At 44.0% G+C, this 64,846-nt stretch overlaps 2 protein-coding genes across 2 annotated transcripts; one reads left to right on the top strand and one right to left on the bottom strand.

The window, feature by feature from the left end:
- Nucleotides 1–4,599: 4,599 nt before the first annotated feature.
- Nucleotides 4,600–41,926, bottom strand: LOC117449739 (zinc finger protein PLAGL2-like). The gene is made up of 2 exons (XM_034087598.2): nucleotides 41,810–41,926; nucleotides 4,600–9,097 (listed from the first exon to the last, which is right to left on the bottom strand). Exon 2 carries the CDS (start codon nucleotides 8,659–8,661, stop codon nucleotides 7,372–7,374), a length of 1,290 nt encoding a protein of 429 aa, XP_033943489.1. The 5' UTR covers nucleotides 8,662–9,097; nucleotides 41,810–41,926; the 3' UTR covers nucleotides 4,600–7,371.
- Nucleotides 41,927–43,431: 1,505 nt separating this feature from the next.
- Nucleotides 43,432–62,117, top strand: asxl1 (ASXL transcriptional regulator 1). Its single transcript, XM_034087165.1, is given in 12 exon segments — nucleotides 43,432–43,794; nucleotides 48,458–48,541; nucleotides 50,046–50,165; nucleotides 50,771–50,957; nucleotides 54,580–54,749; nucleotides 54,968–55,052; nucleotides 55,476–55,642; nucleotides 57,317–57,413; nucleotides 57,783–57,888; nucleotides 58,158–59,169; nucleotides 59,262–61,289; nucleotides 61,291–62,117. Coding segments are annotated over 12 exon segments (4,554 nt in total). The 5' UTR covers nucleotides 43,432–43,737; the 3' UTR covers nucleotides 61,732–62,117.
- Nucleotides 62,118–64,846: the final 2,729 nt, after the last annotated feature.

Genomic DNA, 64,846 nt, shown 5'->3' with positions numbered 1-64,846 from the left:
TCTGAACATCCATAACATGCATGCTGTTTTAGGAGTATAATAATTATCTTTATGCTGGTTGGTCTCCCACCCTCAGCGGGTTATCAGCACAAATTATGTCCCCATATGATCAAATCCACCATCCCCCCTGATTTTTTTTTACAACTTGAGTACTGGTTGTACTCCTTTCCATCTGTCCATTGGGTGCAATGCCTTGCTTACATGCTGCTGGAACCAAATATTCTCCCAAATTGGGATCACTCCCTATTTTATGTTATGTTTGTGGCTGAGTTATTTCTTATTAAATGATCAAAAATAAGATAAAGAATAACTGAATAGATTCTTGGTGGCTCTTTAGTGGTCAGAACATATGAACCCCTTGGAATTATTTGTATTGACCTATACTCCAACATAATGGGAACAATCTTGCAATGAATGATTGTAATTAGAATATTTCAATCTTAATTTTTGCTACACTTGAGTTTGTATAACTATGTACAGAATCACACCATAAGTCAGGTCCACAGCTGTGTGGAAGCACAATGAGCTGAATGACAGAGCTGCGGGTCTCAATGACCCCGTTCACAAGAGCCCACGATAAATGCTTCTACCTCACTGGAGCTGTGTACTGGACTAGTTCTGTTCATTCAACATTTGTATTTCCCAAATGGAAGTGAGTCCACTGTATTCATTCCCTTCATACATGTTCAGACAGTCTGCTGAGGGTCCTATCATCCATCAAGAGGTATGGATATATCATATGTGGAAGTTCCTTCATCATAGCTTAGGGTTATGATCAAAGGCGGCATGATTTATATTGGGGACATCATATGTCCCCATCACTGTTGGTAACGGACCATTTTGTCCCCACCACTTTGCATTAGGATCATTTGTTAAAAAAAAGAATTGTACATTTTGAGAATGAATAATAGAACATGTTCAGTCTGGAGGAGTGTTCTCACTCTTTCCTTGTCTTTCTGAGAACGCAAGGGGTGCACTTTGGACCTGAGACATATTCAATGTTAGGAACCATTGAATAGAGAATAGTAAAGCTATTATTGCTCCTGTCTTGCAGCAGCAGCGTAGCATAGTTACTGCTCTAGTTGTCCAACAAGTATTGTAAGCATACAGTAGGTATGTATATACTAGTGCGACTTCAAAATATCGTCGACGACATATTTCCGCATCGACGCGTCGCTACACACACGTGGGTCACCCAAAGCAACAAGCAGTTCGCAATCGCACTTCAAACACAATGGAGACTGACACGGCTACCACCTCCTCCTCACAGGATTGCGCACGAAGCCCTCAAACGAAAACATCTCGCCCTAGGTCTTCAAAAGCATGGGAATATTTTAAAGTTAGTCCAAAACGCAAATATATTGTCATTTGCAGTCTTTGCCAAATGGAGTTGGCATATCACACAAGCACAACGGCTATGTTGGAACATTTAAAGCGCCAGCTAGCTGTGGTGGCTACCATTAGCAGCTAGCATTTGCTCTCCGATTTTTACATTAAAATGGAATTATGGATTATAAATGCAATCATTTTTTGTATACATAGACGTTAAAAACCTATGGATTAACCGATTCAGCCGCGTTTTTTCTCATTTTAATGCCATTGAACACGTCTTTTGATCAGATTGACAGCTACGGTGGTGAGACGATCTCCCTAAACTCTGTAAAGGTACGTGTTGTGATGACTGTATTTGCTTCCCCTGTCGCGAGTCCGGATCACTCAGTGATGATACTATATACCTACATAATCTGTGGAGTCTCAGCTTTAATCGGATATCTTGTATGTGCAGCTACGATAAGTAATAAGGGTACTTTTATCTTGAGTTCTGTGCCAATGTACGTTAGCATTTTTCGCTCATGGGTCATTTAGATGCTTTTTATGAGACTTGTGTTTTGGTAAACATGGTTTGTATCGTCAATTAGCTGAGATTATTTCCGTTAATCTGGTATAACACATTAATAGTTTGTTAAATATTAAGATCCCCTGAGACACAGTATCGTGAAAAAAAAATATTTTACATTACGTTTTTTTTACATTACGTTTTTTATGAATTGAACAACAGAAAAATAATCGTTAGATTAGTCGACTAATCGATCAAATTATCGCCCGATTAATCGTTTTCGAAATAATCGTTTCCCCCCAGCACTAGTATATACAGTGTGTATGAATTGTTTGTAGGGGCCGCTTAATTTAGTGTTTTTTAGAATCTGAACAAATTATTCCCCGCCACTTTTCCCAACAACGTGACAGACCAACTTTCAATATTCAACAGAAGTAAAACGCAGGGGCACAGTGGAAATCTAAAGACTTATTTATTTTGTATTACTTTATGTTCAGACAATCAGAAAATGACAAATTTTCTTTTCACTGTCTTCTAAAATCTATTAAATGATAATACAAACACATAATGCAAAATATATCTAAGTTAAAGGTGTCGACCTACATGCAACACACCAGAACAGCCCTGGAGGGTCCTTGAGTGAAATGATCCGGGGTCCTCTGCTCTTCCACCATCAGTCTGGAATGCTCCAACACGTCCCCTGTCCTGTCCTTTAACGTGTCCTTCTACTGGGCAACATGTTGCTGCTGGCCGCCCACATGGACAACATCCTGTAGCAATGGATTGTTGACCTATATTAAATGGTATTTTTTCATCATGTCAGTACCTTCCACCACCACTTCAATGTTTATTACGCCTGCCTTGACAGTGTGTGGGGGCTCAGGAGGGGCTCTGTGATTCTACCCCAGGCACCTGAAGTCTCGAGTCGTCTTTGGGCAAGATACTGAACCCAAAGTGCCATTGTGTCTAAGTGTGTTTGGCACGTATTGCTCCTGAAGTAAGTTGGCCTGTGTCAGTGAGTGTGTTCTGGGACTGGTTCAGGCTGAAGAGGCAGGGCGGAGAGCACGTGTGATGGAAGGACAGCAGCGAACATGCAGGACATCATCAGGCAGTCCAGCTCATATCATCGTTTGGTTGTGCAATTCATCAAAACACCACCAACTGTAAACACACCATGACATGTGGGGCCTTCAAGGGGCCCCGCATGTCCGGGGTCCCATGTGGCCTTGTGTGAAGCTGCACAGATGGGATATCCAAACTGATGTCCCCAAGCCGATGATTACCAGATGCAGCCGCTTCTTTCCCAAGTGCTCCATTCATGTTGAAAATAATGACAAATGTCCATCATCATTTCCAGTGTTCAAACACAGGTTAGAGGCCGCCTCCTTCTTCTTCATCTTCACTCTGCAGCACGCAGGAGCAGCCATGATGCAGAGAGGCCTCCTCCTCCTTCTTCTTCATCACTCTGCAGCACGCAGGAGCAGCCATGATGTCGTTCACAGTGAAAATCCTCTAAGCCAATCAATGTGTTTGTGAAGTTGCGACATGCAGCTGTGGTACTGGTCCAGACAGAGAGCTGTGGTACTGGTCCAGACAGAGAGCTGTGGTGCTGGTCCAGACAGAGAGCTGTGGTACTGGTCCAGACATGCAGCTGTGGTACTGGTCCAGACATGCAGCTGTGGTACTGGTCCAGACAGAGAGCTGTGGTACTGGTCCAGACATGCAGCTGTGGTGCTGGTCCAGACAGAGAGCTGTGGTGCTGGTCCAGACAGAGAGCTGTGGTGCTGGTCCAGACAGAGAGCTGTGGTACTGGTCCAGACAGAGAGCTGTGGTACTGGTCCAGACAGAGAGCTGTGGTGCTGGTCCAGACAGAGAGCTGTGGTGCTGGTCCAGACAGAGAGCTGTGGTGCTGGTCCAGACAGAGGCCGGCTGTAACAGAGTGAACATTCCAGACTGGAGAGGCACTGAGACGGAACAATGCAGAGCAGCCAGCAGGCAAGGTGCTCCAGCATCCTGCTGAGCCACCCTCAGTAAAAAACTATTGAGTTACAAAGTACATGTGCTTGATCTGACAAAAATAAAACTCTACAGACATTTCTCTGCAGTTCGACGGACAGTCGCCCGTCTCTTCTCTGAGGTAGTACACAAGTAGAAATATCATTAAAGGCAAGTAAAGAGAACAATGCTTGGCTGTGGGACCTGTGTGCACCCGGCCCTTCAGAGGAGCTCGGAGCGCCTGGTCCAATCGGCCTAACGACTCACAACTATTTCTAATGATTCTTGCAGAAAGATATACAAAAATGTAGAGGTAGAAAATTTGACGAAATTATAATGTCAACGTCTGTAGCTAGATAAAGAGTTTAGATTCATTAAACTACTTTTATAGTTTCAATCTAATGGCACAAATAAGAGCCAAAACAACTAGAAGCAAAAACAAATAAAAACAGAAAGCCACACTTCTGCGTGTTTGAGGTACAGATCAAAGTCATCCTTTTGTCTTTTTAGAAATGTCATAAGTGCTTAAACCCAGTCAGGAGATTAGACACTCTTAGAGAGGCACAACAGTAGTATTTTAAGACATCGGGGCAACACTTGGAGGCCGGTAATAATGCGAGTGAGAGAAGTCCTTCAACAATCACTTCATTTAAGGCAGAAGGGAGAGCATCATATTTCTGATGTCATCTCCACTCACAGACCAGCGTCATGAGTGGAGCCTCCATCATGAGGAGGCTGCTGGTTTGATCAGAGGGGGGGGGGGGGGGGTCACCTCTTAGTACGAAGGACATCAGATACTTTTGAGACCCTGCACCCCAGCCGTGTGGATGGGTGTTAATACCAACAGTAACATAGTAAGAGACAGGGAAATGGTTCAAGTGCTGGAAGTCCTTTGTAGAATTGATGATGCGTTCCATTCGGGAATACCATCGGACCCTCGCGGCGCGCGGGTCACAGGTTCAGCCCGGGCACATCCAGTGGGCCGTTGGGAAGTAAGTGAACAGGTAGCAGGGAGGGTTGGGACTATTCCTTCTGCCTAATCACAACGCTGATCTCAAGTGCTTCAGGTCAAGTAGCTAGGGTTGCTACCTTTCACCATGGGAAATAAGTAGAGACCTGGATGACCTCTACTTCAGACTCAAATATAGATCCATTAACATAGTGTAAGTGCTTTCCTTACTGTCGTGCTATGATTGACACACGGCGGGATTTGAACAATTACGTTTCACAGATGTGTTTTAAGTGCCGTCAAATCTCTGCAGCATGTCATAGCCACATTTTCTGATTGAGCATATTTATCTAGCCTTGATTCAAGATCATCTCCCTGTCACAGCTGGGGTGGCCTTATCCTGGACGCAGACATTCAATAACTGCTAGAACTAATTGAACTGACGCCGGGTGTGGGTTCGCTGCAATGGCCAATGGGGTTCATTCCCACCGTGCTCCAACACAGGCACATGTGTGCAGGTATTTTGTGGGACACGGGCAGCGACCCTGAGACCAGTGACCTGGTTAGCACAGAGTCGGCCCATGTACATTTCAGAGTTCCCCGTTTGACCTTTGAACAGCGCAGATTCAGGGATTCAAGGTCAACCCAAGAAGCCGCTGCCGCCCTGCTCTGCGAGGCCCTGTCCGTCAGACAGAGTAAGACTCCCTGAGGATGCCACGAGTGGTGACTAGTGTTGTTAGCAGATACAAGTTCTGAGGGAGTTCCACACTGCACTCCACAGCTGGCTTCTTGTAGCATCCAGTCGAGTTGTGCGGTATAGGGAAACATTCTATTTTTATTTTTAAAACCCTACCGTTCAAACAAAGTTGACGGCAGCGGTGCAGCAGCTTCCCTCCTCCTGTGATTTGGCATGACTTCAAGCTTTAAAGGCCTGCAATATTTAAAATGAAACGCACATGCATTTCAATCTAGCTTTAATAGGTAATACTGCCAAGAAAAGGATCTATTTAAGGTTAGAGTTTGTTTCACCAAGGTGACAGCCTCAGAGCACCCAACAGTCCGAGGACTCTGGCAAACAGCTACTTTGTTGCATTTTAGATTCTGTTTCTAAAATGCCTTTGCAGTTCAATTCTTATGAACATGTGTGAGTTACTAGTTGTTCAGTCAACTAGTAATAGCTGTGCAGTCAATCTTCACAGTTTGTGTTAACTGTGTGTTATCGCCTGCACCTTCTGGCCAAACACAGTAAAGGGTTCATGAACAACACTTGAAATAGTTGTTGATATAATTCCATCAATGGTCAGTTCTGGTCTAGTGAAATATTGATGTCACTGGATGACGTGTTCTGGAGAGCTAACAAGGTGCGATGTGTAAGGCCAAGCCACCTGCTCCAAAGCATTAAGGGCTAGGATGTCACCTTTAATCCTGGCTTCATGCGATCTGAGTGTCCAGGCAGCAGCATGAACACAAGCCTACGGACCAACAGCCGGGCGAGGATGTGTCCAATCAGAGTAAACTGCCAAAACCCACTGCTACCTTATACTGCTGTCATGTTGCGTCAGCCTGTAGTTGACCTCAGCCAAAGCTTTGTTTCCTTTGCCACTGACCCGGGGCTGAACGTGTATCTGCTTTGATTTGTTTTATTAGACCCCCCCCCCCCAAAAGACTACAGAGAGACAGACTGTCAGAAGCCGCACAACGGGCGCTGGGGTTAGCTCTAGTTGAATTCAATACAACTGCTGACTGCAGTCTGCCTCCCTGAGCGCCCCTCCTGGTGGAGCAGCCCCCCAGCGGGGATCAGGGTCAGCCGAGCTGTGCATCCTGTTGTTCGGCCCATGTGGATGTATAGAGATGTATGACGACACATGGCCCCACAGTGCCACACGAGGAGCCCCCAGAAACAGGACTAGCTTTACAGGTCAGGTTTGTAAAAGTGCCTCGTCCATTAGCATGCTCACTTCAGTCAAAAGCTCTGCAACATATTTGACATGTCAACAAAGTAAGCTTTCAGGTTAGGTTTATAATGCAAGTTCATTTTTTTCCAACAAAGATTCCAGCCATAAAGGCCACGTTGCACCTGAGCCACCAGACGTGCTGTTGGCATTCTCAATATTGGCTTTTCACTAACTCAAACGGAGCACATGTTACTCTAACCTTTTCTTGCTCTACAAGACCGCTCCTGCTCCAATGTTCTGAAATGAGAACATCTCAAGTGTTCTTTAGTACGGAGGGTGACGTACCCTCACACAGTAGCGTTTCCCATGGTAACCTAACACTGGATAACTCCCAGCGTTGTGCAGCGCCTGTGACACGTGTGTTAAGTGCATCCACCGTTGGTAACAGGTCTGACCAAAAAGTAGAACTCTACTTTGGTTGTAGTGAGACCATCTCAATTCCTCAAACGTTCAAGATGCCTTTTTAAATAATGAGGTAATACTGATGAGGTGATTTGTTGTGTTAAAAAAAAAATTAGATTAGCATCGTTAGCACTGACAGGCTAAAGTCACACATACAATAAAGATGCCATTCTCATGTTTGACCCTTTTCATGAAAAAGCCTGTGAAGGCAGCGTTTGTGGGGACAGAGCTGCTTACTGCTGAAAGGCCTGGTAGTAGTGAGGTAGGGAGCTAGCAGTGCTCATAGCAGGACTGCTGTACGCCTGAGGTAGCTGGCTGTGGTTATGGGCTCCCGGGCCCTGTGGTACATGAGCCTGTGACGGCTGGAAGAAGGTGAACGGCCCTGGAGCCTGGCTGGACAGCCCAGAGGAAGAGGATGGAGGGGAGGTGGTGGTAGCGGGTGGATAGCTCATCACTAACCCCCCCATCCCCATGTGAGGGCTGTAGGGCGGCAGGCTGAAGGGCAGGAAGCCCAGCAGAGGCCCAAGGTCCATGTTAGTGGTGCAGGACAGCTCGGTGGAGGAGATGGCCGGGCTCCTGGACAGCAGATGGGGGTCGCTGGCAGCACCCACGCCTTCACCCAGCACCTCCCTCTGAGGGGAGGCAGACGTAGAGGTAGAGGAGTTGACTGCACTTAGGTGAGGCGGGGGCACACTCTGCAGGTCCAGCAGGAAACTGTCCACGTCGGCGCGAGGATATGAGGTAGATCCGTGCTGGTACCTGGCCATGTTGCTGTAGGGCTGCTGCTGCTGCGAGGCCACAGGAGGCTGCAGGTGGTGATGGTGAGAAGATTGGGGGGGCATGTGGCGGGCCACACCCATACTCGAGGACAATGACCCCTGCATGAGGCCATGAGGGTGACCCATCCCAGGGACAGCATTGGTCATGGGGTATGAGTTGTACATGTCCCTGGAGAAAGGCTCCATGGGCTCCTTGGAGACAGAGCCCATATCAGAGACCACAGGGCTAGGCTCCTCCTTCACAGGGCACTGGGGGGCAGGGGTCGGTGTAGCAACGGGTGTGCTGGGTGTACAGGGTGGCATCAACCCTGACTCCTGCGCATGGCTCTTCTTCAAATGGCGGGTCAGGTGGTCTCTTCGTCCAAAGCGCTGTGCACATCGCGGGCACAGGAAGTCCCGGCGCCCGGTATGCACCACAGCGTGACGCCGCACATCCTTACGAGTGTAAAAACGGCGGTCGCATCGCTCACATGAGTACTTCCTCTCTCTCACAGGCACAGCAGTGTTATTGTTGCCCTCTGACGGTGGAGGTCTGTCAATATGGCTGCCCAGGTGCTCCAGCAGCGAGGGGGGCCCCTCTGAACCGGGAAGGCCTGCTGAAGCGCTGTGGGCTGCCACCAGGTGTCGCCTGTAGCCCAGCTGGGTGTTGTACTGCTTCCCACACTCCTGGCAGTGGAAGAGCTGCCTGCTGGCTGTGTGGCTGTCTGGCAGATGGCTCTTCAGATGGTCCTGCTGGTGAAACATGGTCTAACAGAAGGAACAGTACTGGCTGTGCGGCTGCACAGGGACCCTGGCCAAGAGCCTGAGCAGACACAGACAAGACTCATGAGGATCCTCCAGAGAGCCGAGCATCAGCCTGCAGACCTCTGGTCGTCTTGTAAACTTAGAGTGCTAGAATGAATGCTGTTGATAAGTGCTGTTTGTTCACGGTTTGATGCTCTCTTGTGGCAATGACTAGTGGTCTGTCCTGCCTCACTGATGCAAGCCTGTGTCCAGCACTTGGTTTCTGTGACAGCAGCTGCCATAGCAACCCCAAAAGGGCTGTGGTGATGAGGAGCTTTGGAAGCTCTGACTGGGTCTGTGTGTTTTCCTGTGAAAAGCTCTTCTGTTGTCCTGCAGTGTATTTCAGTATTCAGTCACAGCAGCACAATCACAGAGGCAGCTTGGCATCGTCAGAGACCTGGAACACAGAGAGGATAAGTGTCAAATCATATCGTTTGGATACTAAAATCATGCTGGGTGAGCTGACTTGAATAACTAAAGAATACAACTAGAGATGTCCCGATCCGATCACGTCCCGATTTTCTTATTTTCTTTAATGTTACAAAACAAAATGACCATGTTCACGTCTTAAAGTCATCCTGAGGCCTTAGTTTTGGTTTAAAATGACACAACATCATGTATGTGTTGCTTCTTTTGGGCTTGTTTTCATACAAATTGCTTATTCCACTCAAATCTGGCAACTTGAGCTGACCAGTTTGATGCCCATCACGGATTTTAAACTCATTTTTAAAAAGCTGGAGAAATCATCTGGATGTTTGCACCTGCTATCTGACTGTATGTGGATTTCAATTACTACTTTGTGTACGGTGTTGCCTCTGTGTTTAGTGTCCCGTCTGTCTGTAACTGTGTGTGGTAGTGTTACCACTGAACAGGTCTCTCTTGAAGATGAGATCTACACCTGTATACATAAAGGCTAAATAACAGAGTGGGCAGAGCGCAGTGTCTAATAGCAGCAGTGAGCTAACGAGAGGCTACGTTCAGCTGGTGACTCGGGACAGAGGACATGTCAGCAGTTTGGAAGTATTATGAAATTGAAAGCGAAGGCAGTGTAACAGCCAGATGCAATGTTTGCAAGGCAGAGGTTCCGCGTGGTGGAAAGAACAGAGCTACGTTCAACACGACCAATCTAATACGCCACCTGAGAAACAAACACCAACAACAACACGGCGAGTACACAGCGGCCACTCAGGTAACGGCACTGAAACAACCGACACTTTCAGAGACTTTTAAAAGGAAAGAGAAACTGCCCCAGAACAGAGAAAAGGCCAAGATAGCTGAATTCATCGCGTTGGATGACCAGCCGTTATCTGTGGTGGAGAACGTGGGGTTTCGCCGTCTCATGGAGCATTGGAGCCACGTTATGAGTTGCCTTCTCGTCACTACGTTAACAGACGTGCTGCTTTCGGATATACACAGACATGTGGAGTTCTTCTGTGTGTCCAATGTCACTCCTTAGCTTCCCTGCACAGTGGATCCACTCCCAGTTTAATTTACAACATGCGACCTTGCAAGCTCAGAACTTTCGCGGATCTCACACAGCAGATCGTGTGAGAGAGGCGATCGAGGGGATGCTTAACAGTTGGGGAATAGATAAGCCACGGGTCCATGTCAATTTGCGGGACAACGAGCGAAATATGGTGAAAGCCATGGATGATATAGAAGTAACGAGTGTGGGCTGTGTCGCACACACGCTCCAACTTGCTGTGCATGAGGGTCTGCTGTCTCAGCGCAGCGTCATATGCGGCTTTCACACCAGCGCTTTTCAGTTTCTAGCTCCGAGCGGGAGCTTTTCTGGTTCAGCTCCGGTTTCCCTTTTCAGCTCCCGCTCTGTGCACACCGCCCACTGGCGCCCCAGAGCTGCCCCTGCTGCGTCATGACGTCACCGTTTACATCGCTGATTTGCCTCACAACAACAACAACAACTGCGTCGGGTCGATGATCGTGTTGCTTTTAATCACACGAAGCCAGAATAAATTGAATAACGACTTCTCCAACCTTATACTTTGCTCCAGAGTGCCGTGGTTCATTGTTTATTAATGTGTTTCTGCAGCATTTACCGACCGCTGCAGAGCTGCTCTTCCACGGGAGTTTATTCTCCCGTTAGCTCCCGGTTAGCTCACACTGCAGCGGCCGCTCTAAAGTACTCACTGTCCGACTCACACAAGCAGCTGATGCATATCCCCAGTTCCCTTAGCCTAAGTGAATGTGTGTCAGTCTGAATTGACGCTGTTTGGTATCACAACGCTGTTACGAAAGTTTCTCTGGTATAAAACGGGTGATGTTGGCATAGCAACCGAAGCTAAACTGACTACTTGCATCCGATAGCTGCAATAATACAAAACAACACGTCTGCCTCTCTCCACAATGATCGATAACAGTGAACGGATGGTCAAAGTAAGGCACAAATAAACAGAACCACACGAAGCCTGGTTAGTGCTGCCTGACTTTATAAAGTGTGTTTATAGGCACTACTGCTTGTAGGCAGGCATAACAGTCGACCCATGGGAGGTGGGTTTAGTTTCCTGCACGCCTCGACGTAAGAGAGACGTAAGCGACGTCACCTCTTAGCTCCAAAGCTCTTGCCTCTGGACCGACAATTTTTTGGAGCTGGAAATGAAGCGGATTCCGGAGCTAAGAGCGGCGCCGCTGCGGTGTGAACAGGAAAACCCGGCGCTTTTCAGGCTCCAGCTCTGAGCCGGAGCTGAAAAGGCGCTGGTGTGAAAGGGGCAATAGACGCACTGGCCACCGCAAGGTCAATTGTTGGCCGTTTCAAACATTCCCCGTTGGCCTATTCCCGACTTCAAGCATCTACAGAAGGACGTGCAAGTGAGATGAAGCAGCAGCCTCTACATGCTGCAGAGCATCCTGGAGCTCTCTCTGTGTATGCAGCTGACTACAGCCTGCCAGCCACACTGCCAGCCAACCAGTGGACCCTGAAGACAGCTGAGGTGTCAAGGCTACTAAGCTCCATTTGAGGAACTCATGAGGGATGTGAGCAATCCCACTGCATCTGCAGCTGATGTCATCCCTGCAATAACAGGTTATTATTATAATAATATTCTATATTTTTAAATAAAATAGAAATGTTTTATTTTACTATAATTATTTTATATTCTAGATAAACCATTCATCCATCCATTCATTTAATTCATTCAAACAGCCCTCAAACGTGTACTCTCTGGGGAGAAGACCACTGACCAGGGGGTCAGAACAATGAAGAGCCCGCTCCTAGAGGCCGTGGAGAGCCGCTTTGCTGAGGTAGAGGATTACAGTAAATAAGTACAGTAAATTAATGTACCATTTGAATGCTATTATAATCGTATCTATTACGTTATGAATTATGTATATCAAACCAACATTATTCAAGCCAATTTCTATTTTTATTTCCTTTACATTTAGGTTTGTTAATGGTTAGATTTGTATAGAAGTAAGGCAGTTGCCTGACTTAATTGTTGTGCTGTGTGGTGTCTTGTCTTATGTTTTTCTTTGTTGTGGGTAATTGCTACATTTATCTATTTTCAGATTCTTCACAAAGTCAGACAATCTGAGGCTTGCCACGGATAACCTCATCCTGGAGGTGGCGAAGATAGAGAGGGCTGCCAGTGAAGAGCCAGAGGCAGCAGAGGCAGAGCCTATGCGCAAGACACCACGCCAAGAAGCGAGCAGCAGCCTGGGCAGCGTCTTGGACGAGATCCGGGAAGAGAATCAGCTAGAGGCCCGGTCCGGTCCCGATCAACTGATGTCCAGGTACAGATCTATCTCTCAGAGCAACCAGCTCTAGGAAAAGCAATCCTCTACACCAGTGGTTCCCAAACCTGTTGTGCCCAAGGCACACCAAAGGACAAGTAAAAATCTCAAGGCACACCTATTGTGCAAAATAGCCCTTATAACACGTGTTATAACTCATATCATGTAAAATATCTGTACATGTGCATAATTATTTACTAATGCCAAATAAAATGTGACAAAGACAACTATATTACTCATGAAATATTTATTAACGAAATATTTCAGAAATTAATTTGAAACTTTATCAAATTAGGTTTCATCAAAGCAGCAACACACTCGTTTAAACCAGAATTAGCATTTCAGCAATCAGCATTGAAACATGTGCTATTGTAAATATTTTTGCCGACTTACAAATTAGTGAGATACATGTGCCTGTCGTGGCGCGCAGAATTTTTTAATCCTTGGTGGCACTGAGTAGAGGGCCACTCGCAAGTCCTGTTCAACAGAGAGCCGTGACCAGAGATGGGGTCGTTACTAAAAAAAAGTAATATATTACATATTACATATTACTTAAAAAAAAAGTAATATATTACACTACTCTCTACATAAAGTAACTCGTTACTTTACTCGCAGGGCCGGCCCGCCCCTCCCTGCAGGCAGATCACGCAGACTGCTAAAGTTTCAAATGTTCTCTTTAGTTCAGTTTCCATTGTCGCATAAGACGACTGATCCAGATCCTGAATGTTTTCCTATCTGACCGTGGCTGTTCTCTGTCTCCTGCTATCTGTATATTTTGCACAGTCTATCTCTGCTCACGCTGTTGCGTCCGCGTGTTCTCCTGCGTGTTGGCCATGTGTTGCACTGGAACCAGACACCGCAAAGACTTCAGCCGAGCACGTACGAACTGCGCATGCGTGAGTGGCAATAACTCTCCTTACCAGCAGGCGGCGGTAGTGTGTATTGGTCATTCAAAACAGGCAACAACCGGAAAACAGAGCAGAAGAACAGACTACGTGATATAAACAAACAACAAATAGCTGTGCGTTAGCTTCACCTTAGCATGTGTTCTTTGCAGGTGTTTGTTGGTTTGATTATGACTGATTTTAGTAAGTAATACCATGCTGCGAATGGATCTGGCCCTTCCTACATCCAGGACATGGTTAAACCGTACACCCCAGCACGTGCACTGCGCTCTGCATCAGTCAAACGACTCGCGGCACCCTCGCTGCGAGGGGGACCCAAGTTCCCATCAGCAAAAACACGTGGGTTTGCTATCCTGGCTCCAAAATGGTGGAATGAGCTCCCATTGACATCAGGACGGCAGAAAGCTCACACACCTTCCGGCGCAGACTGAAAACTCATCTCTTTCGACTCCACTTCGAGCGATAGAATTACTAACAAAGAACTGCTAACAGAGCACTTATATACTAATAAAGGACTGGCTTATCTATCGCCAGTTGAGTAGCACTTGAAATACTTGGCTCTATGAAACCTGATGTACTTATATGATTCTGTTTTCTTCAAGGTTGTGTCTTCCTGGTCGAACGCACTTATTGTAAGTCGCTTTGGATAAAAGCGTCAGCTAAATGTAATGTAACGAAGTAACGTGTGTCGGGACAATGTTAGTAACTGTAGTGTGATTACTGAATTATAAAAGTAGTGCGTTACACTACTCCGTTACCGACAAAAGTAATATCATTACAGTAACGCGTTACACCCAACTCTGGCCGTGACCTCCTGTTGTTCTTCATGTAAACCAGAGTAGAGAACGCCAACTCCAGAGATGGGGCCGTTACTAATTTGTTTTAATATATTACATATTACTTTGAAAATAATAATATATTACACTACTTCGTTACCATCTACATAAAGTAACTCGTTACTTTACTCGCAGAGCACGTACGAACTTGCGCATGCGTGAGTGGCAATAACTTTCCTTACCAGCAGGCGGCGGTAGTGTGTATTTGTCATTCAAAACAGGCAACAACCGGAAGACAGAGAAGAAGAACAGACTACGTGATATAAACAAAACAACAAATAGCTGTGCGGTAGCTCCACCTTAGCAAGTGTTCTTTGCAGGTGTTTGTTGAGGTTTGACGTGGTGTTCACAGCAGTGGATAACAGCTTCTGGCCTGGACACAGTTTGCACCTCACCGTCACATTCCTGTCTATTCTTCGGACGAACTCAAAATAATGGGCACACCTCCACCCCTCGAGAGTTATCGCTGACTCAGCCATGTTTATGCAGCACTGCACGTGGAGATGTGGACGCGCAAGTCGCGCAGATTACGTACATATAAACCTACAAAGTACTGATATTATAGTAAATAAAAAAATTATTATTTTGTGTAGTTGTATATTGCAATAATAACGTATGGTTGTCACAAAATCCCACGGCACCCCCGGACTTGCCTCACGGCACACCAGTGTGCCGCGGCACACCCGGACTTGCCTCACGGCACACCCGGACTTGCCTCACGGCACACCCGGACTTGCCTCACGGCACACCCGGACTTGCCTCACGGCACACCCGGACTTGCCTCACGGCACACCCGGACTTGCCTCACGGCACACCCGGACTTGCCTCACGGCACACCAGTGTGCCGCGGCACACCGTTTGGGAACCACTGCTCTACACTACTGGAAAGATAATGCTTCACGGTTCCCCTCACTGGCTGCTGTTGCAACCAGGTTTCTCTGTGCCCCCTGCACCTCTGTGGACAGTGAGAGACTCTTTAGGGCAGTGGACAGTGAGAGACTCTTTAGTGCAGTGTCCAGCATCCTTGATGAGAAAAGGAACCGGCTCTCACCTGACAGGGTAGAGATTAGGGATGCACGATAATTATCGGTCCGATATTAGGAATTATGACATCATCCCGATAAACCCGATAACAGTATTAATAGCCCCGATAATATACAATATATTTTTTGGGTAAAAAAAAAGAAAAAAATACTGCGGTGTGGGTGGATTGGGATGAGGGGCGCTTGTTTTTCACTCGGCTCCTCCCGTTTTGCCAGTACTGTGGTATTAGTGGTTTAGGAAGAGGGGAGTTCTTCACAAATCCAGCACTCCCTAATACTTTGAACCTGATCAGTCACCTGAAACATCGCCATCGCTACGATGGTGTGTTAAAAGCGTACGAAGACAATAATACAATACAAAGTGTGTGTGTGTGTGTGTGTTTGTGCGCGCGCGCTGGAGCTATGTGCAACTCAAGGCATATGCTCGAACGGGAGCTGCCTGGACGCTGCAATCATGTTGCGCACTATCCGTGCTGAGTGTGCTGACTTCTCGTACAATGTCCCACTGTCTGGCTTCCTGCATAAAGTCAAGTGCTCGGCACAGTTGTGGCGAAATGTCGCTCCTCTGTTTTCATTTAAACAGCTCCTTATATCCGTTAGCGCAGCTAGCTAACACCAGATGCTAACAACAACAATACACGTAAGGTCTCTCTCTCGCTCGCTCGGGCCACACATACACAAACCCTCTCGGTCCTCCAGATAGCCAGTCGGTGCCTGCCGGTGAGCGTGGAAGTGTGGTCTGCCACAAGCGGGCGGCAGGACCGGGGCTATCAGCATCAGCTTGTAGATGGTATTTTAAACTCGATGCGCTCTGAAACGACGGGGCGGCCAAGCAAAAAGAATACACATGCGTTAATCGCGTTAAAATAATTAGTGGCGTAACATTTTTTTTATTATCGGTCTTGAGAACCAGGAAGTTATCGGTATCGGTTTCAAAAAACCAATATCGTGCATCCCTAGTAGAGATGCTGATTTTCCTTAAAAAAAAACTCCACTTAATTGTGAAGCCGGAGAGTGAGAGTGAGTAAGAAGTAAGAGTGCAGCTCACATTCAAGAGCTGACCGTCCCTTGATTTAAAAAACAAAAACAAAAAAACAGTGCCTTGCAATTTTATATCCATGTTTTTGTTTACATTTTATATTTGAATTGTGTTACTCCAGTAAGATGGAAATATAATTCTTTGTTTATTCATGTTATGTTAAGCTGCTGTTGTTCATTGCATTAATACTAGACTAGTTAGTCTTAAGGCTAGAATTCTGCACTAAGCCACATTTCTATTTGATTATTTGTGACTGAATGTGAACTTGTGAAGCTAGTCAAGCTACCTCTTTCCAGTAGAGTTATTTTTGTTTTGTTACTGCACTAACTGCACTCAATTTGTTTACATGGTTATTTTGTGGTGGACCACTGATAAGCTTTATTTTGTTTTTGATCCAATGCTGCACAACTGAACTGATCCAATGCTGCTGTGAAAAAAATAAGCTATATCCATGTTGGATAGAATGGGTCGTTGGGTACTGTCCTTTAAATTAAAAAAATAACCTTAAGGGACAACTTGAATGCTTTTTTCCTCTTTTTTTTCTCTTAATGCATTGCAAAAAGATCGGTTCGGGAAAAATCGGTATCGGCAGATTGTCAAAATCAAATGATCGGAATCGGATCGGGAGCAAAAAAAGGTGATCGGGACATCCCTAAATAAAACTGCATATCTTTTTAGCATTTGATCATTTTAAATATACTTAAATGTGTCCACCTGTCCATACTTTATGTAACACAGGCACATAGGCCTTATCATCTTTAGTGGTAGTAGTGTTAGCACCAGACAATAACATAATTGTCTTTTAAGTTAATTTTATTTATAAATAATATATATATATAAATAAAATGAAAGTTTTTGTAATCATTAATCTTAATTTAAGTACTAGTTATAATTAGTGCTGTCAAAATTATCGCGTTAACGGCGGTAATTAATTTTTTGAATTAATTGTGTTAAAATATTTAACGCATTTAACGCATGTGCAGTATGGCCCGCCCCATACATGCCACCGGTGGCAGCGCCAGGGTATGGCTGGGGTAGGCTACACCCATACCAAGAAATGGCTTAGCCCCACCATGAAAAATGATGTTAAAGTAAGCAAAATAAAGTCTGCCAACTCGCGGAGTAAATTGCAGAGACAGCAGTTAGTAAGATTGATTTCAGTAGCCACGGTTTTGAAAACTTTTGTCACGTAGTGATCGTCTTCTCAATAGAACATCTTTGATAACGGCGTGGTGTTGTTGCAGGAAGTCCCGACGCAGAGTACTTTTGCTGTAGTACAGGGCAGAGCCATATAATAGTAATAATATGGCTCTGGTACAGGGGTGCACATAACTGGTACGCAGGTTATGTGCGTAATCTGAAATGCGTACCGTCACTTGTGTCACAAAGCGCATTTGCGTACCGACGTACTTGTGAAGCTTTTCCAGAAGGCGGTTAGATCACCGGACGACAGAGTCGGTCTCCGTGTGCACAGACAGGGCTGCTGTTAACGTCGGTCTGTACAACGGAACTGAGCCAAAACTACGCGAAACGGCTGCGGAGGGAGACTCCCCCCTTCACTGGAGAACTGCGCTAAAACAGCTGATCACAACGTTCACACTCTGTGGTCACGAAGTACTCCACTAGCCGCCCCCCCCCTCTGTCGACTTTCCTGAAGTATTCCCCCGTTGATAGAAATCAACACGTAATGAATTAAGACCCCACGGTTTGATGATTGATAGGTGTGTGGGTCGTCTTTCATTTTGACACGCAAAAAAATGTTATAATAAACATAGATACTGTATGTTAAATGGATATATCCGCCTTCTTTCATTTATCTTTCCATTCCCACAACAATATACATAAATAAATGGCATATTTTGGACATAGTTCGAATGGTGATTAATCATGATTAATTAATTTTTAAGCTGTGATTAATCTGATTAAAAATTGTAATCGTTTGACAGCCCTAGTTATAATCTATCCTGAATATTGATAGATTTATTTTAAATATCTATAATCATTACTACTTGTTGATAACAAAATGTGTCAATACCACGTAAAGCGTAGTACCGTTGGCGAGTATTCACAATTGTACAATACTAACTTCCAGCATATTTCTGGGTGAAAACTAAAAAAAATCTCTTTCCACCTAAAATATCCATAAGGTGCATTCATCACAGCGCATAGTCAACAAGTGCATTGTCCGGTGCCTTGCTCAAGGGCACCTCTGCAGGGCCCAGGAGGTGAACCAGCAGGGTCCAGGACGTGAACTGAGACCTTACAACCTCTTCTTAGTGTTGTAAACTTTATACAGGGTTCATACACTTTTTCACCAATGATTTTCAATGACTTTTCCATGACTTCTCAATGACCTTTACCTCATTTTCCATGACCAAAACAAAATTCCCACTGAAAATGGTTTATTTTAACATGGAACAGGAAAATAAGGTCTGCATATGAAACATGTTGTGCCTATCTAAAACAAATCAAATAGTAGGCTTACTAGCTTCTACACGCTAAAGCAACTGTAGTCAGGGAGGCTGGTATGAAAAAGGTGGCAAGGACCCGACCCCTGACCCCCTGAAAGCAGCAGTGTCAATAATAACAGAAACGCCAAAGAGTCACATCTAATAGAAATATATAAAAGCATTTATTTTAATTGTGTAGCAGTCAGTTTATAATTCTGGCAGCACTGTTGAGCATTTTGAAAATGTATTGTCATGCCTGTGCAAGGCTTAGTCTTTCTATCTTTATAGCCACTGGTGTAAAGTAACTAAGTTCATAAACTCAACAAGTACTATACGTGGGTACAATTTTGAGATACTTGTACTTTATTTAAGTATTTCAATGTTTTGCTACTTTGTACTTCTACTCCTCTACAGTTCAGAGGTACATGGTGTACTTCTACTCCTCTACAGTTCAGAGGTACATGGTGTACTTCTACTCCACTACAGTTCAGTGGTACATGGTGTACTTCTACTGCACTACATGTATTTAATACCTTTAGTTACTCTACAGATGTGGATGAATGATGTGAAATATAATCAAGTGTTGAATCAGATTTTGGTTCTACCTGGAGTAAATCCACAAGCTACCCTGCAGTATACAAAGTCATTCAGACTAGCTGCACCTTCACCAGCTTTGAGAACACTTTCATGATCAATCATTATAAAACATATCATATATATTATTCTGAAATGGACCAATCTGCACAACGACTACTTTTACTGTCGCTACTTTCACTATATTTTGATGAGAATACTTTTCTACTTTTACTTGAGTAACATTTTGAATGCACGACTTACTGTACTACTGTAACAGAGTATTCCTACACTCTGGTACTTCTACTTTTACTCAAGTACAAGATCTGAGTACTTCTACTTTTACTACCAGATCAGAGTACTTCTACTTTTACTCAAGTACAAGACCTGAGTACTTCTACTTTTATTCAAGTACAAGACCTGAGTACTTCTACTTTTACTCAAGTACAAGACCCGAGTACTTCCACGTCTACTAAAGTACAAGATCCGAGTACTTCTACTTTTAATCAAGTACAAGATCTGAGTACTTCTACTTTTACTCTAGCACAATATCTATACTTATACCACCTCCGTTTATAGCCTATGAAAAAAACTATTAGAAAACGAAGGCTAAAGCTAACGTTAGCAGATAGTGACAATGTATGCTATTGCTAGCTAGCTAGCTCAACGATTCCTTAATGATATTGTGACAGAAAAACATTTCAGTTCACATCACGCTCTGCCGCTCTGCTCTGAACACCTGAACGGCCCGTTCTAACAGCTGTTCACCAGCGGAGGAGTCTGTGCCACAGTGACTCCGCACAGTTAACGAACGCACCGTAGATAATGTAGCTGACCGTCATACCGGAGCAGCAGAGTTCAACCGACAGGCAGGAAGACTCGAGCACACAGCTCGCGCTTCATATATTAAAAAATAATACCATGCGCGTCATGATGGCACATAACAGCTCGCGACCGCAGATTATTTTGGCGATTAGATAAAATGTAAATTATATTTGACGCAGTTACATTTCCATGACTTTTCCAAAACTTTGGGAAAAACATCGTTTTCCATAACTTTTCCAGGGCCTGGAATTTGCATTTTGAATTTCCATGACTTTTCCAGGTTTTCAATGACCGTACGAACCCTGTTTATATTAAATATTTACAAAGATGGTTGTGCCAACAAGATCCACGAGATGGTGCTGTATCTGACTTACTTCCCCAGAAAGCTACGTAACATGGTTTAGGCCACCAGTGTTTGGTCAGCGTACTGCACAAACAACATTGCCCAAACTGCCCCCTACCTACTCCAATTACGTGACGGAGCTAACTCCATCTGCAGTCACACTCACAGCTGAATGAGGCTCCATTATAAGCTGCATGGTTTTTGTAACACTCTGTAAATAAACAAACTACGTTTACCGTTTTCTAGACTAGACACGGGTATAAGTAAAATAAATATGAGGTAACATGAAGTTGTTAATGTCAGTATGACGATATTTATTGTTTATCTTGTTAGGAGCAGTTTGCCAGTAAATGTTTGCAGGAACTGTTTTGTAACAGTGTGTTTCATGACCAGTGGGGATTTTCTTTTACGGGGGGAGACACTACACACACACACGGTGCTGCCCCTCACACATTCTTCAAATCAAGTTGCATATACTTGAGCTACGTTTTTATTATAATTACTGTGAAATGTATTATGTTTTCATGATTATTACAACAAATACACACTTGCAGCTGATAACGCTGGCAATTATTTTATATTTATTAGACTATAAAAAAAAAAAGTGGGGGCTCCAAATAAGTGGGGGGACAGCGATCCCCCGCGTCCAACGACCACTACACCACTGTTCATGACGGACAGAAACAGCGTTGAGTCGGTCAGGTAGAGCAGCAGGTGAAATCCGGACCGGTGCAGACTCCCTGTTACCTCATTCACACCAACGGTGTTTCAGGGCCGGTTCGGAGCTGGAGCTTGAAAAGCACCGGGTTTTCCTGTTCACACCGCAGCGGAGCAGCCTCTTAGCTCCGGAATCCGGTTAGTTTCAAGCACCAAAAAATTGTCCGGCCAGAACAAAAGCACCACATACGTCACGCTTACGTCGAGGCGGGGGCAGGGGCAGCGACAGATCAACTCCTGAACAACAACAAAAAGCCCGCGTTTTATCCGGTTTGTACACAACGATGGAGAAACTTAACAAGAGTTTTAGAGTTTCTGCCATAGACTGTATATATAAAGGTTTCTGCTCATGGTGAAGCAACGTGTCTGTGTGTTAAGGTGGAACCTGAGCATTCACGTTGATCACCTCTCATTATAACTCTAAATCTATAAAACTATAAATATTAAACTTTACTTCACTTGTTCATTTGAGAACAGCTGTTACATACCTGGGTGAAGGTTACAGTTCATTTAAATGAAAGATACAACATTACTCCACACTCATGGTTCAGTCCACCTTAAGAAATAAGACCGACCTCGGAAGCAGTTGTGTTTTAAAAAAACCTTTATTGACACGATTACACTTTTTTATAAGAATATAACTAAACCACAGAAATGACTCCGAAAGGTGCAGATAGAGCCATAAGAAATGAATGCAAATGATTTCATCCGCGCGGTTTTGCTTTATGAAGCAGGCACGCAAACGGTTACGTCATGACGCAAACGATGACTCAACGACGCATTACCAGTCGGACTCTGGGCGGTGTGAAAAGAGCCAGAGCTAAACCGAAGAACTGGTTCTGAACCTGAAAAGCTCTAGCACGGCACTTGAACCGGAGTTGCGTTGGTGTGAATGAGGTATGTTGGAGGACTTGATAACTCACTCCCCACTTGTTGGATTGGAACAGCACTTAACGTGGCAGACCCTCTGTGCCCAAAACAATAGCAAACAACATTTGATTAGTTGTCCTAAACAACCCCTTGAGTCTTACCTTCTATCAGACACTAAAATGGAGATCCCCTGTGTTGAACGGGTTCTTTCTACAATAGCCTGAGCCCTGGCTGCCCTGAACTAATCAGAAGTTTTACTTTAGATAAGTGAAGAAAATAAAAAGATTATTCTCAATTACGGGTGAGATGCAAGGACTGCATCTTTATGGGATTTCACTAATGGCAACTGACCCATGGACTCCATCTTCTAGGATCCTTCATTGTGAAGAGTGATGCAGGATTTGAAGATGTTTTTGATTAGAAACCTTAGATAAGATCTGTGGTTAACACAAGCTTGGGAGATTTTCACTTTTTGTTCTAAGACGTATTTTTTAATTATTTTAGGGAATTAGATTACAATCTAATTTACTTGCCCGAGGCAACACAGCAGGATAGAGATGGGTATAGGTTTTAACGGTATCTTATCGATACTTCTTAATGAAGTGTGTGCGGCACGTCCTACGCCGGTTTCTCTTTATAAATCACAATCAACTCAAAATGTAGCGCATCTTTTGCGGGCTTCACGTAATGGGTTAAATTGACTTATCGTACGATAAATACAAATGGACTCGATAACTTTTCTGAGCTCGATAAATTGCGTTTACATAAGGATGTGACCAGCATTTTAGCTAGGAGCGCTGTGGCTGCCGGCCACGCGCGCTGTGAGGGGCGGGGCTGACACACAGCCAGGTCAGGACACTCCGCGTGCACGTGCAGCGGCGTAGCAGCCAAATTAATAATATAGCGAGAAGCGGGAGACAACGTGTGACTTACTCGCGGGGAATTTAAAGTGAAATGGAATTGGTTACAAAACCTAACTACACATCTCGATTCTCCGGTGTGGCAGTATTTTGGATTCAAGCCAAATGAACGAGGCGAACCAATGGACCTGAATGAGCCGGGCGGTGTGTCGCATTTGTTTAAAAAAGGTAGCGACAAAAGCAGGCAATACCACGCATTTTAAACTACACCTACAACACAACCACCCCATTCCCTTTTCCCAGCTGGTAGCAAACACAACAGCTGGAGATGGAGAGCTCCCACCTTCCCGACAGTTTCCAATCAAAGATGCATTTGCCCGACAATGCAAACATGCTTGCTCGAAAACTTTGAAAAACAGATTTGGATATGGCCTGTTGAGGAATCTGGGTCTTTGACAGTGGACTCACTCACTGTACACTTGACTGTTGTTTTAAGGAGGGTTTTTTTGCTTGTGAGATAATGTGTGCTCATATTTGTCAAGTTAACGCGTTAATAACGCAAAACAAAATTAACGCCACTAATTATTTTAACGCGATTAACGCATGTGTATTTTTTGTCCTCGGCCACCCCGTAGTTTCAGAGCGCATCGAGTTTAAAATACATTCTACAAGCTGATGCTGATCCTGCCGTCTGCTTGCGGCAGACCACACTTCCACGCTCACCGGCAGGCACCGACTGGCCATCGGGAGGACCGGGAGGGTGTGTGTATGTGGGCCGCGAGCGAGAACGTGCACACCTTACGTTAGGGCTGTGCGATTATGGCAAAAATCATAATCACGATTATTTGGGTCAATAATTGATATCACGATTATTTTGACGATTATTCAATGACCATTTATTGAACTTTAAAACAAATAATATTTTACCAATAAACAAGAACAAATATGTTGGAGCGCACTTCCAAAACCATACTAAACATATATTATTAATATGATAAATAAAAATAAATTAGAACAAAATAAATCAAATCAAATATGTTGCAGTGCACTGTCACAGCCTACTGAAAACTCCTTAACATATAGCCAACATGTTGGTAAAACATATTCAACATATTCCACTCAGTTAAACGTTGAAGGCTGGCCAACCCTCATGGTCCAGAAGTAACAGGAAATAAATGTTGAACTACAATTTAAGACCAAATAAAAATGTTTAGGCCACCGTGGCAAATGCTGGTAGGGCTGCTCATGTCATCTCTTAAAGATGTGTTGCAAGAAACACCAGCCTGTTTACATGGTCTGGTTTCAGAGATGAGCGCAGGCAGGTGACAAGCCACCTGTACTGAAGACCCTCAGCCACGCCCCGACACATGGGGTGACGCCGGCCAATCACAAAGCTTTGATGCGTTCAAGTGCATTATTCTGGCACAGGAAGATTATGTTACAGGACATTAACGATAAAACAGAATATTGTTGTTCTATTTTTAGACGCATCTCGCGATCGACTGGTTGCGCACCCCTGGGCTAGACCATAGGTCTGTTGTGGTAGCAAAGTAGTCAGCTGAAGCCACATCTCTCTCAACTTCCCCACGGCATTTGTCATATAGTGCAGGCAGCGCAGACCTGCTGAAATAATACCGAGACGGCATCGCGTCACGCGATGTCCAACATGTTGACACGTTGCTTGAAGCCCTGGTTGCTAACAGTGCTAACTGGGCACATATCTTTAGCGATGTGAAATGTAATGGCACCTGTAATATCTCTGTGTCTCTGCGAGCTCGTCGCGTAGGCCGTTGCTCTGTACAATGCGTCCTGAATCGATGACTGTGATGATGTGGTGGATGAAGTCGAGCGGGCATCTGCTTTTTGTTGTATGCCCGGTCGTATTGCACGTTGTGGTTGTATTTCAGATGATTAAAGAGATTGGTTGTGTTAGTGTGTGGTGCCAACACAACCTGGTAACACATCCTGCACTGTACTTTGTTTTGCTCCACGTCGGACTCCTGAAAGCCAAAGTACTTCCAAATAGTGGAAATAGTTTTACCCTTCTTTTTAACGAGTTGCTGCTCTTGTTCTGACATCTTCGCTCGCGCTGAACACTCACAACACATGTCACTCCCACGTGGCCGAGTGGGCTTTTAGGGAGGGGCGAAAGCGCACCCAGCAATATAATCGTATTTTGTCAATTATGCTGTTTTCATAATCGTCGCAAGCCATAATCGTAATCGCGATTAAAATACGATTAATTGCACAGCCCTACCTTACGTGTTGTTGTTGTTGTTGTTAGCATTTGGTGTTAGCTAGCTGCGCTAACGGATATAAGGAGCTGTTTAAATGAAAACAGAGGAGCGACATTTCACCGAGCACTTGACTTGATGCAGGAAGCCAGACGGTGGGACATTGTACGAAAAGTCAGCACACTCAGTGCAACTGCAACATGATTGCAGCGTCCAGGCAGCTCCCGTTCGAGCATATGCCTTGAGTTGCACATAGCTCCAACGATCCAGCACGCGCAATAACTTGAAAAATATTCCTCTAAGGTACATTTAGAACAGATAAAAAATGTACGATTAATTTGCGATTAACTATGGACAATCATGCGATTAAATATGTTAATCGACTGACAGCCCTAATATATATATAAATAATATATCTATATATATATAAATAATATATCTATAAATAATATATATATATATATATATATATATATAGATAGAGAGAGAGAGCTGTTTTCCAGCCTGACTAATTTATTGTTTTGGTTGTGTCTGATTTTAATTAATTTATTATAATTTAATTAATCATTTATATATTTTAATATTATTTCACATTTACTTTGCAATGTTTAATGTTCAATAAAAAGTTATGTTTGAAAGGATGTACTTGTATTATCATTATGTCAGTGGTCTAAAATGGTCTTACAACGGTGCCGACAATATTATCGTTTATCACAATCATTTCCAGAATCGTCCAACAAAATTAATTATCGTGACAGGCCTAACGTAACGCCCATATTGCCTATAAATAGTCAAAGAAACGCCCCGTATTAATATTCATTCAGACTGACTGACTGAAGAAGATCGCAGGAAAGGACGACAGAACATCTAAAAAAGACATTTCACACCGTGTCAGATTTTGGTTCTTTTGGGGAGGTGGAAACAAATCACATTGTTTGGTAGATGCAGTTTGAACCAGAGTAGCAGCGTGGAGGTCGGATCGTCACCAACATAAATAAATAAGTGGTACACATAACGTTCCTCAGGCAGTGTGTCAGTGTGTTTGTGCCGGGGACAGGAGACCCCCCTTGATGAGAAACTAAGTGGAGTCAATTCATGTTTATTTTTTTATTTGGTGGTTTGTGTTCCGGCTGTCGATCAGCTGTGCGCAGCGTCTCCACTGCAGCCTGTGCGTCTCAACCAACTCTATCCAACTCTATCCAACTCTATCCACCACTTAAAGGAAATAAAACTAATGTGTTGTGTTATATCAGCTACCAAATATATGGTGTTCTTAGTTTCCATACCTCCTGTGTTTTATGAGCGACTTATCAAGTCTTAGCAAACGGCATAAAACATGATTAAACGTGATGGTATATAAAACCATGTTCGTGTCTATACAACCTATAGAAATACAAAACGGCCTCAGTTTAGACGTAATTCTGTCCTCCTGCTTACCGCATCATTTATGAGAAAACATTTCATAACATTAACACAACATATTCGAGGTGGTTTTAAATAACATATCCGTATTTATTTATTTCTCCAAGTTATGTTTTTGTGCGCACTGAGGAGTATTAAACAGGCGTTTGTTTAATCATTTTAAGATTGGCTTTAATCAATGTTTGAAAACGAATTCTTCATATATGATAAATGAGGTAACGTTTTATTTATGGTATTATTTTCACATATTTCTCCATTCTTCCTTCTGCCAACGGTTACCCTTTTACTTTTGCTACTTTAACTATATTTTGATGCTAATATTTTTCAACTTTTACTTGAGGAACAATTTGATTGCAGGACTTTGACTTGTAAGAGAGTATTTATACACTTTTTTACTTAAATACAACAACTGAGTTCTTAACTTCTCCCATCTGACGTGATACAATTACTTGTAATTGGGGCAACAGAGCACGAATGATGGAAGTTGAAAATTCTGCATTTCTCCGTCTGAATATGATGCCTTTTGGCCTGATGTTTGGACAGATTGCTCATGTTACCGCGCGTACGCGAAAACACTAATGGCAAACGAGCATTGTCCACATCGAGTCACTATACTTTTGAACGCTCCGTTCTCTCCGTCCCTGGCAGATCTGTGTGTTGCTGCAGCGTGTCTGTGAACGAACGGACCGACCCTCTCACACAGAAGTGAGAGAGAGATCGCTGTGTAGTGAGTGTAGAGAGTGGAAATAATTATATTGCAAGTTAGACACAGAGTTGGTTCGATAAAATGTGCAAGATAACGTTTATGTAGCAATAATAAATATGAAATCTGTTTTATATACAATTTTTTTATTTCTTCAGTACCGATAACAAAACCGATAACGTTGGAGCTTATCAATACCGCGGTCTTTAAATATGTAGCCCCGGGGGCCTGTTAACTACCGGCGTTCGGTACCCATCCCTACAGCAGAAGAACGTTCAACTTTGATGTGTAGTCGAGGGAAGCCCTACTGAACTGGTACCAGTCCTTGATTGGACAGTACCAAAATGTTGATGAGTTGTGTTATCGGTATTTGTATTATGTTACGGTTTGTGAAACATTATTTACAGAGCACAGTGGAGTGCAGGTTGTTTAGGTATGTTATGTAGCCAAAGGCTAGCCTAGCATATTTGCTAGGTAAGCCTAAGTTTAAACTTTACAATCATACTTAAAAAATAAATGCATGGATCATTCTGGAATCTTCCAGTGATTTTTCTTTTCCCTTTAACCTGACCTCCAATCTCAGTCACATGAATGGAGAGGGGAAATGACTCTCCCTAATGATTTAAATAAGGACAATTGTTCAGACAGGAACACAAATATCCTTGAGCCGAAAGGCATCACATGACCGACACTAATTTCAGTAACACCGTTTGGCAACACAAACTACTTTAACGACCACAGCTCTTTCTGGGGGCTTGGTCTGGTCTGTTACCAAAAGTTGGGGGGAAAAATCCCAGATCTTTGTTTTTTCTAAATGTTGTTTCAAGTTATTTCCTTTCTTTTTTTGCATCTGAGAGGCTACAGGACATAGTTTCTTCTGGACAAAAGTAACAATTTAATAACTGGTCATATGTTCACATCTATTCACGTTAGTGTTGTCACGATACCAACATTTTGGTTTTGATACCGATACCAAGTCAAGAATTGCGATTCCTATTCTTTTTCGAGACTTTTCTTAAAAAAAGGGCAACAGTCTTAAATGTCATTATTGTGCTTTATTTCACACCAGAACCATAACACAAACTTTTAAACAATGAGAACAATAAATTAAATAAATGACTAGAATTTGTATTAAATACAATTAAGCATCATCTATAAACAAGTTTTTTGTTTTTCGCTTCTGGCGTCTTTTTTGCAGTTGCACTCCCACTTGCAGCCATGCTTCTCGCTTTCTCACATGCGCGTGCACGAGAGAGGGGAGGGACTAAGAGCGTGCTTGAGAGGGGAGGGACTGCAGGCAAGGCTGCAGTGCGGGAGTGGAAGCAGAGCGCTGAACACACACGGCTCGTATTAAAAACAGCGCTTTCTCACCGGAGTACTTTTCCCCGTCATTCTTAAAGTACCGATACTAGGGGTGTAACGGTACACGTACCGAAATTATTCGGTACGGGCCCTTCGGTTCGGTACACGTGTGTACCGAAGTGTACCGAACGAATATAACGTTAAACGTAAAAAATTGAGAACGTGAACAACTTCTTGGAAGTAATCTCAGGTGCTGCGTCGCTGCATTCAGAGTAATTTTCTCCCATTGTGTTCAACGCATCATAGAGCAAGCAAGTCATTTCATTGGACGAGCTGGTCAGAGGGATGCGTTCAAATGTAGTCAGTAATTTGAGGAACTGTCGAAATGGCGAACGCAGATAAAGTTGAGCTTGAAAATCCTCCAGCATCATTGAAGTCTCCGGTTTGGGAACATTTTGGTTTCGCAGTTACGTACAAGGATGAGGGACAAAGACAGGTGGACCGAACCAAAGCTGTTTGTCGGCATTGTTCAACTAACATTGGTTACGCGGCTGGCAATACATCAAACTTGCACACTCATTTGAAAAGGCATCACCCGAACGTGAATATCACCGGTACCAAAAGACTGAAGTGCAAACCCAACTCCCACTAGCATTTAGCCTCCACCACTCGCAAAAACTTCAAACCGAGCCAAAGCTATTACAAACGGAAAATATCCTTATGTTGCGGTGTTAGCAAAGCGCTACCTGGCTGTATCTGCTACCTCTGTCCCTGGCGAGAGGGTGCTCTCCACAGCAGGAGACATTGCTAGTGCCAGCAGATCTGCCCTTTCGGCAAGCAATGTGGACAAGTACATTTTTCTTTAAACAAACATGAAAATACAATGACAAGCAAGTCCTAATGTCAAACTGGCTGCTTAGGTAGTACAGTTCAAATACAGATGATTTCAGTTCATCAAAATGCTGCACCTTAATGTTCATTTGATTATATTTTATATTTATTTGAGTGAATATTCACAGTTTAATAATAATTAAAAACCCAATAGTTTATGTTTTGTGAGTAGGCCTACTAGTACAGTAAAGTTCAAATACAGATTATTTCAGTTTATCGAAATGCTGCACCTTAATGTTTATTTGATTATATTTTGTATTTATTTGAGTGAATACATTATTCACAGTTTAATAATAATTTTAAAAAAATATGTTATGTTTTGTGATAATTTTCTGCTGTACCGAAAACGTACCGAACCGAACCGTGACCTAAAAACCGAGGTACGTACCGAACCGAAATGTTTGTGAACCGTTACACCCCTAATTCTTATACCATTTTGTACAATAATTATAATGAAAAAGTTCAAACAAACTCAAACTTACAGCTGATTAATAACGGTATCCAACTTGAGTTTTTATTATATCAAAAACCTGTTGAAATGCTTCTGTTATTTTTACTGTCCCCCAAAAGCGCGTCGGCAGCCTGCAGGAAAGCTTCTTTCACAACTTCGCCGTCTTTGAAGGACTTCATGTGTTTCGCAAGAACGTGACTGACACGATAAGATGCTCTGGCAGCAGCCTTGCTCTTGTTGTTGGGCGGGTGAAAATGGACTGCTGTGCATTTAGCGGTCCTTTCAGGCCCCTCCCCTTTTGGGAGCGTGGGGCAGAATTAGGAGGGAATTCCGTCTCGTAGCGTTTGTGCACTGTTTTGAAATGCCGCTCCTAAATTACCCTTCTTGGATAAAGCCACGCTCGCATTGCAGACGAGAGACAGATGGACTTTGAATTGGAATAGATCCAAAAAATAATCATCGTTTTGCTTCTGCCATAATTGCGGTCTTGTGTGTGCGGACTGTCACTCCTGTTCTGTTGACATGCACAACGTTAGCGAACTAGTGCACTGCCCACTGCCCACCAGCCACGCCCCGACACATGGGGTCACGCCAGCCAATCACAAAGCTTTGATGCGTTCAAGTGCATTATTCTGGCACAGGAAGATTATGTTATAGGACATTAACGATAAAACAGAATATTGTTGTTCTATTTTTAGACACATCTCGCGATCGACTGGGAATCTCGACTGATTGGGCACCCCTGCTATAGACCAACAACACACTCTCTATCAGTAATCCCACACACTACCCTGTCAGCCCAGCAGCTGGGAAGACCGGGAAGTTTTGGGGAGCTGCAGTGTTTTTGCATGGGCTGATGCTAGACAAAAAAACGTTTTGCTACATGCAAAAGTGCATTATAAATTAATTGTGTTATTATTATTATTATTATAGTATTTGACCAGATATTTCTTATTTTATGATTTGTGTCCATTTTACAGACAAAAAGAGGATACAGGTTAATAAGGCAATGTAGCCAGGTAATAGCTTTAGCAAAAATGTAGCAGGATGTATTTCTGTCTTTTGTTTGTTTTTAAATTATAACCTGTAATTGAGATCATGTGCTTTTCTCCGCTGTACCCTTTGTCTGTCTGCTTGTCGTTGCTTTTCAAAGGTTTACTCCAGAGACAGAGGCATTATTTCCTGCAATCCATCACCTGAGCTAGGTTTGATGTTGCAGTCAGTGTAACAGGTGTAAGGGATTACACTTACACAACAACGCTTTTCTTTTTTTAATAGAAAAAAATCCACTTGGGTTTTTTCACCACCGATTCAGTATAGGATAATATGACAATAATAATAATAGTAAAATGTATATAAAGAACAGTAGTACATATATATTATTCTCTGCTTTTAACCCATCCTAGTACCAGGAGCAGTGGGCAGCTATTGTACAGCGCCCGGGGAGCAACGGGAGTGGGGAAGGGGGATGTTGATGATGCTCAAGGGCACCACGGCAGGGCCCAGGAGGTGAACTGGGCCTTTTCCAAGTAGCAGTCCACTCCATATTTAGGTCTGGTCGGGGACTTGAACTGGCGACCCTACGGCTCCCAGTCCAAGCGCCTACTGACTGAGCCACCTTGCCTGTCATTGTATCACTTCTTTAAAGCATTTGGAGCATATGCTTATTGTAACACATTTGACTCAGTTAGTTCAGGGTCTAATTTAACTCTTTGTTAGGCCTGGGCATCTTTTGAAAATTGAGGTTAATCAAAACTAAAATAATATGCAAAGATGAAAAGTTTGTGTATAAAACGAGTGAGGCGGTGAGTGAGAAGGGGCAAGAGAGTATGTGTAACGGTGCAAGTTAGTAATTATGTGCCGAACTTTGCCACCACCCACAAATCATCTCCATTCAGCTCAAAATGCCATGGCAAGCACAGGCATCATTTATACTGGGGACACTTTTGGAAATGGCCAATTCTGTCCACCACTTTGCATTAGGATAATGTCCTAATATATACTGTAAATACCGTGAAAACGAATTGTACACTTTGAGAGGTTTATTTGCAAAATGGAACATCAATCTCGAGGACTGTTCACACTTTTTGGATGTATCTCTGTGCAGTTTGGACCTGCGACACGTTCAATATTAGCAATAATTCAATGGACTATAGTAAAGAAATGGATGCTCCCGATTTGCAGCAGCGTAGCATAGTTACAGCACTAGTTGTCAAAAAATGATTGCAAGCATATGTATGTATGTGTGTATTAGTGTTGTCACGATATAGTGTTGCACGATGTACCGATACTTGAAAGGTACCGCGATACCCTTTCGTTAAAAACGGTACGATTCCTCCGTTTCATTAGTATCGGTACTTTAAGAATGACGGGGGAAAGTACTCCCGTGAAAAAGCGCCGTTTTAATAAGAGCCGTGTGTGTTCAGCGCTCTGCTTCCACTCCCTGCACTGCAGTAGAGATGGGCGAGTCATGATTCATCCGGATCATTAACCCGGATCCTAGTAATGAGCCGGTCGTGACGAGTCTCCCTCTCGATTAACCCGAGTCCTTTGAGTCCTACACCTGATGTGACGTAACAATTAAAACTATAAATTGCGTCACTCTTTACTCTCTTTATAACGTGTACAATCACATTACAACGTTGTTGTATCCAGAGATCCAGCAGACTCGTCGCCATGCACGAATCAACAGCAAATTCAGCCCCTCCTCCGGCTCCCGCGAGAGTCCCGTGAGCCGTGAGTCGTTGGACTCGCGGGAGCCGTGAGTGAGCCGTGAGTGAGCCGTGAGTCCGCAAATCTCTGAGTCTGCTGCGACTCGTCGAGGGAGCCGTGGGACTCGCGGGAGCCGTGCGAGCCGGAGGAGGGGCTGAGTCTGCTGTAGATTCGTGCATGGGGACGAGTCTGCTGGATCTCTGGATCTGCTGCCTGCTATATGTTACGGCTCTGAGTCCTCGTAGGCCATGGTCTCTCTCGATCATTGACCTGGATTCACGGATCCCGCGATTTTTCCGGCTCTAAATTAAGTTTCAGTGTAGACTTCTAACAAAATGGTCATGTTGTGCAACAGTCTCCTGTAATAATATCTGCATTTCCAATAAGGATCTTACTTGGAAACTCGTTTATTTTGAACATGGCACACAAAAAGAAACAAATGATAGAAAATTGCAAAACAGTTAGAATATATAAAATGTAATTATACAATTATTATTATTATTATTATTATTATTATTATTAAATGAAAATACAATTGTGCAAAATTAGCTTAAGTACAGGAACATATTAAAATAACTATATACATATAATGCAAAACACTTATTTTTTAAAATGCACACACACACACGTTTTATTAAAGCAAAAGACACTGTGTAGCGGAGGTTAATGTAACGTTAGTTTAATATGCTGGTTAAATGCAACAACTTTTCGGTTTCACCGGTAGGATTTCTACGGTCTTGGTCATGCTGACTCATATGACTCAAATGACTCGTATGATCCGGATCTCTTCAATGATTGACTCAGAAGACTCCGAGTCCATAAAATGATCCGGATTTGCCATCTCTACACTGCAGTCCCGCTCCTCTCAAGCACGTTCTAAGTCCCTCCCCTCTCTCGTGCACGCAGCCACGCGCTAGCTGCCAGAGCATGTGAGAAAACGAGAAGCATGGCTGCAAGTGGGAGTGCAACTTCCGCTGCGCCTCGGCTTGTTGACAGAAAAGACGCCAGAAGTCTGTGAACGGGCCGTTCAGGTGTTCAGAGCAGAGCTCCCTGTGGGAGCGGCAGAGCGTGATGTGCACTGAAACGTTTTTCTGTCGCAATATTATCGTTGAGCAAACTTAACTAGCAAACTAGCATCACTATCTGCTAACGTTAGCTTTAGCCTTCGTTTTCTATTAGTCTTTTTCATAGGCTATAAACGGAGGTGGTATAAGTATATATATTGTACTTGAGTAAAAGTAGAAGTACCCGGGTCTTGTACTTGAGTTAAAGTAGAAGTACCAGAATGTAGGAACAATCCTGCAATCAAAATGTTCCTCAAATAAAAGTACAAAAGTATTATCATCAAAATATAGTTAAAGTAGCGACAGTAAAAGTAGAAGTACCCAGGTCTTGTACTAGAAGCACCAGAGTGTAGGAATACTCTGTTACAGTAAAAGTATTGCATTCAAAATGTTCCTCAAGTAAAAGTATTAAAGTAGCGACAGTAAAAGTAGTCATTGTGCAGATTGGTCCATTTCAGAATAATATATATGATGTGTTTTATAATGATTGATCATGAAAGTGTTCTCAAAGCTGGTGAAGGTGCAGCTAGTTTGAATCTTGTGGATTTACTCCAGGTGGAACTAAAGTCTGATTTAACACTTGATTATATTTCACATCATTCATCCACATCTGTGAAGTAACTAAAGGGATTAATACATGTAGTGGAGTAAAAGTACACCATGTACCTCTGAACTGTAGTGGATTAGAAGTACAAAGTAGCAAAAGAAACATTGAAATACTTAAATAAAGTACAAGTATCTCAAAATTGTACCCAAGTAGTACTTGAGTTTATGAACTTAGTTACTTTACACCAGTGGCTATAAAGATAGAAAGACTAAGCCTTGCACAGAGGCATGAAAATACATTTTCAAAATGCTCAACAGTGCTGCCAAAATGTTAAACTCACTGCTACACAATTAAAATAAATGCTTTTATATATATTTATATTAGATGTGACTCTTTGGTGTTTCTGTTCTTAGTAACACTGCTGCTTTAGTTGTTCTGACTGCTAAAATCATCTGTTATTCCTCATTTTAAAGCCGATATTCCGTGTTTCCCTTTTTTTAAGAAAAGAATCGGAATCGCAATTCTTGACTTGGTATCGGTATCGAAACCAAAATGTTGGTATCGTGACAACACTATCACGATACCAACATTTTGGTTTCGATACCAAGTCAAGAATTGCGATTCCGATTCTTTTTCGATACTATTCTAAAAAAAAGGGAAACAGTCTTAAATGTAATTATTGTGCTTTATTTCACACCAGAACCATAACACAAACTTTTAAACAATGAGAACAATAAACAAAATAAATGACAATAATTCGTATTAAATAAAATTAAGCATCATCTCAAACAACTTTTTTGTTTTATAAAATATAATTTTTTTTATATTTTATTAACATGTAATAGTACAGTAATATAAATAATTATTGACAAAATGTATATTGCAGATGTCAGCCACATTGGTAAGTTAGCTAAAAAGATAGCCATATTAGACAGTTATCATTGCCATTGATTGCCTCGTCAAACTACGAAAACTTTCGTTTGTCACAAAATAAATTACACTTTAATGTGACTTAGATTTGAGGGCATGGTAGACCCTCCAGAAAAACGCGGGCTAAAATCCTTGATTATGCGATCAAACATGCGGGGTTTTATGTGATTTTATGCGGTGAAATTGCGGGGAGTTGCGAAATATGCGGAAAGTTGCGAAATATGCGGAAAAAATCAATATTGGGCTGTCTTATTTATTTATTCTCTCTCTCACACACAACCTGCCACTAACGTTAAACCCCTTTACTATTCAATTAAACACATTCAATGTTTATTTATTGTAAAAGCAATTGGGCTATTTTAATCACACTCTCTCTCTCTCTCACACACACACACACACTTCTCCGCCTCATTCTGTTTTCATTTACTCGTTCGTTAATCTGACCAGCTTCAGTCTTGTAGGCTACTCACTTCGTTTCTTGTAGCCCTCGAAAGGGTTTTGGAGGTCGATGTCTCGGTGAACGTGAGCTGTTTGGCTCTCTTGTCCGCAGCAGCAGAAAGCATGTTCGAATGTTTGAATGAATCAAAGTGGGTCGTCACCGTGGATGTTCTCTTATGCTCCAACACAGTTGCACGGGGTGCAGAATAGTTTCCCCCCAGACATCGGGGTACTGCTTTGCCCGGTCTTTAGCAGAAATGTTCGTCGGTAAATGAGATGGATTAGATTTTTTCATCTTGGTGAAGAGAAACTCTCGTGTGAGCTCCACACGTTCACTCTACGGTGTTGTTTACCTTCTGTGATGCGCGAGCTGATGACGTCGCGCATCGTCATCATTTCACGTCAAGACGAGTTAACTTCTTTTTTTTTCAACTTTGTGTGGAAAAATGCGGGGATTATGCGGCCTTTTGATAAATATGCGGCTTTTTAAAAATATGCGCCATTTTGCTGATTATGCGGTTTTTCTGGAGGGTCTAGCATGGGCTTGAGCATGATGTAATTATGTTATCTATCACATTCGCTAACCTGTCTGTCTTTAAATTCTTTAAACAGCTCTGGATGCCGGTCGGTGGGTGCTTAGCCAAGTCTATGTGTTGGCTCCCTTGGTTTGCAGGGATCTAAAACATGTCTCACAGACAGGCCTCGTGGTGTCCGTAGGCTTGCCCTCACTGTCAGAGATATCGCTCAAATACTTCCAAATTTCGCTTCTGGCGTCTTTTTTTTCAACAAGCTGAGGCGCAGCGGCAGTTGCACTCCCACTTGCAGCCATGCTTCTCGTTTTCTCACATGCTCTGGCAGCTAGCGCGTGCACGAGAGAGGGGAGGCACTAAGAGCGTGCTTGAGGGACGCAGGGAGTGGAAGCAGAGCGCAGAACACACACGGCTCTTATTAAAACGGCGCTTTCTCACCGGAGTACTTTTCCCCGTCATTCTTAAAGTACCGATACTAATGAAACAGAGGAATCGTACCGTTTTTAACAGCAGGGTATCGCGGTACCTTTCAAGTATCGGTACACCGTGCAACACTAGTGTGTATATATTGTTTGCTGTGGGCGCTTAATGCAGTTGTGGGGGGGGTTTTATCAGAAAAAATGATGGCAAGTGATGACGAGAGAGCAGCCTAGAGAACAACGGTGTGTGCGTGCAGTGAGTAGGACGTCAGCTGGAACGTAGCCGTGCAGTGTGTGTACCATCTATTTGTTGGAGAATAAATGCTACTGCTCAACACAACCAACTGCTGGTTGTGTGATAATTGAAGGAACTCTGGCTAGCAGTGGCAACAACAACAACAACAACTCTGGTTTAAGGTGTGCTGACCTTTAATGTGGAAAGCTATACCAATGTGACAAGCCCCTCCTCCAAGTTTCTCAACTTCCTGTGCGACCAAAAGGGGTTAGAGCAATTCTGTTGGAAACCCTTTAACCTGTTGAGTAGTGCTGGAGCGACGCGTCGACTTCAAAATATCGTCGACGACATATTTCCGCGTCGACGCGTCGCTACACACACGTGGGTGTGTAAACAAAGCAACAAGCAGTTCGCAATCGCACTTCAAACACAATGGAGACTGACACGGCTACCACCTCCTCCTCACAGGATTGCGCACGAAGCCCTCAAACGAAAACATCTCGCCCTAGGTCTTCAAAAGCATGGGAATATTTTAAAGTTAGTCCAAAACGCAAAGATATTGTCATTTGCAGTCTTTGCCAAATGGAGTTGTCATATCACACAAGCACAACGGCTATGTTGGAACATTTAAAGCGGCAGCTAGCTGTGGTGGCTACCATTAGCAGCTAGCATTTGCTCTCCGATTTTTACATAAAAATGGAATTATGGATTATAAATTCAATCATTTTTTTATACATAGACGTTAAAAACCTATGGATTAACCGATTCAGCCGCGTTTTTTCTCATTTTAATGCCATTGAACACGTCTTTTGATCAAATTGACAGCTACGGTGGTGAGACGATCTCCCTAGAAGCTCTGTAAAGGTACGTGTTGTGATGACTGTATTTGCTTCCCCTGTCACGAGTCCGGATCACTCAGTGATGATACTATATACCTACATAATCTGTGGGGTCTCAGTTTTAATCGGATATCTTGTATGTGCAGCTACGATGAGTAATAAGGGTACTTTTATCTTGAGTTCTGTGCCAATGTCCGTTAGCATTTTTCGCTCATGGGTCATTTAGATGCTTCTTATGAGACTTGTGTTTTGTTTTGGTAAACATGGTTTGTATCGGCAGTTAGCTGAGATTATTACCGTTAATCTGGTATAACACATTAATAGTTTGTTAAATATTAAGATCCTCTGAGACACAGTATTGTGAAAAAAAATAATTTTACATTACGTTTTTTTTACATTACGTTTTTTATGAATTGAACAACAGACAAATAATCGTTAGATTAGTCGACTAATCGATCAAATAATCGCCCGATTAATCGTTTTCGAAATAATCGTTTCCCCCCAGCACTACTGTTGAGCCCCATCACTGTGCGACCAAAACTCAGGGCAGGGAAGGCAAAGCCAGACAACACACCACGCAGCTTTACGGAGCCAAAACGGCAAATTTGTCTTACCTTTGCTGTTTTCTAATCAAAAGTTGTGTTCAATGGCATTAAAACGATAAAAACGCTGCTGAAGGTTAATCCAATGTCTCCGTGTCCCTTTGAAATGATTACTGATAATCCATCATCATATTTATGGCTAGAACCTAGTTTTCAGTTTTCAGAGCGTAACATAGCTTTTGGTTTGGGCAAGCTGCGTGCGCATCCCTCTCACTCCTCAATGGTAACGTGTAGGTGGATTTAGGAACATCCCCTTCGATATTGGCTCTAACAGCCCCTACACACGGCGGCGTGCGTTGACGCTTCAATGCTTCTGCCCATTGACTTTGAATGGGGTGACGTCACGCTTCGCCGAACTGCATCGTGGGAGCAAAGCATAGCTTTGCTCGCGTTGCTCGCTTCAAAAGTGGAGCAATGTTCTGCTTTTGACGCTTTGACGGAAGCGTCAACCAATCGAATCATATGCCAGTACAAGCTCTAGCCAATCAAACCACTGCTTGTGTGTCCAGGGCGGGAGATTCAGGTGATTGGTTGTTGGTCTAGCTTCAGACATGCCCGCAGGCAAGCATCAATGCACGCCGTCGTGTGTAGGGGCCGTAACCGTTCAAAAGAGGTGTCAATCATCAAAATCGACCGAGGGGGGCCAGAGATATGGCAAATCCACCCAAATGACCCCAGAAGTGTTTGTTTTTTTGCTAAACCTCTCTAAAAAGGGTCAAATGTCACTTGTTTTCCATCAATCTTGATACAGGGTACTTATTATATGTTATAGTTTGGATTCCTAAAGATTTTAGTCTACTATCCCATCATTCAAGGGTGGTTTTCACTATAAGTAATGTTTTTTATTTGAACTGACACTATAATTTACATTTTTTTTACTATGTTCAATCTGAATTTACTTTAAAATAAAAATATTCTATATTGATTCTGACTTTTCTACATCCAACTCACAGGTTTATCATTGCTTTGAGAAAAAAGATTATTAATTTAACCCTTTTAGAAGTGAATATATAGTCATTTGTTCTGGGCATGTTATTTTCGAGCCTGAGACCTGGAAAACAGGCTTGGGGCTGAACAGGTTAATTAGATTCCTGTGTTTATCACCATAATGTATGTGTTATAGGGGTGTAACGGTATGCGTATTCGTCCCGTACCGTCACGGTTCGGCACATGCAGTCACACGGCGAATACGCCTTTTTTTTACGAGTGGGAAAAAAGTCTGTCACTCAGGGCAGTATTACACTATATATAATCCAGGGGGCGGTATTGCGCCTAAAAGCCAGCCACCCGTAAATAACAAATGAAGAACAAGAACAAAACACAACAAAACGAACACAATACATGAAGAAGAAAAGTTAGCAGCTATGGCGAGTTCACACAACACACAGGAGCTAGAAGACCCACCTGCTCCTTTTAAATCAGGTGTGTGGGAACATTTCGGGTTCCCTGTGGACTATATTACTAGTGGACTAGTTGTGGATCGGACGAGGACGGTGTGTCGGCGTTGTTCAACAGCAGTGCGGTATGCTAGTGGTAACACGTCAAACATGCTCAATCACATCCGAGTCAGTCTCAGTCCCCAGCGAGAGGGTTTTCTCGACGGCAGGTGACATAGTTACCGCCAACAGATCTGCCCTCACTGCTGACAACGTAGACTAACTCATCTTTCTGAAGAACAACTTGAAAATAGAGTAAAGCTTGAGTACCTTTATTTAGGCATAATGGCCTCACACACTCACAAGTTAATTACACATGTTAGACATTGCTCCTAAAGGTAAAGATTTTATTTTGTTATATATTTATCATTGTATGTATTTTGACATCAGGAGATGTTATACAGTTCTGTATTGCCTTTTATTGATTGTGATTGAAACACTTTCTTATTATTTATTTTAATATTTTCAAGACATTCTTTTTAGTTGTACAGCTTATTTAACCTTTTTGTTTGACATCAGCCATTATAAATAATATGGCCACCTGTGTGTTACTGTTTGTGGTTTGTTTTTAACTGTGTAATACAGTTAATGATTCCAAATGTTAGAGTTCCTTATTTTCATACCAAAACTTGCACTACTGTTAAAAATAAATAACAGCAAAAAAAAATATGCATTTGGGACTTATTTTTGCTTGTCCTTGTTGTACCGAACCCGTACCGAACCGTGACCCTCAAACCGAGGTATGAACCGAACCGTGACTTCTGTGAACCGTTACACCCCTAATGTGTTATCACCAATACTCAAGAAGAATTCCATTAGTTGAATGAATCCATTTGGTAAAGCATGAGTTACAGAATTAAATAGTTTGAAAGAAATCGTAAACGGTAAGGACAGCATATTACCAAGTTTGGGAAAAACATTAAAAGTATGATATCTCTCTTAAATCAGTAGTAATTCAACATGGATTTCTTTCTATAAAAGTATGTTTTAGTTCAACCAGATAATTATTAGAAGTCTTGACAAAAAAAATCTTCTAAGCTACATATCGATAATATTACAATGCTATCTGTTCAGCAAAAATCGTCAAAAGAAAAGACTGACTTCTAATTGCGTTGAAAATGTGAATTCAAGTCAACTTTTTGAGGCATTTAAAAAAGTTAACTTGTATAGGTATTAACGGTATCAACGAAATGTAGGATATTAGGACCCATTTTTGCTTTACGATTGGATATAATACATCTCTGTAATTTATTCTTCCAGATATGAACTTATATCTTGCTCCTGGAGGAGATGCAACAGGACCATGCTACCCTACTTTGAGTGGATGCTAGATGTTGTAACTAACTCCATTATTTTTGGTTAAGTCACCTTTATTCCTTAAGTCATGGTGATTTTATTTTTTGAATGGCAGTAGACAGTATTTTCTGATTTATGGAATGATAATATATTAAGTAACATCTGCATATAGGATTGTTTCTTTAAAGGACTCGCCACTTTGAAGTAGAAACTTCTAACACATTTTCCAGCAGTGGATGTTCTTCCTGCCATCATACAATTATCGTAGTTACACTCGCGGGGGGTCTGGATAAAAGGTGGAATACAAGACTTTAAGTTCGGCGAAGGGAGCTGGTAGTGCCATCTTGTGGGTCCGCAGCATGGAACTGCCATAAAGCTTTTTCTGCTTAAGCCCTCTCTATTGTGTGAATATAACTGCAAACATGTTGGTTCTGTTCGAGCAAAATGAAAAGGGAAAACAAACTTCCCCTCGGGCCGACGGCAGACTGGCTGGATGATGGAGTCTGAAGTGAAGCGCTTCAGTGTTGGAACTGGGTCATTACCAGACGGGGGCTAAATGTGACTGCTAGCCTTGCTGTTCAAAATAATTCGGATGCGAAGGAGAAACTCGTATTAATGCTTGGCGGTCCCAGTGTTAGTTACGCTAGTTGTATGCAGAGGGAACACACTGACTACTGTTAGTGTGAGTCTGGGTGAAGTTAGCCGAAGCAGCATGCTGGTTAAAAAACAAAAGATGAGCGCTAACTAAGTTGTATCGGAGTTTGTGTTACGGGAGCTAACTCCTCTACATGTTACCGAGCAGGGTTCCACTCTGGCTCAGGGCCACACACACGGACACAACACTACTCACCGAATGAGTCTCAGTCCGGCTATCCTTCCAGCCTCCATTCCGTCTCAATGTCGACATTTTGGAGCAAGTTTTAGAGATGTTTCTCGAGTCCGGGCCTGGACTTCTGGGTGCCGCGCTGGAAGCCATGCATTCTGGGAGAGTGACGTCAGACCCCGGGCTGAGGGGAACTCTAGCAGGAACCACTTCCATTCACACAAAAAAACACGCACGCACACAATGAAATTATAACTATTTCCAAACATTAGAAGGATTTGTGTAAACAAAACTGATGTAAAAAACAAAGACAGAGACCTTGGTGTATATAAACATGTTATAATATGTATTTGATTTATTTGATTTGCTTGCAACAACAACAAAACTGGTGAACAATGAATGGTGTTAATTTAATCACAAGAATAACATGAGGATATTGACAAATAAAACACCGATGGTGTATTTGTTCTCTTTTCTTAGTTGTTGTTGTTAGGAGTCTGACTTGTGTGATATATTCAGTATCTCAAAGTGTGACACTGAAAGAAAAGTGGTGATATTTCTGAGGTGGTGGAAGCAACACTAGATAACCTTACGACTATAAAGTTAAAATGTTGACCTGTAATCCAACCTACCCCTTGTGATCTGACAGATTGTTATGAATCATGTTGGAATAGATGAGTATTGGGGATGTATTGGTCACAACAAAGAATATCACTGGTGGCAATGTTCCTCATAGGATCTGAAACATGAGCTATGCATAATTCGATAATTGTGTTTCTTTCACCTTTGTAAAAGGCCCATTCAAACCCCATGCAGCAGAGCAGTACGTGTTGGCACCCACTTGGTTGTTGACATCCACCTGGATTCATCGTCTTCTTATTTATAGACACATGCATTTGCAAGCATTTGGACTACCTATGTTGTAAATGTATTATCTTTTTAATTTACACAACATATATTGCCCGCCCGTCCGTCCTGGGAGAGGGAGCCTCCTCTGTTGCTCTCCCTGAGGTTTATTCAATTTTCCCCTTATGTTTTTCCTTGTCCGATGTGATGTTCCAAGGACAGAGGGTGTCATATTCATATTCTGTACAAACTATGAAGTCCACTGAGACAAATATAAAACAAATTAGATTGGGCTATATAAATAAACTTTGATTGATCAATTGATTGATGAAATAGATTCGGAATACTGTGTACTGCCTTGCTGAAATAATCTCATGCAACACCCTTGCTGCAAATGTTTATCTTTGTTCCACTTGACTTAAGTGTTTGTAACATAAATTAAAGATTAATACCAGCTATTATTGTGAGGTTCCTCCCAGGTGTGTTTATTTGCTCCACTTACAGTGTTGCCTGTATAAACAGTTGCATATGTGCAGAGTTAAAATAGATAACGTGGTGGCCAGTCGTTGTTTGCTCTGAATCCGTTTTAATATGAATATGAATGGCACAACATGTTGGTGTTCTAAAGAATGGACTCTATTGTTATATTTAATATGGCTACAAAAAAAAAAAATACCTTGCATTGGAAGACTAAAATAATATAATGTATGATTATTTGCATGCAGCATCTGTTTAAATGTAAAATGTGCATGAAGAGAGCAGGAGGTTTTTTCTTGCATTCCTGCGGAGGGTTTGACCTTTGACCTGGTTGTTGCATTCCAAAGAGGCTTGTCCTGCAGCAGCGCCAGCCTGCACTCACACTGCTTCTGTGCTACCGAGAGACGATGTGTGTTCAGCTAGTTTAGACAAGGCACAGTAGCGAGATATATCAGAAACTAGCAGACAGCACAGCACATCACCGTCCGGAGCTAAAAGGAGTGTCTTGTTTTGGGTCTACACAGTTCACCTAGAACGGAGTTAGCCATTTTGCTAAGCAGCTAAACCGCCATCGTATTGAGGTTGCTTTATAGAGACACAGCAGGCTAGCCGCAAACACCATCGCAGGGGAAATGAAGGACAAACAAAAGAGAAAGAAGGAGCGGACCTGGGCTGAGGCAGCCCGCATGGTAAACACTGTTTTGAGCATTTATAGAGACATGTGTACATTATTTATGGTATAATGCTGAGTGATGTTCCAGATGTGTTGTTGTGTTCATTCTACTCACGACCACTGTCTGCACTCTAATATTAGCTAGGTTAGCTTTTATCAGCACTAGACCAGTCTATAGGTTGGATATGTTTAAAATAAATGTAACTGGGTGCCACATTTGAATTGTGTTGCATTTCTTTCTGACTGCTGACATAAAGAGCTACGCAACGCTACATGCTAATGCTGGCTAACACGCTAACATCCTCTCTGCTGTTTGAGCTCTTTGTTTGCTAGGCAGCAGGCTAGCTAGCTAGCCCTACGCTAATTTCCATTTTAGCAGCCCGAGAAACTCATGATACGCGACCAGTTTGTTCATTTCATTGTTTCAACGTGACCCTGTCAAACCTCTCAAGATCACGGAAAGGCTAACTTAATATAATAGTCGTTATTAGGTCGTTATGCTTATTATAATGCAAGCTACAGTTAGCAAAGCTAGTAGCTAACGTTAACCCCTACCCAGTTGTATTGTAAAGACTCAATGGTAAAGGAAATCATACAGTCCTCATGTTGTTGGTTCAATCAATCCGGCTCAATTGGAAGTTCAACGTGTCGGAATTGGATATTTAGGAATGAGGTATAGTCGCATTGAAATACAAACGTTGAACTACCAAGCTGAGGGCATTATTTCCCCAGTAGGTACACTTCATTTGATATACATCTAATTAAAATGCATTCGGAGCAGATGGCCAAATGTCAGTTAAGTAAATATATGATTCTGTATATTAGTGCTCAGATGTCTCTCTCCAGAGTGTTGAACCTCAGTTTGAGGGCAATTGGTTCACCAGTTACTTGTGTCTGTTTGCCCAAGAAGCCTTTGCTTTCTACTCTGTAGTAAGATGTATAGAAGTACACATTCCTGATCCTTTCTTAACCCTGGACAAGTACAATTACTGCACAAGTGCTATCAAATGCGATGCATTGTGCAGACTTCCACATCAAGCACTATTGTCACATCAGAACCAAAAGAAGGATATGTTTTAAGGTAGGATAGAAGTCCAACAACTAAAAAACGACTCTATCAATGAAGTGTAATAAATTAAAGAAATTATTCACAGTTGTTCATTTAGGACAGAAGGTTCAACGTTGTTAAGAATATAAATCCAATTGACCTGCACTCTTTGTTAGCGCAGAACATTTTGATACTCCTTTGTTTTCCTTAGTCAGAATCTACAAATATATGGAGTAAGGTGAACATATCGTTAACCCAGCACACATGTAACAGGATTTCAAAACTGGGCTAGCGGTAACCCTGACAACGACTCATTGACTATGAGCCTTTGGTGGATGGCTAAACAAAGTTTGCTGGGTTTCCCGCACATAGACTTTACTTGGGCGTGTCGCCCAGGTATATTTCACGACCCATTTTTATTTTGTTTTCATCCGCGTCCACGATGCCATCTGCGATCGATTAACTTGTGGAAAATGATCCCTCGCTCTACGCCTCCTGTACCCAGTCCCGGACTGGCTATTGGGAGGAGCGGGGGGTTTCCCGGTGGCCTGCCTCACACAGGGGGACTGGCTGTCTACATGATGTGGCCTGCCTCACACAGGGGGACTGGCTGTCTACATGATGTGGTCTGCCTCACACAGGGGGACTGGCTGTCTACATGATGTGGCCTGCCTCACAGGGGGACTGGCTGTCTACATGATGTGGTCTGCCTCACAGGGTGACTGGCTGTCTACATGATGTGGTCTGCCTCACACAGGGGGACTGGCTGTCTACATGATGTGGTCTGCCTCACAGGGTGACTGGCTGTCTACATGATGTGGTCTGCCTCACAGGGTGACTGGCTGTCTACATGATGTGGTCTGCCTCACAGGGTGACTGGCTGTCTACATGATGTGGTCTGCCTCACAGGGTGACTGGCTGTCTACATGATGTGGTCTGCCTCACAGGGGGACTGGCTGTCTACATGATGTGGTCTGCCTCACAGGGGGACTGGCTGTCTACATGATGTGGTCTGCCTCACAGGGGGACTGGCTGTCTACATGATGTGGTCTGCCTCACAGGGGGACTGGCTGTCTACATGATGTGGTCTGCCTCACAGGGGGACTGGCTGTCTACATGATGTGGTCTGCCTCACACAGGGTGACTGGCTGTCTACATGATGTGGTCTGCCTCACACAGGGGGACTGGCTGTCTACATGATGTGGTCTGCCTCACACAGGGTGACTGGCTGTCTACATGATGTGGTCTGCCTCACACAGGGGGACTGGCTGTCTACATGATGTGGTCTGCCTCACACAGGGTGACTGGCTGTCTCCATGATGTGGTCTGCCTCACAGGGTGACTGGCTGTCTACATGATGTGGTCTGCCTCACACAGGGTGACTGGCTGTCTACATGATGTGGTCTGCCTCACAGGGTGACTGGCTGTCTACATGATGTGGTCTGCCTCACAGGGTGACTGGCTGTCTACATGATGTGGTCTGCCTCACACAGGGTGACTGGCTGTCTACATGATGTGGTCTGCCTCACAGGGTGACTGGCTGTCTACATGATGTGGCCTGCCTCACACAGGATGACTGGCTGTCTACATGATGTGGCCTGCCTCACAGGGTGACTGGCTGTCTACATGATGTGGTCTGCCTCACAGGGTGACTGGCTGTCTACATGATTTGGTCTGCCGACATGGCCACTGTCATACAGATCATAAATCAAAGCCCTTGATTGGTCTCTGTGTGTCATTCAAGCTCGGGACAACCTCAGCTCAGATGAGGTGAAGGACTCTTGAGTGTTTAGATAGTAGGGATGCTCCGATCGATCGGTCACCGATCGATATCGGCCGATACTCACTCTTTACCGATCGATCGGTGCTCTCTAAACATGCCGATCGCGAGAGCCGATCGCATGACGTAAAATACATGACACTTTTCTCTGTGTGCGGCAAAACAAGCTCGCCAAAATGGCTTCACCGGTCTGGCATTATTTTAAGGTGTCTGAAAAAGACAGTAAAATAGCGGAATGCAACGTGTGTGTGAAGCAGAAATCCTGCAGCTCCGCCCGCCGGACCGGTAAGCGGAGCGAAACACACAAGAGTTAGACCTAACACACTTAGCTATTTTATCTACCTCTGGAACAAGCTAAACTAGTTATACATATATTTATTCTTCACTGTCGGGTCACTCATTACTGGATCAGTGAGCTGCATGAGATACTGACAGGCTGTCAGGAGAGAGAGAGAGAGTGGGGAGAGAGGGGGGAGAGAGGAAAAGAGAGCGCTTCCGCTCATCTCTCCCGTGTTATTATCCAAAGTGAATGTTAACTTGAATAATGTACATCATTTGAATGTAATAATTAAGTTGATTGTTGTTTGTGGAAGCTCCAGTGAATGAGCCCCATTAACTGAGTTTAAACATCACTTTAAATGGAAGATTTAAAGTGATGTTTAAATCTTCCATTTAGGCCCCGCCCACTCGATCGGATCGGCGATCGGTATCGGCCGATACTGATTCCGGCGATCGGCCCCGAAATTGGCGATCGGAGCATCCCTATTAGATAGTTAACTTAGTCTAAGTTCTCAGTGGGTCTGAAACGGTTTGGTCACCATTTATGTAAACGCATATTTCCATTTGAGGGAGTCAGTGTCTTTTCATATTGGAAATGGTATGTTATTGGTTATGGACATGATTTTATGATTATTGAAATGTATACAGTTCTGTTTCATATAGGTGTTTCCATAGATCTAGTCTCTTTATTTCCCCCTCAAAGTGCACCAGATTGATGCATTTAACTCCAACATAAAAAAAAAAGCTTGCCCGGGGAGCATGCCCCTGGACCCCCCTATGCGGCTTTCACACCAGCGTTTTTCCCTTTCTAGCTCCGAGCGGGAGCTTTTCTGGTTCAGCTCCGGTTTCCCTTTTCTGCTCCCGCTCTGTTCACACCGCCCAGAGCTGCCGCTGGTGCGTAATGACGTCACCGTTTACGTGCCTGCTTCATAAAATCCAAACCGCGTGGAAATCCCTCACATCGACAACCACAACTAAATAAAACTTATTCAGTTTGAGGTTTTCCATCATTGTGTACAAACTGGATAAAACGCAGGCATTTTGTTGTTGTTCAGGAGGTTGATCCCGCCCCCGCCTCGACGTAAGAGAGACGTAAGCGACGCCGCCTCTTAGCTCCGAAGCTCTTGCCTCTAGACCGAAAGATTTTTGGAGCTGGAAGTGAACCGGATTCCGGAGCTAAGAGGCGGCGCCTCTGCGGTGCTACCACCCCCCCCCCCCCCCCAAAATAAAAACTTTAAACATGACATTTCCTGACATTCCTAACATGCCAAGTGAAACATCACGAGGGTTGATATCAGCTAATATGAACTTATTGCAGATAAATCGTTGTAGATGATATAATGCTTTACCCCTATCCGGTTTTTAGAAATGTTGGATTGGTATTCAAACGGATGGCAATGAAAGGCTTTCCTGTCACTCGCATTGAATAGACACATTTCAAATATTTTATTTAATATTCAAAATGTGGAACCTCCCTCTGCAGAGTAACTTGTGTTTGAGTGTATATATGATCTCCTACGGTGCAGATGGAATTGTTTTCTGTGTGGTAAAAATTGCGTGGATGTTTTGCAGGTTTTGGAGAACTTCTCTGATGCACCCATGACTCCCAAACAAATCCTCCACGTCATCCAGACCAAGGGGCTGAAGGAAATGCGGTCAGACAGAAACACACACACACACACACACACACACACACACACACACACACACACACACACACACACACACACACACACACACACACACACACACACACACACACACACACACTTCTGTATAGGTGTCAGCTACTACTGTTATAAAAGTAACAACTGTTTATAATAAAAGCTGTTCTATTGAACCTGAATGCAGTAACCTATGTAAGGACTCTTGTGTGGTGGAGCTATACCTTTTTCAATGGTAGTGTAAAAATGCCCAGCATTCATTCCAATGTGGATAATTCAATTGAACAACAATTAAACATGTAATTTCAATCAGTGTGGTTATAACAGATGTTTTTATTTCTTTGACATGAATCTATCAATCAATCAATCTATGGATCACTTGGCCTGCTGCTGACAGGAGGTATGTTGGAGGACCTTTATTACTTGCACTCGTTGTCTGTTTTTCATACCCTTTCATGTTCTCTGGGGTCTATGCTTGGCACAGTGCGTTTGCATCGGTCAGAAATTGGCATTGTTGGTCATTTGGATGGTTAAGAACACCGCCTGAGGGTTATTTACCGTAACTTTCCTCTTAACTAAGTAATTAACAGCGCATGTGGTCTTTGTGAGAAGAAGCTGCTGCTGCTGCTGCTGCTGCTGCAGGAGGAGTGTATGCTGCATCATTTCCTCATCGAGAAGCACGTTTTAGGAGCGGCAAATGTTATCCCATCCCATAGATGTACCAAGTGATCATTTCCCATCCTCATAAGAGTTCCTGAAGTGTCGCAGCAGAGCGCTGTAGGTTCAGCTGTCAGGGGGAAATTGAAACGGCCAGAGAAGTCGTCTGTTTAGTCACGCTAACCTCAGTCTCTGTTCATGTTTATTCTCCGTGCCCTTATATGCACAATCTATAAGTGTGCTCTGTATATTTATTCAAATTCATAAATGACGATTTAATGTTATCAAATATGTCTTACCTTTTTAAAGGAAAAAAAATAGGTAATAAATGACTATGACAAACAACAAGGAAATCCAACACGACCACTGACTGTTCCTAAAACCTTCTCACTGACTTGGTGACTGGGTAGCAGACTAAAGAGGCTTGTATCAAATGTATTTGTGTACAAAAACCTGTCTTTTGAAGGAATCTTCTGTTAAACGTAGTTTCATACATTTGTTAAATAGAAAATGTGCTTATTCAACGTTTTTTAATAATCAAAATGTATATTTCCGTGGCTCAAAAGAAGAATAAATTACAACAATATGGACAGAAAAACATCATCAATGGTGTTGGCATCGGTCAAATTGTTAATCTGAGCGTTGGTGTCGGCTGAGAAATGTGCAATGGGGGCATCCCTTATTTGTTTTGTCGTATCCGTGCATCATGTCGTCCAAACTCCGCTTTCTGTAACTTTCTTCATGAAGGACATGGCTATTATGGAAAGCTTTCTGACTTTCTGACAAGCACTTGGTAGCATTGCAGGTGTTCTTATCTGAATGTGTGTGTGTGTGTGTGTAGTGGTACAGCACCTCTGGCCTGTCTGGTCACGATGCTGCACTCCCAGGTGAGGGGAGACCGAGTGAAGAACAGCATCTTCTTCAAGCTGCCGGGGCGGATGAGCCTGTTCACCCTAAAGGTACACATACACCATCCTCTTCACGCTGAATGCTTCTCTACGGCTGCCTGCGTTTCTTCATGGAAATACACATTACTATTCATAATTGGTATCTTCAAAATGACATCTGAAAATAAATGTAATAAATAATACCGTAGGATTACAATGTATTCATAAAGATGGACATATTAAAGGTAGACGTACTGCCTGGATTTGCTTTTTATTTTCGCTCTTTCGTTCTTTATTTAAATAGATTTTTTTAAATGCAGTAGGCGGACACCTGATTCATTCAAACGAAAATACAGTTTTATTTTAATTCATATATTAAAATTGATGTTGAGGTCATCCAAAAGTAACGGAAATTAATCCGGTTACATTACATTCATATTGTGATACTCAGACTCGTTTCCTTTTTATTTACAGGTTACTAGTCATTTATACATTGTTAAAGTAACCCTCCCCACCCTGATGATACTATTAAAGACGATACAGATAAACACAGTTGGACCCGTTGGGTATCTCTTCCTGTTTTGGAGTGAGTGTCACACATGATGATGCATGACCTCACAAACGACTTGAAGGATACAGTCTTCTGAGAAAATGCAGTTGTTCTTCACACTCTGTAGAAGAACGCCCTCCAGTGGACAAAGACAACATCAGAGTCGGAGCCCACTGATCCAGCCAGCAGCACGGCCCCAGCTTCCAGCACCTCTGCAGCGGGTACAGCGGCCACCGTCGGCCCCAATGAGGCCACTGGGCAGGAGAGCTGCGACTCCACCGAGACCACCGCTGCTGCAAGTGGAGACAATGACGGTAACACTACGACAACACACCTCGCATTACAGACATCAGAGGCCTCTCCATTACTGTGGGGTCGCCAATCCATGACTTAAAACACTTATTTTATTTACATTTTTTATTTTATATACTCTTAATCGTCCCACAGAGGGGACATTTACATTATGCATTTGACCCGTCCTAGTGTTAGGAGCATTATAAATTGAAGGCGTGTTAAAAGACATAGCCTCCCATGCTCACTTTGAGCCTCATATTTTGTGGTATTCCATAATTGTCATAATCACATTTAGCTGACGCTTTCATCCAAGTGACTTACAATAAGTGCCATCAACCATGAGGAGACATGTTCAAACAAAAACAATCTTGCAAGTACATTTTTGTGTTCTTTAATAATACACTTGTATTGCATGCAGCTTTCCAGTCTGCAACAGAAGTATGTAGACTTTCTGCCCTCCTGATCATGGATGCAAACTTTTCACCTTTTGGCGAAATGTGCCATCTTGAATTCAAAATAGGTTAGTTGTGTAGATCAGCAATACAATAATAATTAATTAACGGCAAATGCTGCGGCTGCAAGGCATTGTGGGGCAGCATTTTCTCCTCTCCTTTCGTAAAAGGAGGTCCAGTGGTTCCTAAGCTAAAGGAGGTTATAAAGGAAGTTTCAAACCTCCTTTCCTTTCATCTAGAGCAGGGGTTTTCAAAGTGTGGGAAGGTGAGCCTCCCCTCAGAGAACATAAGAACAGCCGCGCCCCCTCTCCCAATTATTATTGTTGCTATAATGCAGGGGTATTCAATTGCATTTCAAAGAGGTCCAGTGAGAGAAAATGTCATTAAATGCTGTTTTCGCTGTCTAGCTTTCTCTTTTTTGAGCACGCCATTTGAAATGGCTCACTGCTGTTTCTCTCTTCTTGTCTCTGTGTGTGTGTGTTTGAATCTGTCGTGCTGACTCACTGGCTGCACCGATTTGATTGGCTGAGTAGCGTCACCTCCTTAAAACATTAAACAATAACTTTTTTTAACCTTTTTATCTTTATGCTTTACATATTTTTTAAAAACATTTTTAATATCGTGGATAAATCTTTATATGCTCCCGACAACACACTGAACGACAACTTTGCCTCCTTATTACACTCACCCCTACTTTAGTGGGAACAATGATGATGCGGGGATGCAATGTAGACAGGAATACATTTGGAAAACCCGCATTCACACAGGTAGGTGGAGGGAATGAGCACTTTTACAACCTTTTTGGCGAGGTGGGGGAACTCGGTCTCCACAGACAGCCAAAAGTATGCAAGTGACACTTTACTCGTCTTTTTCTCGTTATTTGTTTCTCACGCTGCGCCTCCCCTGAAGCTCTCTGGTGCCTCCCAGGGAGGCGCGCCTCACACTTTGAAAACCGCTGCTCGAGAGAATTGGAACGGCTCTTATCATGGCTGCCACTGAGGTACTTCCGGGTCATTTCACTCCGTTAGGAAGGTTCCTAAGCAAAACGGACTATTCGACCGCAACCTTGGATTAATGATGTGAAATATAAACAATTCTTAAATCAGACTTTAGTTGCACCTGAGTAAAATTCAGTGAAGGTGATTGTCAAGTGCCAACAATCAGGCGAGATATTTGACAGTGGGTGCTTGAAAAGACAAAAAATGTATCTGCAGATCCCTATAAAGCATATTCATTACTCGTTATTCTCTAATCGTTCATTAAAAACTGTATATAATATGTCACAACTGCACGCCAAAGGACCCTGACCAAGCGTTGCTATTGGACTATCAGGGTGTGAGACTGTTGATTTTTCTGCTGCTTCGTTTCACTTCAAAAACATACACTCGCTCACTCGACCATGCACACACACACATGCACGCGCCACACCCCTCTCTCCAGTGGCGGCCGGCCCCCCCTCTTCCCTCATTTAAGATTGTCATTAAAAATAAAATAAATAAAAATATTTTTTATTTTTAATAAACAAGGTACATATTATATAGTTGGTATCAGAAACATTTATAAGTTACAATAAAATCTCGTTTAAAATTGTGTTAGGATGTCTAAAGTTACTGATAAGTCATGTGTTTCCTGCCTGGCCGCAGAAATCTTTGCCCTCTCTCGCCTGGGCTCTGAGAAAAGAGCCCTAAGTTCAGCAGCAGCCAACCAAGTGCTGACTGTTGCTACCTGAAAAGTACTATGCCGCCGAAACATAATTTCAGCCAATCAGCGTCGTCAATTTCAGCGCCCGGCCCAAGGCAGTCTGTGAGTTGTTTTGACTCGTATCCAAGGAGACAAAACAGGGAGCTGTCATACACTCTGGAAGCTATCATTAGCAGCTAATATGAAAACTCAGTTTTTGACATAAAAATTGAATTATGGATCTTCAATAATTTTTTCAAAGTGACACACACATTGGATTAACCTTCAGCCACGTTGTTCTCGTTTTAATGCCATTTAACACAACTTTTGGTCAGATAACGGCAAAAGGTGAGCATATCTCCGTGTTTTGCTACCTAAAGCTACATAGTGTGATGTCTGTATTTGCTTCTCCTGTCGCGAGTTCTGATCGCTCAGTGATGATACTTATATTTCTAGAATCTGTGGAATCTCAGCTTGTTAGCATAAGCTTGTTTGTGCATATCCGATAAGTATATCGATCGAACATCACCAGAAGTCATAATTTAAGGGGTAATTTCTCAATTTTTTTGAGCAACCCCCCGGACCCCCCTAGTATTGTTTGGTGACCATTTCCACAGCCCCACCTAAAATATTTTCCACCAGCCGCCACTGCCTCTCTCTCTCTTAAACGGATAGCGATCTCACTCGGCATGACCCTCCGACTCACGGACTGACGGACGATTTTCTTTTTGATATTCTGTATCTCATTAGTCAAATAAACCTACCATTACAATTAGGGATGCCCCGATCGATGGCCGATATTCACTCTCTGCCGATCGATCGGTGCTCTCTATAAAGGCCGATCGGGAGAGCCGATCACATGACGTAAAATACATGACACTTTTCTCTGTGCGCGGCAAAACAAGCTCGCCAAAACCGGTGAGCAGAGCAACTCACACAAGAGTTAGACCTAACACACTTAGCTATTTCATCTACCTCTGGAACAAGCTAAACTTGTTATAAATATATTTATTGTTCACTGTCGGGTCACTCGTTACTGGATCAGTGAGCTGCATGAGATGCTGACCGGCAGTCAGAAGAGAGAGAGAGAGAGGAAAAGAGAGCGCTTCCGCTCATCTCTCCCGTGTTATTCTCCAAAGTGAATGTAAACTTGAATAATGAACATCATTTGAATGTAATAATTATGTTGGTTGTTGTTTGTGGAAGCTCCAGTGAATGAACCCCATTCACTGAGTTTTAAACATCACTTTAAATGGAAGATCCCCATAGGCCCCGCCTATTTCCTCCACTGCATCTTCTTGGTAGAAGCCAAAATATGGCCTGTGATTTCTAACACCTTCGTGTTGGTTACATTTTTTTGTTTGCCACTTAGCAACAACACCAGAAAAGCAGCTTTAGCTCAGATGGAAGCTCCTTTTCTATGAACTCTCTTGCTTAAAATAACACAACATATTTATTATAACTGCAGTATATGTTGAATTGAAATGTGTTTGTTTTCTTCTGCCTGCAGCCTCTGTGGATGAGAGCTCGTCCAGCGCCTCCTGCTCCACAGAAGTGCCGGCTGTCAGCTCCCAACCCCAGACTCGCCTCAGCAGGGCGGCAGGACAGCAAGCACGCATCGACACACAGCAGGCCCAGCATGCTCCACACACCCAGACCAGGCTCAGCCGCTCAAGACAGGTCAGCACCACGCGCGTACACACTGGCTGCTCTGTTTTACTAAAGTGGCAACAGTCAACGGATAAAGAGCAGTTCTGCTGTGATTTAGTGTACTGTTTCTTCATTCATGAACACGTGTGCCATGTGACTTTGAGTGGTCTGTAGAGTATGCTTCACATACTGACTTCATAACCGTCTACTGTTACAACCTTTCCATACCACTGTTTATGTTGCTACAGTCAGGGAGGCAGAGGAAGAAAGCAGTCATGATGCCCCGCGTTGTCCTCACTCCTCTTAAGGTGAATGGAGAGCATGTTCCCTCAGGTAAGAAGAACAAAGTGATCTGCAACACATCTACAATGAAAGCAAACGTTCAAAATGCTGATGGGTTAGACCTCTACTGAAATATACGGAGTTGTCCGGTTTCTGGACAACTGTTTATCCACTTGACTGTTGGGTGCTTTGCTCAGGCCCCAACTTAGTGCAGTGTCTGTCTCTGTGAAGATGTTTGAATAAGCATCTCTAGAGAAAGCAGCAATAGTTACCATAGTTAATAAACACAAAAGGCAGAAAGAATACCGAGTAGATGAGAAGCGATGAAAGGGGTGTTATTGAGTGTTCTCACCTACTATATAAACGTAATTGATAAGCAAGGAACATGTGTGAGTGTCTGTGGTGCTCAGCTGTAGCTACCTGCAGATGGCTTTAGCTGCAAGTAAATGTATGGTTTTGTTCCCGCTGTGGCAGGTCCCATGAAGAGGAGTCGGGGAGGGGTGGACGTAGATTTTGAAACACCAGGCTCAATCCTGGTCAACACCAACATCAGAGCCCTTATCAATGTGCGTACCTTCGCAGCCTTCCCAGTACACTCGCAGCAGCAGCTGCTGCAGCTACTGCCTGAGGTGGAAAGACAGGTATGCTTTTCTTTAAATCTTATTTAATATAGTGAGGCTGACCTCATGCGTACACTGTTTTGTCATTTTGATGCATGTTAAGACAAATTGATACTTTGATCACCTTTGCTCCTTTGATGCAAATGCTCCCGCTCCATTCTGTCCAGTCCAGTTGCTATGGTATGGACCTGTAGCTGCTATGGTATGGACCTGTAGCTGCTATGGTATGGACCTGTAGCTGCTATGGTATGGACCTGTAGTTGCTATGGTATGGACCTGTAGCTGCTATGGTATGGACCTGTAGCTGCTATGGTATGGACCTGTAGCTGCTATGGTATGGACCTGTAGCTGCTATGGTATGGACCTGTAGTTGCTATGGTATGGACCTGTAGTTGCTATGGTATGGACCTGTAGTTGCTATGGTATGGACCTGTAGTTGCTATGGTATGGACCTGTAGTTGCTATGGTATGGACCTGTAGCTGCTATGGTATGGACCTGTAGTTGCTATGGTATGGACCTGTAGTTGCTATGGTATGGACCTGTAGTTGCTATGGTATGGACCTGTAGTTGCTATGGAACACACTCAATGGTTGTTTGATGGTTGAACGATTGTTTCAGCCGGATGCAGACTGTCAGCTGTAGTATAAATGCAACCGTTCAAATAGTGGTGACCACAGCGGTAGGCCTGTCGCGACAAGCAATTAATTGACTTATCGTACGATAAATAAAAATGGACTCGATAACTTTTCTGACGTCGATAAATTGCCGTTTACATGCGTGTTTACATAAGAATGTGAGCAGCATTTTAGCCCGTCACGCTGCGGCTGCCGGCCAGGCACGCTGTGAGGGGCGGGGCTCACACACAGCCGGGGCAGGACACTCCGTGTGCAACAGTGCAGCAGCCAAATGAATAATATAGAGACAACGTGTGACTTACTCGAGGGGAATTTGAAGTTAAATGGAATTGGTTGCAAAAAGTCCATCTCCGGTGTGGCAGTATTTTGGACTCACGCCAAATCAACAAGGAGAACCTACGGACTTGAATGAGCCGGGCGGTGCGTCACATTTGTTTTAAAGAGGTAGCGATAAGACCAACCTTAAACCGCACCTGAAACACAACCCCCCCGCTCTGTGTTCCCAGCTGGGAGCACACACGGCAGCTGGAGACGGAGAGCTCCCACCTTCCCCACAGTTTACAACCAAAGACGCATTTGCCCGACATGTTGGTGTTCCTTGCTCGAAATCTTTGAAATACAGAATTGGATATATGATATTCATTTATTAATATATGTATTGATTTATTGATGGATAGTCTATTTAATTTATTGTTTTTGGTTGTGTGTGATTTTAATTAATTTTTTATAATTGAATGTATTTGTTTTATTTATTATATATCATTTATATATTTGAATATTATTTCACATTTCATTTGCAATGTTGAATGTTCTGTTTGAAAGGATGTACTTTAATTATTATTATTATATATTATCATTATGTCAGTGGTCTACACTGGTCTCACAACGGTGCCGACAATATTATCGTTTATCGCAATAAGTTCCGGGAAAATGTATCGTCCAACTAAATGAATGACCGTGACAGGCCTACGCAGCGGTATGCACTAGCCTTTAAGCCCCTCTACTTCTCAGGTGCATTACTCCTTTACTGATATGTCTACATTGTGTTCTCTCCTGAAGATTGGACCAGATGGTATGGCCCGACTGAGTAGCTCAGCTCTCAACAATGAGTTCTTCACCCACGCCTCCCAGAGCTGGAAAGAAAGGCTGGCGGAGGGTAAGTGTATTAGTCAATATGCCACATTGTACTCGTACCACATAACCAAAAGGTTGTTCTAAAGAAAGGGTAAAGTCAAACATGCCAGCAGAACAATTCCCACCAAAAGGCAACACTGTGCCGAAGCATTCTTGTGTGTGAATGAGAAGGAGGCCATGGGTGCAGAAGGACACACATAACAACCACTTCTGCATGTTGGTGAGTCAGTCTGTCAGGGACCTGGTGGTGACACTGCCCTGACACATTGCTAACACCAGCTGCTGATGTACAAGTGATGGGCCGCTTATTAGACTTAGAACTAAACTATCCTTCAAAAGGGTCAGTTGTGAAGCTACTTTTTAAACCTTTATATGTGTTTGACACATTTAGGTGAGTTCACCCACGAGATGCAAGTGCGTTTCCGACAGGAAATGGAGAAAGAGAAGAAAGTAGAGGCTTGGAAGGAAAAGTTTTTTGAAGAGTACCACGGGCAAAAGTAAGAACCATCCCATTTCATTTGAGTCTAAAATCAATGTTCACACAGCAGCCATATTCTTTCTTATGTCATATTTACAGTGGTTCCTTTAAGGTTCATATATTGGTATTGTAAGTATTATTTAAGCGTGACTAGAAGCCTGTATAGCCTTTTATATTTGACATTTATTTGCATGTATTATATTTATTTCCATCTCCTTGCCATCCTCCATATAGTTTAGACGACGTTGTTTACCACAATGCGCTCAAACATCGTTTGTGTTCCCGTAGGTCTGGCCTGACACAAGAGGAGTCCCTGAAGCTCACCATGAGTGAAGCCAGTGAAGCTGCAGCCGGCGTGCTGGACGCTGACGTGGCCGTGGTGGCAGCTGGGGCCCCCAAGAGACGCAGCGTGGGTCGGCGAAGGAGAGATGGCAGGATGAGGAGACGCACACGAGCTGACATGCGTCGGAGGGCCCGTCGGACCCTCTGCAAGGCCCCTCCCCCAGCCCTGCAGTCTGCAGAAGCCGCTGAGCCCAGCCCTGAACTGGACCTCCCAGCAGATTCTATTGGCTCTCCCATGTCCGACAACACGGTCATTCAAGGAGAGGTGGTGCTGCAGGCTGAGTGCGGTGTGGAGCTCTCTGCTGAGAGTCCCCCCATAGAGACAAAGACCCCCCCCACTCCAGAGCCAGTCATATTGTCAGCCTCCACTCCCACCCCTACCCCCACCCCCACCCCTACCCCCACTCCCAGCCCAGCCTCCACCAGTGCAAACGAGGAGCCTGAGGCTGCGTCCCGCCTGCTCCCAGAGGAGAATGCGCCTATACTGGCTTCTACCTCCTCACCTTCCTCCTCCTCGTCCTCCTCTTCTTCGTCTTCAGCCTCTTCGCCTGTCTCCTCTCCCTCTTCACCTTCTGAAACACAGGGAGCCTTCGCCACAGGCCTGGACTCTTCCTCCTCCTCTTCCTCCTCCTCCTCCTCCTCCTCCTCAGCATCCTCCAGTGCTGCAGTCGCCGCCGATCCTCTGGATGACACTGCCTCCGTTGTCACCTCCGTCACTGGGGGGACGGCCACCAGCAGCCGTGAGAGCAGCCCATCAGCCAGCCCAGCCCCCACCCCTGCACCCAGCGCTCAGCTCAAGGAACAGAAGAGAAGGCCCGATGAGGCTCAGGCCTTCTCCAGCTTCCCCGAAAAAAGGCCGCGGATTGAGGACCGTCAGTCCTTTCGTACCACAATTGACAGTGTCCGTACGGAGAAGCCGCAGCAGACAACCGAAGAGCCCAAGGTGCCGCCGATCCGGGTAAGACTGTGTGCCCCAAAGTAAACTGCCTGTTCATCAATAAGCATGTACCTGCCAACGTTTGACTAACTGTCCTTGTGTTTCTGTCCCAGATTCAACTCTCCAGAATCAAACCCCCCTGGGTCAAAGGTCACCCAACCTACCAGATCTGCCCCCGCATCGTGCCCCCCGGCGAGGGCTCGCGGCGGTCGGGGACGGGCGGTGCGCGGACCCTTGCGGACATCAAAGCCCGCGCCCAGCAAGCCCGGGCCCAGCGGGAGGCCGCTGCTGCTGTTGCAGCCTCTAGCGACGGGGCAGGGCCGGGGGTCCGGCTGCGGCCTGCTGCTGGGCTACCGGATTGCAGCAATGGACGACGAGCGAGAGAGCATCCAGGACCTATCGAGCCCGGAGGAGGAGGAGGAGGAGGGGGAGGGGGGGGAGGAGGAGGAGGAGGAGGAGGTAGTGGAAGAAGGGGAGGTGGTGGGGTGGAGGAGCAGGGATCGTCTTCAGGCTCTAATACGTCAGGAACACAACTACAGCTTCACAATGTAGAGCCCCAGCCCTCCCCTTCCCTGTCCACTACCTCAGCCTCTTTGTGTTCGGAGGCCCCACAGACCCCAAGCTCTCCTCCAGAGGATGCAGCTGGAGGGCCAGAAACTGGAGAGGAAGTAGAAGCAACATCAACTAATGTCCAGAATTCCTCCAAAAGTTCTGAAGACAAGGCACCTGACTCCGCCTCTCCAAAGCCTAAGGCGATGGAGTCTCCTGCAGCCATCGCAGAGATGGCTGAACATGGTTCCATAAAACCTCCACTGACCCCAACCTCCATCCCGGATTCCTTTCCTAGGTTTGGAGCGCAGGGTGTGGATGTTATACAGACGCTGGCCAGCTCTTCTCGGGCCAAAGATCTGGTACAGGTGAAGGAGTCTGGACTGGGCGGTGTAATCCAGCATGGTTCCCATCATGTGGAGCACCAGGATGTGTTCTCTCCCTCCGCAGGGAGGAGGCAAACAGAAGCTCATTCCTCTGGTGGAGAGAAAGAGTACGAGGCTGGGACGCATAGTGACTCCACGGAAACGGCCTCAGACTGTGAGAATGACCTTCAGGAGGATGAGCAGCAGCCTGACGGGGACTGGGGCCCCCCACTGAGCATCCAGAGAAACAGCCAGCTGGTCATCTACAGCCCTCCCCCAAAGAACCATCAGCCGGTCATCCAGGCCCACGTGTCCAACCGCCACGGTCAGACTGTCATCCAGCCGTGCTTCCCCAACGGCCTGCCTCACCCTCAGCACAGCAGCCCCCGCTCCCAGGACTACCAGTCTCTCCCCACAGCCCATCAGCAGGGGTTAGAAGATGGCGTTGTGATCAAACTTGAGTCTGGAGAGGAGTGTCGGGAAGTCGTGAAGCCCTCAGCTGCAGCTGCCTCCAGGAGGATGGCCAGCTCAGCTAGAGCAGTTTCCAGTGTGGAGGCCAACAATCCTCTTGTTACCCAGCTCCTGCAGGGCAGTCTGCCCCTGGAGAAGGTTTTACCCTCACACTCTACCAACAGGCTGGAGATCAGCCGACTGCCAGGACCCCAACCCCCACCACCAGGGTCACGGACCCCAGGGCTTAGCCACAGGCCTGAGGGCTCAGTCCAGTCTTCTAGCCCTGAACTGAACGCAGCCTCTCAGATCCACAACAAGTCTCCGACAGATCGTCCAGTCTCCTGTCTGATGGAGACACCAGCAGGGCAGTACCAGGCTCCGCAAGCCTCCGGGGCTGTCGCGGTCATCACCTCTCTGCCCCCCTCCTCATCCTCCAGGAGTAAGTCAGACCCTGAGACTGCTGGGGAGTCTGTGGTTATAAAAGACTCTCATGGCCGTCAGCCTTCACAGGGGGTCACTCCAGACAGGCCCCAGCAAGCCCACAGAACCACGCCCAATGGCCCCTCTCCTCCCCATGCAGACCCATGTCCCACAGAGGTGTTGCCTACCATTAAGATTAACTGGCGGCCCCCGCAGTCTCAGTCTCCTGCTTCCACCATAAAGAATGAAGTGGGTGCACGGCCTGCTTGTCAGGCTCTCTCCAAATCCTCCCCCATCAAACCCATGAGTGTTACCAAAAAAGAGCCCGGGAGCTCTATGGACGGCTACCTGAGCGGGGGGGGCGATGGAGGGACTCCTCAACATGGAGATGACTTTAGCAAGGATGGCAAAGAAAGAGCACAGCAAGGCTAGCTACTCCTCTGGCTCTCCCTCTTCCTCTTCCTCCTCCTCCTCCCCCTCCTCTACTGCCTCCACCCTTCCCTTTCAGCTCTATGGGAAGCTCCCCAAACACGGTGGAGGAGTCAGCTACACAGCCAATGTTTCAGTGATGGACAGCGGATTCTCGCGCAGCATGGCGGACGGAGTTCTGCAGCTGCGCCCCCGTCAGACCACCCTCAGCATCCAGGCCTACACTGACAGTACTGCGGAGGAGGTGGCGCTCAAGTGCTCGTGCCGCCTCAAAGCCATGATCATGTGCCAGGGCTGCGGTGCCTTCTGCCATGACGACTGCATCGGGCCCTCCAAACTGTGCGTGTCGTGCCTGGTGGTCAGATAGGGTGCTGCAGCTTCAGCAGGTCAGGCTCAGTGTACAGGACCGGGGAGCCTGACGGCAGGACATGCCTTGTATTATAGAATTGGTCTGTATTTTTTGTTGTTTAAGATTTTCAGATTTTTTTTTAGCTGTACTTATATATTATTATTGTTGTTGTTATTATTATTATTAATATTATTATTGTGAATCTGAGGCATGGTTGATTGGAAATTGTGCCTTTTTTGTTTTCTTTCCTCAAAACATTTACCTCATCTTATCTTGCTACACCTTTCATCAATTGGTGGTCATCATTGTTTTGGTCCCTTGTTTCCTCAGCGGACGGGGACCTGTTGTTGTCTTTGCGCAAAGAAATATTTTTTTAAACCATTAAAATGAGTAAATAAAATTGTTTTGCTGGTTGGGTTTTGACTCCTTTCGTGGTTCCCTTTAAACTCCTGACTCTTCAGTTGGATGAACACATGAAACGATCATTGAACTGTGATAGCTACACTTTGTGTTGTACAAGAAATTCGGAATCAGAATTCCTTCATCCATCCCACATAGGGAACATTTATATTATAATTTATAACACCAAAAGTGAAGATAGACAAAAAAGAAAGCCCTATTAGATAAAGGGCATACACAAAATATTTAAAATGAAAAATGTATTCCAATTTACGAGTAAAGGCCCTGACACACCAACCCGATTTTGGGAGTCAGAGGCAGTCGGGCATTCGCGGCGCTCTACTCAGGTTGGTGTGTCCCGCACCATCGTTGCTTTCCAGCACATTTTCACACCTCCTGCGGCCGATTCAACATGTTGGCCCAATCCCTCGACCCTACCCATGTTGAGTCGGCCAAAGAAATCACTCTGATTGGCTGTTGCCTCTTTTGAATGACGAATACACACTACCGCTGCCTGCTGGAAAGGCGACGAGTTACCACTCGTCGACTGAAGTCTTTGCGGTGTGTTCGTAGGCGGGCGATGTGTTCGTAGGCGGGCGATGTGTTCGTAGGCGGGCGGCGTAGCCGAAGCAGGCCATGTTGCGGACCTAAAAGTCGGGACGCCTTCGGTACGCGTTCTTTGGTCTCAGGTTGGTGTGTAGCGGCCTTAACATTCGTGATACAATTTTCCAATGAACATACAACAGTGGTGTCGTCGTCTTTGTTTTTTACATTATGTATATTTACTTAAAGGTAGGGTAGGTACGAATGGAGAAACCAGCTCAAGTGCGCTAGTATTGGAAAGTACGCAGCCGAAACAAATCTGCCCCTTCCTTACAGAGCCCCTCCTCCCTAGCCTTTTGGGGGCCCGTCGACACAGCGGCGTGCGTTGAAGCTTCCAATGCTTCTGCCCATTCACTTTGAATCGGGTGACGTCACTTTTAGCCGAACTGCATTTTGGGATGCGTTGCTCGCTTCAAAAGTTGAGCAATGTTCAGCTTTTGACGCCTCGATGGAGGCGTCAGCCAATCGAATCATATGCCAGTACAAGCTCTAGCCAATCAAACCGCGTGCTTGTGTGTCTGGGGCAGGAGATTCATGTGATTGGTTGTTGGTCGAGTGTCGGACACGCTCGCCGGCAAGCGTCAACCACGCCGCTGTGTGGACGGGCCGTAAGCGAGCTTTGGCTTGGGGGGCCCTCCTCACTCTAGCGCGTTCTCCCTATACACAACACGGAACCAACTTTTGTCTTATGATGTTAGCATAAGCACACATATTGTATAAATAAGCGTGTAAACACTGAAGTGGGACCTTAGAACAGCAACACAGTCTTTAAATTGACTACAAATAACTACCTATAACTAATGACTATATCAACTCAGTGACCAGAAATAGAGAAACTCCTGTGACATTTTTTTGTTTTTTGCAGTGTATATATTTAGCACATTTTAACATTATATGCTTACCTTTAACCCTTGTGTGCTGTTTGGGTCTGTGGGACCCGTTTTCAGTATTTACTAAAAGAAAATGTATGTATTTAACTATTTGAACCTGCTTTATTTGGGGGTGGACCTCACCTCTTCCGGGGGCATACAACCCCGGGAAGATTTTTTTTTTTTTTTAAATGTAGAAGTTAAATGCGTCAATCTGGTGCACTTTGAGCAGAAAAGGAATTTATGGATACAGCTCTCAACACTCAGATGAAAGGGAGATTTATACTTTTCAATAATCCAAAAATCTTTAGAATATGATCACAACCAATAACAAATCATTTCAACTTGTTTATTCTTATGTTATGTTACCTAGTTAGCATTCTTTCTTTCCATTTATGCATATTTTACTAATCACTCTCCTTTTAAACTGTTTTTTTTTTTTTTACTGTCCCATAGTACACATAAGAATGATTTCTTACTTTATCTATATTAAATAGATAAAGGTGTGCTCTCTCTCAGAGGCTGTGTGCTCCTCCGTGGCGATGACGGCTTGCGTTAAAAATAATAAACATATTTGGAAAGTGGGGGGACACAAACGGGATTTCGAAAAGTGGAAATTACGCCATGTGTGTGTGCGTCAAGTGCAATACATATATATGCAAGTTGCAACACACACAACACACTCATGTGTTGTATAGGCTGGCATGACAAGGCTGTGTTCAATGGGGCTGATGTGTTGTGTAGATTCTGCTAGAAGGGAAATCACGGTCACACTCCTTATGAAGCGGTGAGGCCAGGGATTTTGGGCCCCATGAAAAGATATCACATTGGGCCCCACCACCAGGCACAGGCCACGCCAACCAAGCACAATGCTGTAACCACACCTCCAGAACCCAACCGACTCATTTATACTTTAAATAACCACCTGTACAGGCTTGCATCTACCTTGTAGTACAATACTAACTGCACAATATTTACTGACACTGAGCTGTGAACATATAACACTGTGCAGACGTGCAACATTCTACTGCAGTATAATTCACTATTTGATATAACACTAACATTCCTGACAATAGACTTCAATAGTCATCTTTGATGGTGTACATGCCTTTTTTAATAACATTTTCGAATGGAACATTCAAAAATCTAAATAAATATAACTTCAATATACATGACCTCTTAAATTAAAATAAAGTGAACATTAACACCAATAATGTCATTTATAAAATGCTATAACAAAAAAAATAACATAAGTAGTAGAT

Source organism: Pseudochaenichthys georgianus, chromosome 7, assembly GCF_902827115.2.
Source record: "Pseudochaenichthys georgianus chromosome 7, fPseGeo1.2, whole genome shotgun sequence".
NCBI lineage: Eukaryota > Metazoa > Chordata > Actinopteri > Perciformes > Channichthyidae > Pseudochaenichthys > Pseudochaenichthys georgianus.
The sequence above is the reverse complement of the archived record's forward strand: the minus strand, read 5'-3'. Positions and strand labels throughout refer to the sequence as shown.

What these genes read in the sequence shown, in the direction of transcription:
- LOC117449739 (XM_034087598.2), bottom strand. Translation starts at nt 8,661, where the DNA reads ATGTTTCACCAGCAGGACCATCTGAAGAGCCATCTGCCAGACAGCCAC.